This window comes from Pyrus communis, chromosome 6, assembly GCF_963583255.1.
Source record: "Pyrus communis chromosome 6, drPyrComm1.1, whole genome shotgun sequence".
NCBI classification, from domain to species: domain Eukaryota; kingdom Viridiplantae; phylum Streptophyta; class Magnoliopsida; order Rosales; family Rosaceae; genus Pyrus; species Pyrus communis.
In genome coordinates, this window is record NC_084808.1 from 5,389,715 (window position 1) to 5,461,803 (window position 72,089).

Here is a 72,089-nt window from a genome sequence, read left to right on the forward strand (position 1 = left end):
CTTACACTCCAAGAAGAATGTGGCAATTCAAATAGAAAAAGGTTTGCACAATTGCACCGAAAGGCACCAAATCTGGAAGTCGTGACATCCAAATAATGTCAAGGTCGACACACTACTACAGTAACAGAAGATCCTAAGTGCTTTGATACCAAATTGACACGCCCGACCTCGATATTCTCCAAACATCAGGGTAGGCATGTGCTGGCCGACACCCAAAGGTGACGAAACCCTACTAACATCCATGAGAGCTATGAAGAGATAACGATCATAAATAAAAATTGTAAATTTAACTATAATGAATATGCAATTATGGAACGTGTTCAGAGCATACAACTAATCTAGAACATTGTAAAAGGAATATTATGAAACTGTACGAACAAAGGAGTGGGTCCTACGCCAAAAGGACTCGAAGATACAGGCGCGAGTATGCCTTGACGCTGGGATTGTACGTCTCAATTCTATGTCCTGAGGGCGCGCAAAAAAAAACATGAGTGGACTAAGTTTATATATATAGTAATACTAAAATCGTTATACATCCACATACTAACCCCCTGTTTAGAAAACTCATATAGCATAATAAGTAAAAGGTTTTCTGAGATCCCTAGCATGTCATAAAACCTTCATAGAACATATATCATATAGTATGCTTAGTAGTTGTATCACAATCGCCCAAGGGCACTACATCTCCCGACCAAAGCCATATATAAGTATCTTCTGCTTATAGGCACTACATCTCCCAGCCGAAGCCATATATAAGTATCTTCTACCCGTCGTCACTACATCCCCCGGCCGAAGCCATATATAAGTATCATTCGCCCGTAGACACATAGTATGAATAACCACTAAGTAAGCACAAAAATCATGAACAAAATCTTTTCAAAATATAACTCATCAGAGCTCAATAGCTCAAACATCATATCATAAATCATATTCATAAATATCTTAGTAACATAAATTCGATAAAGCATGATAATTCATAAAGCGTAAATCCGATAACTCATAAACGTTTCATAAAATGTAGTCATAAAATCCTGCTTTTCATGTATGCATTTCTAATAGTAAAAACATGCATTTTGGAAGGGGTCCACTCACAGATATTCCATCGACGAAGAGCCGTGCAATCTAGAGAAGACGGAAATGCCACTAACAAACTCACCTAAGCACATAAAGGAACCAATTACTAAAACCCTACGAATTGATTGAATTTGGGGAAACGGAGTGCAGATTAGAATCAGGGCGCCTAATAACCCTAAGAAGGGTCCCGGGCAAATTTCGTAAAAGTCAACAAAAGTCAACACAGAATATGGGTTTGGGCCTGGCTACGATCTGGGTCAGGTCGAATCTGGGTCGGGTAGAAACTGGGTTTGGGCCTGGCTAAAGGGTTGGGCTCAGTTTCTAGGTTTAGGCTCAGAGCTGGGTTTTGGGCTGGGTTTGGATTCGATTTTGGATTCGATTTTGGTTTTGGGTCAAGTCGACCCAATTTTTAGGCTCATCGACCGAAATCTAGGAAATTGGCCAAGGAACAATATGAAGTCCAACTAGCTCCATTTCACAAAAACCATAAGCATGCCATATATGAGATTGAAGCTACAAAGGAGAGGAATTGAGTTATACCAATTTTTGGTCCAACCATGGTCGGGAAGTGGTCGAAAAATCCATGTAAAGTTACGGGCCCATCGTTGGAGAACTTGCCGGAGGTGGCGACTCAAAACCAGCTCCGGGCCTAAGATAGGACTAAATTGCCTAAAATGGAAACATTTAAGTGCTCCCGAGGCTTACCCCAAGTCAGGAAGTCGAGAACTCGTCGGAGGTGGCAGCTCTGCCGCGATGGTAAGTTGCAAGGTTAAGAAGGGCGAGAGAAATTGATGGAGTCCAAAAGGGATGAGGGGAAGATAAGGCTCACATGGTGGTGGTTTATGGTGATTGCGGGAGAAAAGGGTGGTTGGGTTGGTATCTCTGCATTTGCAGAGATGGAAAGGCAAGAGCGAGCTAAGAGAGTTTTGAGAGTGAAGGTTACACGGAAAGAAAGAAGATGGGGAAAAGAGAGAGAGTGCTAAGGACTAAAAAGCAAAGGTGGGCCCCACTGGCACACCAAATAAGATCAAAAGCAACCATTTACAAAATCTCTCCCAACCAAAGTGAAATTACAAAATTACCCTTCCATTTTGTAAAAATCCGGGAGGGGTCGTTACAACACATGCCCCATGTGTACCTTCAACCTTTAAAAGGTAATTGTTGCTATGTAGAGAAATCATAATTATGAATTCTCATTCGTTTTCTGAATCTAACTTGGCCATCCAAAAATCTTAGGCTAAGGTAATTATTTCTAAACCGAGGAACCATAATTATGAATTCTCATTCATTTTTTAAATCTAACTTAGATATTTGAAAACTTTAAGCTCACACTACATTGGTGGGACAAAAACTCACTTGTCTATCCGAAGATCTTGCCTAAGTGATGTATGGGAGTTATCATACCATACACCTCATATCATATCATTTTAGGGTAGTCTTGGGGTGAAGGATTTGCTAGTATCAAAGGGTTTATGAAACTTTTTTTTTTTTTTTTTAATAAAACGATATTATCTATAATAAGGGGTGAGAAAGTGGACTAAGCCTCACAATAGGCTAGCAATAATGTGATTCGAATTTGTCTTTGGCAAGAATTAAACCCAAGACCTCTCACTTACAAGTGAAGAGGAAAACCTCACACTTAGTAGGCAGAGTCATTTGCAAACCTCTCTCAATGCATTGTATCTAGGGATGGCGATGGGGCGAATTGGGTTTAGATGTGCCATCCCTATACCCGAACCCGTTTATTTTCCCTGAACCTGAACCCGTAGAATACTTGAATGGGTTTTCCCCATAATCGAACCCATTGGGTGAAGGATTTTTTATCGGAGAACGGTTTTTGTGACATCCCGTCCTGACATTATCGAAACGTACGTGCGAAATTACGTTTTTGTCCCTAGTTTGTTTCGTCATGTTCTTGGTCATTTGGTGTGGTGTTGGCATGTGTTGGGCCACACACACACACATACACTGTCCCTATCTCTCTCTCTCTGTCTTTCTCCCTGTCTCCTCCCCGTGCTCCCTTCCTTTCCCTTAAACCTGTACGGACACACACATAACCACACCAAAGCTGGCAGATCGAGGGAACCAATCATACCTTTGAACTCGTGAGGTTGAGAGGAGCACGATCGTACCATTTTCAGGTAAGGTTACCACTGTTTTCACGTTAGTTCGAGGTATTCCGATTTGTGCACTATTAACTTATTCTAGCATGTTTTTGGGATTTTTAAGGTTGTAGATAGCTTGGTGGTGTCCCAAGGAACCTCGGAGTACTTAGTTGGACGGAAGTGGACGTCGGGATCGCCCTATTCTAACTTGGCCGGTTTTTGAGTTTAGGGACAGGTATGATTCTGTTATTTTTAGGCTTTAAAAGTAGTCTATCGTGATTCTCCTAGGTCTAAGCTTCTTTTTGGCGTTTGAATCATGGAAAATGGTTGAAAAATGAGTGAGAAAACACGATTTGAAATTTTTCCAGTTTTCCGGCGCCGGCGACGGCGCCGGAGCCTCGCCGGAAGTTCGCCGGAGAAGGTGACGAAATATTCCGTCAAGTCTGATGGAATATTCCTGACGCCGTTAACGGAATCTGTCAAAAATGACGGAATATTCCTAACGGCGTCAGTTGACACCGTCCGTGTGCACCGCACGTGCCTGCGCGTGGCCGGCGCGTGGGGGCACGTGCGGCGGAGGAAAATTTTTCTAAAAATATGGTTGTGATCCTGAGGTTGTGTAGAGCATGTTGGTATAGTCAATTGTCCATTTTGAGCAATGTATGAGAAGTTATTACGAGAAGTTGTTTATGTGATTTAAAGTTAACGTTTTTATAGCTATTTCGCATATAGGTGACACGTACCCCGAGGACGAACGTGCACACGCGAGGCAGGGGGACTACGACCCTTCTACATACCAGTGAGTGGGCTTTTGGTTTTCCGTATATACCTATATACTATATTTTCCCAGAACTTGAATAAATGTTTATTCATTATGCCATGCATTACATTATCGTTTTTCGTGCATCGTTGGGTACGTTATTAGTTGCATATATTTATACATATGCATATTGGGTGCTGTGGACGCACAGGTAAGTGCCAGGTAAGCGTTATTCACGTTTAGGTTTCAGTAGTGGTTTGAGACAGTTAGAGAGCTCATAACCTGCACCCCCGGTGTTAGTGCTCCCGCCCGTGGCCAGGGCACAGTCCTTCACGTGATGTTCACCTCCCGCACCTTATGCTCACCTTGGATTCAAGGTAGGTGCACAGGCCTGTCGTACAGACCACTTTAGGTGGTTCCGACTCGTAGGTGACCCGCGATTATTCGCCCAGTCTTCACGTGATCGTAACACTTATTTACACCCAGGCCTGTCGTACAGACCACTTTAGGTGGTTCCGACTCGTGGGCAGGTTTAGATATTGAGATTGAGATTTGAGCTCTAGATGCAGCCGTACAGGTCACGTTAAGTGACTCCGGCTGCCAGATTACATGATATTGATATGTTTATACCTGGGCACTTGCATATCATTATGAGATTTCGGCATGGCATATTATTTGAGCATGTTTGGCATATGTATTATGTGTATATATTTTATGGGAAGTATACAGGTTTTACGGCGAGGGGTTAGAAAGTATTTTATAAACGGTTTTAGAAAGATTTGTTTTTGCCCACTCACGCTTTTGTTTTGCGCCCCTCCAGGTTTTAGTTGAGTAGCAGTTTCGGTGGTCTCCCAGAGGATTCTTCCGGCTTTTCTGACAGATACTCACCAGCGTAGGGTTACCTTCGGGTGTACTTTTGTCGCAACTTTTCTTTTGGACTGCTATAGTCTCGCTCTGAATTTGTATCTCGCTACACTAGCACTTGTTCTAGGACTTTGTATGCTAGTTTTTATTTATTCGTACTTTTATATTACTGTTCTATTAGCTTTTGCACGTGCACATGGCTACGTCACCTTCGTGTGATGGCCAGCACGCCCTGATCTCGGTCGGGGTGTGTCAGTTTTCCCCATTATGATATATTTATATATTTACTTATATTATTAACTAAGTGAAGAATATTAAAAAACGATATTAAATAAATTGCTATTATTAATACAATTGATACAATGCATCTAATAAGTAATATTAAAAATTTATATTACTAAGAAAACATTTACACTCTTGAAAATTATAAGCATATAATTCCTCTTATTAATGATATAAAAGTAAATAATTAATTTCATATTTAATAATGCATGATTATTAACAACCCCTTTTTCATATAATAAATATTTATATTTTTTTATTCATAGATGAAATAGTTCGGTTTTAGGTATGGGTTTGGGGTGAATAACCCAATAACCATAACGCAACCCGAAACCGAAAAATTTACCCAACGGTTACCCATAACCATAAAATACCCGAAATTTTATGCCCGAAACCGAACCATTCGGATTGGTTACTTGCGGGGATCGGATTTGATGGGTTAAATTGCCACCATCCCTAATTGTATCTAATAAATTTCATATAATATTGGATCTTTCTTAGTACCTTTTTAAGTTAGGCTAAATTCCTGTACTTGCAAATCCTTCAACTAAACATATTTTCTTTTTTAATCACAATATATTTAGTGCTTATGACTAGTCATGTGTTGCTTATGAAACAACCATTAGGTCATCTCCAATTGAGAGGGTTAAAGGTCCAAAGCCAAAAAAAGGGCCTAATTTGCCTAAAAACTCATCTCCAACTGATGACTAGGCTATAATTTTGTGGAGTCCACCAAGCCATTATTTGGCCAAAGGGGATCAGGCTAACCAAACATAGCCCCCCTCTTAGTCCTTTCTTTGGGCACAACTCCTTAATTGCAATAAGTAATTCAAATTTAATGACTTGATTTGAAAACATCTAAAGGTAGTTTAATTAAATTAACTAATAAATTTAAAGTATAAACTTAAAACTAATAAATTATTGTTGGGGTTATGTTTAGCCTCTTTGGTTTGAAATGGTCTTAGGCCATCTCTAATGGATCAAGCCATAGGGCTATGGGCTATGCTATAGCCCGAAATGTGAAAAAACCATCTCCAATGAAAGGCTAGGCCAAAGGAGAAAGGGACCCACCGGGCCAAGGAGAAGTTTGATGGCCATCGAGCTGGGCAAATCCAGCTAGCCAGGTAGCTCGTCTTAAGAGCCCAATTTGCTGCAACCAATAGTCACATGACGTCATTTAGCCTTTGGATTTTGATTTTTTTTTTTTAAGGACGAAAATTTTTTAAAAAAAATTAGGTAAATGCCTAAGCTTTTTCTACACCATTTCTCACATCATTTTCACCATTCCATACTATCTTACCTCTTACATACTATGAGTTCTACAAAGGCATCACTCCACCGAACCCCATAAATCACGAGAGTTGTTCTTCACAAAGGAAAAAACAACTTCATAGAAGGTTGAACAAACGGAATCAAGCCTTGATAAAGATAAGGAATATGGAGAGTTACTCATTTTAGCGACACGTGTCAATCGAAATCCTCTCCGAAAAATTATTAAGATTATATAAAGATAAAAAAATCCGAAGGCTTAATCATTTAGCGAAAAGTGGCACTCAAAATATGTCTATAAACCTTATTTTAATATGGTAGTTTAATTTAATTAACCAATAAAATTAAAGAACAAAATTAAAATAATAAATTATTGAGGGGCTATTTTATAGCCCCCTTTAGTTGCAGATGGTTTATAAATATGGCATAACATTGTTCATTAAACAATAATTCTTGTACCGCTATATTAGGGTTAAACATAGCCCATTCGGTTGGAGATGGCCTTAAATCATTGGTTTAGGGCATGTTTGGGTTTTTGCATTAGTTGGATTTTTTTTTTTTTATGAACTTAAAGGTTCGTTTGAAAATGTTTCTTTAAATTATTTTTGTTTAGAAGCTCTTTTTTTTTTTTTTTTTTTTTTTTTAAAAAAAAAGGGACAACTGGTGGCAAGGCATGGTTATCCACCCCTTCCGGGGGCCGGAAAGACTCACATTGGCATTTCAGCCTCACCCTGGCCACAAGTCTAGCTTCCACACCAACAATGGGTTTTGAACCCGTGACCTCCAGTTTTTTGTTTTAAGAAACCCTCGTAATCCGGCATTTACTACTGGGTCGTGGTTGCTCAGAAGCTCTTTGATATGAAAACACTTTTATTTGGAGTGCATTAAAAAAAAAAAATTTAAATGGAAGTACATCCTGAAAAAGCACACAACATGTTTTCTTTGTCAAAAGAATTTATAAATTTTATTATTTCCTGTAATTTAACTTCATCAGTAATAGATTCCCCCAATATGTTGTAAATCTTATTTAACCAACCATACCCTACAAACAACAAACTGCATCCTGGTTGCCTGTAGACCTCGCCATCCATAAAAATGTATCTTTTCGCTAAGATAGAGTTCCAAAACCTGAAAGACGATGCTGTACGAGTGCATAAACTTCACTATCTGCAGCTATCAGGAATTCGAGGGGGAATCCACATGGCTCGGACTTTGCACAACAAGGGGTTCCTTACGCGAGTCATCTCCCATGTCCTTTGTTTTGTGAAGGAGAAATGTACCGGATAATATAGTGATGAAACCACACAGTTCAGTCACTATCTGTGATCCATTTTGTGACACCCCGTCCTGCAACCGAAGGGAGGGTAAAAATTGGATTTAGTATCCGTAGAAATGATTCTCATTGATGACAAAAGAACGAGACAAATCAAAACATTACAAACATTTTGCAAGTAAATGTACCTTAAACAAGATCACACTGGCAAGAATGGTGAATGTTGTAAACATAACGTAGTAGACTGGGGATATAACAGCAGTGTTAAACGTGTCAAGAGCCTGCAAAAATTGCATAAGACAATATGGATTAAGCATTCGCCGGATAACTACAAGATTTAGAGTCAGTTAAGTGCACGGTATCTAACACTAAATAACTGATTCTTCAGAACCCAACTGTGTGTGTTTCTATACAGCATAGGTTTGAGTTAAAGGTGACAAAATGTGCATTCCTGTCATAAGAATGAAAAGTTATACTAAACTCCGTTGAATGAGCAGAGTATTCGGAAAATATCACAACTTAAGAGTCTGTTAGATTCTATAGCTTTTGGTGTATGATTTTTGTACTGCAAGCAAGAGTCAACAAGAAATTGAAAAACGAAGATGGAGTCGTTGCTCCAGTTTCCTTGATTCAGGGTTCTCTAACTTTGTAGGTAACGGAAACTATAACGGTGACCAGATAAAAAAGACTTTAACATAATCAGTCATAGAGCCGAATGAATGTAATTTCTTGGGAACCATATACCTTGTTTAAGTAGTTGATCTGAAAAAGACAGCATACCGCCAGTACCAACACAAAAAACCAAGTCTCAAAGTATTTAAATTGATTTGTTCCGGAAAATGTCAGCTTCAGAGCTATTCCCACTGCTTTCACACTCATAACCTACAGATGAATCAGAGATAATCGAAGGATTGCTTTAGGTACACCTAAATTAATAACATCAACAAGCTTCAAAATTTAGAAACAGACCGTAAGAGATCCCATGAGTGAACAAATACCAACATATACGATCATGTGGGTATGCCCGTAGCGTGGCACATACCGGAAAATGAGGACAGCAACCAGAATCAATACTATACATGTGTAGATGATGAAACCTGTGAATAACAAAATTAGTTGCACTAACTCCGTCTTGGATGTTCATAAACTACGAGGCTAAATTAAATCTGCAAATACCTGGCTGCGTAGCATGCTGCCACACTTGCTTAACAGATTGTATTGGTTTCTCTTGTGGAGCATGCAATACAATACTTGTAGAACCCACCACGCAAAGAACACAACCAAGCACACCAAAGACATGCAATTTTTCCTCCAAAACAAAATGAGCAAGCACTGCACTGAATAAAAATAGCGTCCTTATAAAAACACTCACACGCAAACACTGCTATCACAACAGCACGTACATACACACGCACACGCCCATACGTTTAATACACGAACCGGTAGACAAATGATTTAACAAGAATAGACAACGAGGGCAGTGTCCAGATGTTTCATACCTGACAATAATACTTAAAGCTCCCAAGGGAGTGACGAGAATTGCTGGGGCAAACGCATAAGCAGCAAAGTTAGCAATCTCCCCAACAATCACTGAGAAAGAGATTAACCTCAGAATTAGCAAATGAGCATTAACCACAGTAATTCTCTGATAAAAATAACAGGAATAATCAAAAGGCTAAGAAATTTCTGATTTGAATTTGCATAGGATAAACTAGTGCCTTTAATAGTAATAGTAAATTCAGAGCCTAAAGAATATTTCCCACTTATTCAAATAGTTGGAGAAATCCAAATAATTCTGACATTGTTTGCAATAATTTGAAAAAAAAAAAAAAAATTCCCTCTTAAAAGGACATCTATAGCATTGGATGAAAACACCAATTGGATAATCCCTTCGATTTTATATAGATTTTCCGAGCAAAAACGTAATTTATGGACTGAAAATTTGAGGCAGTAAATGAAACCGCATTATCAGCCCCTCGTTCCAAATAATATTTGCATACTTCCCAGTGAGAAACAAAGTCAATGATGTCACTGTTACATTTTCTCCCACATAGCCCTTCGGCCTAAACTAAAAGTTATATTAAATACAAATAATCATGTAAAAGATCCAGACAATGTCGGTTGAATATCATGTAAAAAGGCGTGATCAAAAGGCACTCCTACCCCTTGACCCAAAGCCACCTTTTCAACAGAAAGAATCAAGAAGCAAATGCTTCCTGGTCGGATCATAGTGAAGGTAATTGTTTAACCATTTTGTGCACAACTTTCTGTCCATGAGCATCATTACTATCTGCATTTCCGACCCTCGGAGCAAAGCTCACAAATGAATTTCTCGAGTATAACCACACAAAGTGAAGAAATATCTCGTTCTTTTGGTCTGCCTCTATTTTAATGTTTGGGCATATAAATTAATATAACTACTATAAGGAAGGCTTCCCGATATGACATCAGTTATTTCTATCCATGTAAAGATTTTGATTTGTGCTTTTAGTGTGGTCTAATAAAACCCCATAATCTCAAATTTTTCAAGTTTGACATCGACAGTAGGCCAAAACTCCTCCAAAGTTGTGTCCTGACAAAAGAATGCCTACTATCGATCTGGCTGACTTTGATATTTGAAGAGCTGATGCCGATAGCGTTTAAGGAGACTAGGGGACTCATCACTATCCAAATCCATATTCAAATTTGGTACTGGATGAACTTATCAAACAAAGCCGAGCAGTATAAGCCCTTCTCCGGCCTTGGAAAAGCAGCAAACTGTAGAAGCTAGGGCATTGTTCACCTTTGGATATGAACTCTATTCCGTTCTTAGTGGAAAACCACCGCAGAGATTGAATGTTGACTTAGCTTATTCCGCTATAAATAAGTCGTCTGGATACTCTACATTGGCCATGCAGCCGACATATTACAGGTTGCACAGCCACACCGCTATATTGTGTAGCAAAGCACAGCAACAAACAACATAACAGATTGCAAATAAGTAAATGACGATGGCAGATGCAGCCTTTCATTGCAAGGAGAGAAACAAACTCATCGCACAAAAAAAAAATTGGCAGACAGCATAAGAATTTTTGGTTGAGAGTAGATTTTTAACTAGTTAATTGGTGGAGAGAGACAAAAGAAGGGCTGCATTTAGAAACACATCCAAAAAGAATCCAGAAAAAAAAAACCAAAATATAACTTAAAGAATGCAACAATGCTAACAAAGCAATTAGAAGAAGAGATGATTAAACTTACTTGCTATCATCCCAGCCCACCACAAGGGTTCATACAAGTACGTATATCCTCCTAATCCTGATTCCGAAAATCCACAAACTCGGTTAGCAAAATATGGACGAAAAGAATACAATTCAGTACAAGTTACATAAACACAAAATTGTAGGCCAATTTCCAAGATATTTGGGATTCAAGACTCTAGATAACGATGAAGATGCAATGGAAAAGGGAATGAAACCTGCTCTGGTTCCAGTAGTGCCGGCTTTTTTAAGACCTTTCTTCTTGATGATAAAACTAGTGCCAATAAAAATGCTTGAAGAAACCGCGAGAGTGAGTCCATGAACATTGTCAGGCGATAATCCCATTGATCACACAAAATATGGAGAAAGACTTTACAGGGCCAAGGAATATTATATCCAAAATTCCAAATTAATTTCCTGAATCCAAAAAATAAGGCCAAACAGATCACACAAATAACACAATCAATCCCATAATAAATACACGTATTTACAAAAAGACATTAAAATAAATAAATAAATCATAAATGTAAAAAGCATACCTTCTTGGCACGCTGCAAAAGAAGGCAATGGGAGTTAAAGCCCACCACCACCATGATGTCTGTAATTTTATTTTTTTTATTTTTACATGCGACGTAAAGAAAGTGATTGAATTGATGAAGATGGTAATGGGGTTTCTGGGAAGAGAGAGAGAGAGAGAGAGAGAGAGAGAGAGAGAGAGATTTGGTGGATTATTGTGAGGCTGAGGCAAGGTATGTCCGTTACGTTGTCATCTGACAAACGAATGCCCTCCGCATCCCGCGTTCTTATTTAAATGCAATGCCTTTATGCTGTGTTTTTTTTTTGGCCTTGTGCCGTTATTTCAAATGGAAGGTTAGATTTTAGCTGGGGCCCTCCAGCTTACAACTAGCCTCTCTGCATCCAATCATGCACATGAGAGAGACCTTTCTTTAATCACGGGCTCTATGCGCCTTTTAAGATATATTGTTTTGCGAAAGACCTTTTCTCAATCACAGGCATTACGTGCCCCTTAAAATGTACTGTATTAGTTGTTTTCTTTTTCGTGCCACGTCATAAAAAAAAATAGAACATACAGTTGCAAATAAAAGGAAATAAAAATAACTAAGTTGTGTGTAAAATGCGTGATAAAAGAAAGACTCTTTGCATGCATAAAAGCACGTTTGAAGAGGTTAGTAAAGAATAAAGGAAGAAATACTGCAAGGAAACAATTAAGTGTAAGAGAAAAAAATTAAACAACTAATCTATGACAATAAGCTAAAGAGAAAAAGGTCTTGAATCCTCAAGTTCCTCAACCGAGCAATCCTTATGCAATATCTTGTAAGCCAAAAGCATTTTATGCCTGCAGAGAATTTTATCCACATAACATGTAATTCATATTGCATTTCAAAAAAGACAAACGTTGAACATTGGAGGAAGGATAAGAAAACGTACAAGAATAGAAGAGACAAAAACAAAACATTGGAGTAACAAATAAAAAACAAAAAAAAAAAAAAAAAAAAAAAAGGTTGTCCAACTATTTTTCATTTTGCACTTCATTGACAACTTTTTTATTTTTTTTATTTTTATGCTTTTCACATGGGTTAAATAAAATCGATATGTGAATTATAGACAACGTTTATTTTTTTTATGCTTTTCATTTTGCACTTCATTGACATTTTTTTTTTTTTTTTTTTTTTTTTTTACGTTTTGTACTACATATTTGGGCAATAGCAATACACAATCTCATCCAAGAAGAAATAGTCGACATTAATGACAAACCATTTTAACTGAAAGAAAGAAAGTTTTCTTACATTGTTACACGTATGACAGGTCATACCACTAGGTGATACGGTGGAGTGGTGGATTCAGTTGATTATGTGGAGAGGGAGATTGGGGGAATGAATTTTTGGGTGGGTGGGGGGGGAGTGGGGAGGACGCGGAGGCCCTTCTTCTAGGACTTGCTACTAGCTGAGAGAACTGGCTAGATTCGTTACAAAGGTCGACTGAAATTCTTACTCTGAAACAGGGGTGGGCAAACCCTATATGCGTTTCAACAGTAAGATTTGATAATTATATATGAAGAAATCATGTCCGTTATTTTTGTAGTAGAAATGGGCCGGTCTAGAGTCAGGACTCTTAAGTTATGGACATGGTGTGCCCCGTAAATTCTCTCGGCCCACCCCATCCCGCCCCGTTTCGTATCTTTCAATTGTGTCCATGCCTCGAACCTACCCCGAACTGAGGGTACCCATCCCTACCTATAGGTCCAAGACTCATTTGCCCACCCCTACTCATATGTGTATTTCTTTTGTAAATATAGAAAGTTGTGGGTCAAATTTGAGAATTTTGAATTGTAACTCAAATCTTACACTGTCCCGAAACATAGAGGATTGAACCACAAGCTAGTAGCCCAGTGGTAAATGGCGGATTATGAGGCTTTCTTTAAATTAAAAACCGAACGTCTTGGCTTCGAAACCTGCTACTGGTGTGGAAGCCAAACTTGTGGCCAGAGGAGGCTGAAATGCCTCTGTGAGTTTTCCCGGCCCCCGGGAAGGGTGAATAATCGTGGCTTGCCACCCAGTTGTCTTCTTAAAAAAAATAGAAACATAGAAAATTGGTTATTGGTATGCTCTTCTTTCTTCAACTTCCCCATCATCCAATAGATTCAACGCGTTTGGCTGTTTAGAAAGTTCGATAAAACTTTCCCAAAAAATTGAGTTGGAAGAAAACAAAAAACCTCTATATTAAATCTAAGATCGGTATTGTTATTGCTTTTTTCTTCTCTTCATATTCGTCAATTTTCTCAGCAACAATTAGGACATTATCGATATTTGCTTCATCTATTTTGGTATTTTTGTTTAATTTTAGGATTTCTAAGAATAATGTGAATGGAGGTTTTGGCTGATTGATCTTATTAGAGTTTAGAACTTGTTTAATTGAATGACAGTTTTTCCGTTTAGGGTTTCTGTTACAATTATAATAATGAGTAGAATAATAGTGGAATATTATTTAGCTAAATGTTGTTATTGTTAGTGGGCAACTGGCACAGTGAGAAGGATGGTTGTATAAGAACCAATTGTGGCATTGTTCTGCCAACGGTTAATTGAATTAGAAAATTATATTATCAAAAATACCCTTTCTCTCTCTCTCTCTCTCTCTCTCTCTCTCTCTCTATTCCCCTTTCCCACTTCACCACCATTGCTATCTGCTACTAGCAAGTTGAGATAGGGATTTTGGGAGTTATGCCTTAACATTTGGTATTATCCTCTCGATCATGAGTCTCCCTCTTGTATGCCCCGTCACACCACCAATTCTCGAATGTTTACTGACGAATCATGCCTCTCTGCGTGGAAGTTAATCTGGAAGCCATTACTCAGCTGATCCAAACTTCCACCACCACTTCAGACGCTAGATTCACCACCCTCAAAATTTAGTTCGCCCTTCTCTTGGAGCATCTCCATTGTGACCCTGGTTCTCAAGGTGATGCTGGCTTTTCAGCCGTATAACCTTCTTCGGTGCCAAGTCCACTGATTCCTCCTCCAATTATGATCGATGATGGCGATTTTCGCTGTCTCGACACTCCCCAGTTTCAGCATAGTGATTCTTTTAAAGGAGGAGGATTCATTCCTTCCCCGCAGTGGCCGCATCGTCTGGATTTTCCCCGTTTCTCCGACGACGATGATCCCTTAGCTTGGATCTATAAGGCTAAACATTATTTTGCTTACTGCCACACTCTGAAGAATCATAAAGTGTTGACCGCCTCGTTCCACTTCGAGAATATGCCGCTGCAATGGTTTCGCTAGCGCGATTATGTCCATTCTACTCTAACCTAGGGTGAATTCACGACTGCTTTGTGCTAGGAATTTGGTCCCTCGGAGTTCGAGGACTGCATTGAGTCACTATTCAAACTCCGTCAAACCGGTCATCTTCGTGATTATATTATAGAATTCAGGCGCCTTGCCAATCACACATTTGATGTTGGCCCCATTTTCTTGAAGAGTTACTTTCTGGGGGGTCTCAAGAAGGAATTGCATTATGATGTTAAATTGCTTCACCCTTCCTTAGTTCATAAGGCCATCTTCTTTGCTACCCAATTAGATGCTAAACTCACTGAATTGAAAACCTCTTCCCCAAAACCTCATCCCTTACACAAACCTCCTTTCGCCTTACCTTCACCTTCCTTTACTTGGCCTCAGCCTCAAACCCTTCCTTATAAGAAATTCACTCCTCGAGGAGGTTCAACGAAAGAAGGACAAGGGTGAGTGTTGGTTCTGTGATGAAAAGTGGGTTCGAGGGCATAAGTGTGTCCATAAACATCTCCTTATGCTTGATGTTTGTGATAGTTTGGGGCCTACAGAGTGTGACTTGCCATAGCCTGTGGATCTTTCCCTTTCAAGCATGGAGTTAAGTGCTTGTGCTTTCTATGGCACACTGAGCACCCTAAGGTGCAAACCATGAAAGTTTATGGTGTGCTTCACACTTTCCCTGCCAACATACTCCTTGACTCAGGTAGCACCCACAATTTTGTGGATTCCAGGTTGCTTAAAAGGCTCGGGTGGCTATGTCACGCCACCAAACCCTTCAATATCATGATTGTCAATGGAGGTAGAGTCTAAAGTCAAGGTTGTTATCAACAAATTCCCTTGGAATTAGACCCTATTGTTGCCACACTGACCTCTACACACTTCTTCTAAGGGGCTGCAATGTTGTACTGGGTGTGAAATGGCTTTCTTCTGTGACTCCAATCTTGTGGGATTTTCAAAACTTAACCATGGAGATTTATGTTGGGAATCACCAATATAAATTTGTTCATTCCACTGCTCCAGCATACTTGGTGCAGGATATTGCTTTCAACAGCTTGAAAAAGAGTTTTGTCACTCTAATTGGGGAGTCCTTTGGTATTCAATGGAAACTGATAAGTTGGAGGCATCAGATTTAATTCTTTAGCAACTCCTAGAGCTGTAGAGGGTGCTCAGGCAGTTTGAAGAGGTCTTTAGGACTCCTACTACCTTACGACCTCTATGGGTTCACGATCACCAGATTCCATTACTTCCTAGTTCCAAGCCTCCAAGTATTCGACCATACCACTATGGTTCTATGCCAAAGATTGAGATTGAACGAACTGTGCAAGAATTTTTGGATGCTGGATTAATCCAGCCAAGTCATAGCCCCTTTTCATTTCTGGTTCTCTTGGTCAAGAAGAAGGAAGGCACTTGGAGGCTTCACATAGACTATTGTGAATTGAACAATGTCACCATTGAGGATAAATATCCTATTGCACTAGTGGATGATTTGTTAGATGAATTGCATGGCACTCAGTATTTTTCTAAGCTTGATCTTAGGTTTGGATATCACCAGATCTGTATGCATCCCTCAGATGTGGAAAAGATTGCATTCCAAACTCACCAAGCCCTTATGAATGACATTTTTAAGCCATACCTCCAAAAGTTCATATTGGTGTTCTTTGACGGCATTTTGGTGTATAGCAAGACCTGGGAGGACCATTTTTCACACTTGCACCAAACTTTGGAGTTACTACAGAAACATCAATTGGCAGTGAAGAAATCGAAATGCTCTTTTGGTCGATCATAGGTGGAATATTTGGGGCACATTGTATCTCGTGATGGGGTGGTTGCGGATCCTACTAAGATCCAAGCATTTCTAGATTGGCCAACACCAAAAAATGTCAAGAGTTGAGGGGATTTCTAGGGCTTTCGGGGTACTATAGAAAATTCATCTCCGATTATGGCAAGGTGTGTCAACCTTTGTACTAACTAACTAAAAGGATGGATTTAATTTGTCCCCTGAAGCCACCACAGCTTTCCAAGCACTCAAAAGAACAATAACTTCTCCGCAGCTATTAGCCTTACCCAATTTTTCTATTCCCTTCACTTTGGAGTGTGATGCATTGGGAAATGGAATAAGGGCTGTGTTGCAACAGAATGGCAGACCTATAACTTTTACAAGTCAAGCGTTGGGACCACGGAATCAACCATTGTCTACATATGAAAGAGAGTTGATTGCCATTGTTAGTGTTGTCAGAAAATGGCATAACTACCTTTAAGGGCGCCACTTCATCATAAAGACAGATCATAACAGCTTGAAATACATTATGAGTCAAAGAACTAATACCTCATTCCAACAAAAATGGGTGGCCATATTGTTGGGATTCGATTATGAGATACAATATAGGCAATGATATGACAACATAGTGGCTAATGCCTTATCTCGAGTAGCTGGATCATCTCAATTACCAGAGGAACCTCTTTGTGGCTTCATGGAGTGCAAAGTTATAACATACCTCTACTTCGGGTGGTTGGATGAACTTCAAAGAGGGTTAGAACAAGATAGTTGGATCCATAGCAAGGTGCAGGAGGTGCTAACATATTCTCAAGCTGCTGTAATTGACCCCAGTCTATCCAAGTACCATTTAGACAATGGTTTTCTCAAATATAATGGTCGAATCGTGCTTAGCCCATATTCAAGTTGGAGAAGGAAGGTTTTTAAGGAACATCACTCATCGCCAAGTGCAGGCCATGAAAGGGTTCTAATGACTTATTAGAGATTGAAAAGGGGCTTCTATTGGGTAGGGATGAAGAAAGATCTTAGGTCATGTGTGGCTGAATGCCGGGAATGCCAGCAAAATAAGTACGAAACCATATCCCCTCCCAGTTTGCGACAAGTATGCTCATTTTATTCCTTTAGTACATGGAAGGAAATTAGCATGGATTTCATCATTGGCTTAGCTTTGTGCAAAGGCAAGTCAGTGATCCTGGTAGTAGTAGACAAGTTGTCCAAGTATGCTCATTTCATTCCCTTAGTACATCCATACACAGCAAGCATGGTAGCTTAGGAGTTTGTTGATAATGTGTTTAAACTTCATGGGATGCCCTCTACCATTGTGAGTGACTAAGACACCATTTTTATGAGTGTTTTTTGGAAAGAATTTTTTTAAATTACAAGGTTCCTAGTTATGTATGAGCTCAGGTTACTATCCATAGAGTGATGGCCAGACTGAGGTGGTGAATCAGTGCCTTGAAACATACTTATGATGCTTCACTAGTTGTCAACCTAAGAAGTGGCTCCACTGGCTTCCATGGACAGAATAGAGCTATAACACTTCCTACCACACTTCTTCAAAGTTCACCCCTTTCTAAGTGGTCTATGGTTATCCACCAGCACACATCGTGTTTTATGAGCTTGGCACTGCTAAGTTGGATATCATGGAGCAAGGGCTGCTAGCTAGGGACAAACTCTTAGCAATGCTCAAGACCAATTTGCAGGCAGCTCAGAACCTGATGAAAACACAAGCTGATAAGCATCAGAGTGAAAGGGTTTTCAAGGAAGGAGATTTGGTGTATTTGAAATTGATTCCCTATCAAGTGCAATCCTTGGCATTTCATGCTTACCATAAGCTTTATCGCAAGTATTATGGTCCGTATGAGGTTTTGGAAAAGATTGGGAAGGTTGAATACTGGTTGAAACTGCCTAAGGATTCAAAAATTCATCTAGTCTTTCATGTTAGTTGCTTGAAGAATCACTTGGAAGACAAAGTCATTGCAACTCCATTCTTGCCTATTGTCACTGATGATGGTTTGCTACCACTTGAACTACTCAAGGTGCTAAAAAGAAGGGTCTACAAGAAGGGTAAAGCTGCTGGAGTTCAATTGTTAATCCAGTGGAAGAACAACAAAGAGGACAAAGCTACATGGAAGGATTATGACGAGTTTGCTACCAAATTTCCTAATTTCAGTCTTTAATTCTAACCTTGAGGACAAGGTTTATTTTATAAGGGAGGGGTAGTGTTACGATTATAATAGTGGGTAGAATAATAGTGGAATATCATTTAGCTAAATGCAAGGTTCTAAAAAACGCTAGGCGTTAGGCGCTAATCGGGCTGCTAGGCAAGGTCTGGGCAGGCGCCTAGGCAGATTTAGATAAAATTCTTATATATTATATGAATTAATTAAATTTACTATATCAAATGTAAATAATTATTGACTAATAAGCTATTTCTTGTAGAAGAACATACATATGTGAATGTTAATTTTATGTATGATATGCTTGCCTTGGAAAAAAACAAAATATCATCTAAATAATTTGTAATTTATATAAGATTTATATATATATATATATATATGCACACACACACACAATATATATCCCAAACTTTTATAAATATAAAAAGCCTATATAATGGGTGGTTTCATTGTTAGAACCATCAAACTGTCCATCGCCCGTCCACCTTGGGTAGTGTTAATGATTAAAACCATCAGAGTCCATGGTTTTCAATTTTAAAATCATTAAACCCTCCATGCCCTTTCACATCACCCAAGCTTTTGAGCCCTCAACTTGCACCACCAATACATATTGAAATGTTTAAGCCTCTTTATCTCTCTCTCTCTTTTCGCACTCTCTCTTCTCTGTTCTCATCTTCATAGACAAGCTACAGAAATTATCTGGCAGTACTTTTTCTTCCCTCATCTTCACAGAGACGAGCTGCAAAAATTCATCGACAGTCTCTCTCTCTCCCCCACTTCACCACCATTGCCATCTGCTACTAGTAGGTTGAGATACGGAATTTGGGAGTTATGCCTTAAATAGTTTATGTGAGGTTCGGTAATTGGTGGAAGTAGGGCATTGATGGCTGATCGAAATCTTGCACTTGCTAAGCCAATATGAATGAAGCAGGCCGAAGAGGCGAGGAGAAAGAGCGAGGCTGAGAAAGCCACAGCGGCAAAAGATGCTTTTGAAGCCACATTCAATGATATGGATAAGAATCTAGAGATGGAAGTCATGGCTGGATCAGATAGTGAATATGAAGAAGCTGAGACTTGGCGAACAAGCCCATTGGGCTGATGAACCCGGCAAAGTGCACTGCAGTCGGGGCTGGCATCGCGGGTGGTATGGCATGTGCAACATCTTCATTTATGATGGTGACTAAAGACTCTGATGAGAGGAAGGTTCCAAATGGTGGGGTGCCCATTGACATGAAAGTTGTGCCTAGAGTGGGAGCTGGGGGATCAGAGCAGGAAGGGATGGTGAGGGATATGGGTGACAGGACGTACACAGTTACTTATGTCGTGCCAAAACGAGGGAATTATATGGTGAGTGTGGAGTGCAGTGGTAAACCCATCATGGGTAGCCTATTCTCAGTGTTCTTCAGTGCAGTTATTTCTAATTTATTGTGCTTTCATGCGTTGTTGTCAATGCATTTAGTCCAAAGTTCATAAATTTATTGCGGGTCTATTATTTAGTGAATGAGTTGTGCTCTTAGCCAATATTGTTTCTGTAATGCTGTCAATGCTGCAAGTAGCTTGTGGCTACCCGAAGTCATTTGCAGCTTTTAAAACGGCTTCTGAGATGCGCTTGGTGGGGGTAACCTAAACTTTTGAAAAGAAATAGAACTATAAACACCAGAAACATAAGAGAAAAACAATAACATTCTTTCTAGACAGGAAAGTGACTAATAAGGGTGGTTAATTTATCTTACATTCTTTTGTAAGAACCAATATTACAGCCTATTCAGTATGCATGTAGGATTTTCTACAAGGTGCTGGTCATCTCCCCGACACATAATTTTGAGGATTTTCTTTGTTGTCGTGCAGGTTCTAGTGCTGGAGGACCACTGGGATTAACTCCGCCATCCACATTTCCAAATCTAGTTAACCAAACCATGCCCAACATGCCAAATTATTCAGGTTCTATTTCAGGGGCATTCCCTGGAATGTTGGGAATGATTCTAGGCATTGTTCCTGGTGCTTCAGGTGGGGCTATATTGCCAGGAATTGGAGCATCTCTTGGGGAAATTTGTAGAGAGTACCTTAGTGGTAGGTGCACCAAAATTGATTGTAAGTTGAACCAATCGCCTCACAATCTGCTAATTGTTAGAGACTTAGTCTTTAAGGACAATGTGGATCAAGGAAGAAAGATGAAGAGAGAAACACACAGAATTGAAAATGGTAATGAATGCTTTATGCTCTCTGCAAGTTGCAGAGAGAATGTTCTCTATTGTTATTTCTTCTCACACTTACACACACTATTATGCAGAATAGATAGTTATGCAGATGGAACCCCAACAATCCATCAAAAATATCTCAACCACACATCTAGTTGGATCCAAGGTGGTTTATCCACATGTCGCTTAGACAAAATTACAATGTGAGCCCTACACTTGGTAATATTAACCAAAGTGGATACACAACCAAAATACAAGGCTTATTTCTACTCAATTCAAATTAGCTCAAGAGCTTATACATTAACACTCCCTTTTAAGCTTTGAGCTGATATGACTCCAAGCTTGTCTTTAAGATAGTTAAACCTTTCCTTTGGTAAAGCTTTGGTAAAGATGTCTGCTACTTGCTCTTTGGTAGGACAGTAGACCAAATCGACAATTCCTTGTTGCAAAGCATCTTTGATGAAGTGGTACCTTTTATCAATGTGTTTTGGTCGCTGATGGAACACTGGATTCTTGGTTATTGAGATTGTAAATGTATTGTCACACTGCAAAGGAGTTGGTTCTATTTGTAGCTCCCCAAAATCCTCCAGAACAAACCTGAGCCATATAGCCTGAGTTGTGGCTTCAGAAGCACTTATGTACTCAGCCTCTGCATTAGAAAGAGCAACACAGCTTTGTTTCACAGAAGCCCACGATAACACTCTACTTCCTAAAGAAAAGGCATAGCCTGAGGTGCTCTTGCTGTCTTCGATTGATCCTCCCTAATGACTATCACTAAATCCAACCAAGACTGCTTTCTTGCCTTTCACATACTTCAAACCATAATCCAGTGTCCATTTAACATATCTGAGTCCTCTCTTGGCTGTCCCATAATGCTTATTTGTAGGGCAATGCATAAATCTAGCTAGTAAACTAGCTGCATACATCACATCTGGCCTTGTAGCAGTAAGGTACAACAAACTCCCCACAATCTTCCTATATTGCTCTATATTTACTGCACCACTTCCATCATCCTTGCTTAATTTTTCAGTAGCAACAAGAGGAGTAGTGATAGGTTTGCACTCACTTAAGCTAAATTAATTCAACAAGGAAGAAGCATACTTCCTTTGATGAATGAAAATCCTTGAGTTAGTTTGTATCACTCCCGTTCCTAAGAAATAATGAAGGAGTCCCAAATCTATCATTTCATATTTCACTTTCATATCTTCTTTGAATTCATCTAGCATCTCTTGATTGCTTCCAGTATACACTATGTCATCCACAGAGATGTATACAATTAGTATATCATTCTCTCCCCTTGTCTTAGTATAGAGGGTTGCTTCACTCAAACTTTTCTCAAATCCACACTGAGTGAAATAGTTGTCAATCTTTCCATACCAGGCTTTAGGTGCCTGTTTTAGTCCATAAAGGGCTTTGTGCAATCTATAGACCTTGTCCTCCTTGCCATCAATTACAAATCCCTCAAGTTGGTCAACACCTCTTCCTGCGGTTTTCCATTTAAAAACGCAGATTTAACATCCAATTGTACCAACTTCCAGCTTCTTTGTGCAACAAGGGCAATCAAGGTTCTAATTGTATCCAACCTAGCAACTGGAGCAAAAGTTTCATTATAATCGATTCCAGGTTTCTGCACATACCCCTTAGCAACCAACCTTGCCTTGTTCTTTTGTACTGAACCATCCAAATTCAGCTTGGTTTTGAACACCCATTTCACTCCAATGACTTGTTTATCACTTGGTCTATCTACAAGCTCCCAAGTTCCATTTTTCTAAATCATTGACAGTTCTTCTTCCATTGCTTTTATCTAGGCCTTTTCTTGTGCAGCTTCTTCATATTTCTCAGGTTCCATAATGCAAAGATTGCACTGTGCTAGAATATCACTTATATTTCTCCACTTCATTGGAGTATGATCATAAGTCTGTGTAATATTTGTTCCATGAGAGACACTTTCTTGTTTCTCAATGTCAAAAGAAGTACTAGAACTAGAGGAAACTTCCTCAGCTTCATTCATTCTAGGTGGACGCATATCAATTTCATTCTCAGACTTATTTTGAACATAAGTCACTGCAACAGACTTGTCTAATCTTTCCTTCCAATTCTGGGACATAGATTCATAAAAAACCACATCCCTCGAGAGAATTAGCTTCTTTGTATAAAGATCAAACACTCTACACCCCTTCTCACAAGTTCCATACCCCACAAATACACCTTTAGTACTCTTTGCATCAAGTTTCTGTCTCAATTCTGTAGGTATATAGGCATAGCACAAAGAACCAAATATTCGTAGATGTGCAATTTCTACCGCTATAAGCTTCAAATGGAGTCAAATTTCCAAGAGCTTTTGTAGGTGATCTATTCAAAATGTAGACAACTGCATGAACAACTTATGCTTACAAGAAGTAAGGCATATTCTTTTCATGAAACATTTCCTTTGCCATTTCTACAACTATCATATTTTTCCTCTCCACTACTCCATTTTGTTGTGGAGTGTAGGCCACTGATAATTGCCTTTAAATGCCCTCAGATTCCAAGATCATGTTGAATTCGGTTGAAAGAAATTCACCCCCTCTGTCACTTCTTAGGCACTTCACCTTAAATCCACTTTGAAGTTCAACCATTGTCTTGAATTTTCTAAAACAATTTAGAGCTTCAGATTTCTATCTCAAAAAATACACCCATGACATACTAGTACAGTCATCAATAAGCAACATAAAGTATTTGTTCCCTGTAATTGATTCATTATGCATGGGACCACACAAATCAGTGTGTATCAACTCTAGAGGATACTTAGCTCTCCAAGCCTGCCCTTTTAGAAACCATTTTTTGTGTTGTTTTCCCATTTGACATCCTTCACACACACCATCAATCTCTTCTGAGTGTGGAAGACCATAGACCATATCTTGTTCTCTCAGTTGTTTGAGACTTCTGGGATTTAGATGACCTAACCTCTTATGCCAAGTCCAGGTGCAATCTATCACACTAGCCTTCAATGCAATTTGATCATTTTGCATTAAGGATAGAGGAGAACACCTATTTCCTTTCATCTTAACTTTGATAGCAAGGCAGTTAAATGAGGGACCATAAAAAACACAGCACATACCTCCACCAAATAACAGATAGTATCCATGTTCATCCATCTGTCCAACACTTAACAAGTTCTCCTTCAAACCAGGTAAAAACATCACTTCCCTGATATACTTTTTACAAGTATTTGTGTCAATCACAAGTGACCCTATTCCAGCAACATGTACCAGATTTCCAATAGGCATTTGCACTTTACATCAATAAGTAGTTCAGCATTTCCTGTCATATGGTTACTACAACCACTATCAATGTACCAATTTCCATTCACTTTTGCCTCAGTAATAGCACTGTTAGCATGGAATAGATTTCCCATCACTTCTGTTTGATTAGCACGGTTTGCCTTCTGGATAGCCTTGCCTATTGTACATTCACTGTCCCAATATTAGAATTTATCACAATTATAGCACTTAGGCTTCCCCTTGTATCGACATTCAACAAAGTGGAATTTGGAGTAGACTTTACACTATGGTTTAACTGCATCTTGGTTCATGAACCCTGAAGAAGTTCAATTCTGTGTAGAGCTAGTAAATGATCTTTGTTGGAACTTAGGCTTAGACTCCCATTTCTTCCCCTTTGAGTTCAAGTGCTTATGTGGTTTGAATGCACCAGAATGAACATTACTACTATTTTGCCCTTTTGAACTCATAGAGAATGAGACAAAAGCCCTTTCAGTGGTCTCAACACTGTGCAAATCAAACCTTTGTTCCTAACTCTTCAACATTGCTACAACCTCCTGCAATTCTACAGTCTCTAAACACTTTGTATTCTCAATGACTAGACACACAGGATCATATGGTTTCCTAAGGCTAATCAGAACTTTCTGTATAAATCATTCATTAGATAGAATTTCACCGAGTGTTTTCATCTGATTAATCAGTTCATTTAGTATAGTAAGATACCCAGATAGCGTTTCATCATCACGCATTCTAGCATATTCAAATTCACGTCTCAGATTTTGCAATTTCACAGATCTTACCTGATCGCCACCATAATACTCTCTATACAACAAATCCCATGCCATCTTTGCTTATTCGACATTGGTGATTCAAGGAAAGATTTTATCTGAGACTGCATTTTGAATGATTCCCAGAGCTTTTGCGTCTTGCATCAACACAACGGCCACTTCTTCATCTCCATCACCTTTCAACGATCCTTTAACCTTCTTCTTCTTCGAACCGGAAATTTTAACTCCCTTCTTCACTAGATTCCACAACCCATGTGATTTGAAAATCGTCACCATCTTGATTCTCCAGAACTCGTAGTTCTCACTGGAGAAAATTGGAGTTCTCACTTTCGAGCCTCCAGATCCAAACATCTTTGGTCCGAACAAGTTGATTTCTCTTCTCAGATGGTAACCGTACTCTGATGACTTTCACCGAGCTTCGAGTGAGTTTCAAATTAGCTCAATGAGCTCACAAATTTACGCCCAGGCTCAGATGATCGAACCTAGCTCTGAGGTCATGTTAGAGACTTAGTCTTTAGAGAAAATGTGGATCAAGGAAGAAAGATGAAGAGGGAAACACATAGAATTGAAAATGGTGATGAATGCTTTCTACTCTCTGCAAGTTGCAGAGAGAATGTTCTCTATTGATATTTCTTCTCACACTTACACACACTATTATGCACAATAGTTAGTTATGCAGATGGAACCCTACCAATACATCAAAAAGATCTCAGCCACACATTTAGCTAGATTCAAGGTGGTTTATCCATATGTCAAGTAGACAAAATTACAATGTGAGCCCTACACTTGGTAATATTAACCAAAGTGGATACACAACTAAATACAAGGCTTATTTCTAATCAATTCAAATTAGCTCAAGAGACTTATACACTAACACTAATGACTACATTAGCTGCAACAACCTCTAAGGGCAATGTTAGCCAAGTGCCTACCTTCTGCAACTGCAATGGCTGCTGCTCAGGCAATTGTTGCGGCCCAAGCTCTTCAAGCCCATGCTGCTCAGGTGCAAGCATATGCTCAGTCAAACAAAGACTCTTCTGGTATACCTCTCTGATTTTATGTGCTGCAGAATATAATGTGGCTTAGAAATTGCTAGTTTCTCACATCTATTTTGGCTTTTGGTAGTCTTATTTGAATGTGTCTTCTTTTATTTTCGAGTTATGTTGTTTTCTTTACTATTGCTATATATATATATATATATATATAAAATTAAGTATATACTATATATACAAATGTATATGTCTATTTATAACATCTTATCGTCTATTAATTAGGTTCACTGGACAAAGCAGGGAAGGCTGATGTGTTGGAGAAAACACTTCAAGTTAGCAATCTTAGTCTACTTCTCATTGTGGAACAGCTGAAAGAACTTTTTAGCTATTGTGGCACCGTTGTACAATGTATCATCACTGACTCAAAGCATTTTGTATATATAGAATACTCAAAAGCTGAAAAAGCTATTGCTGCCTTGCAGTTGAATAATATGGATGTTGGAGGCCGTCCTATGAATGTTGAGATGGCAAAATCACTTCCTCAGCAACCAGCTGCTATGAATTCCTCAATGGCTTCATCATCTCTTCCTATGGTGATGCAGCAAGCTGTTGCCATGCAACAAATGCAATTCCAGCAGGCTTTGCTTATGCAACAAACTATGACCGCCCAACAGGCAGCTAATCGAGTTGCAACTATGAAGACAGCAACAGAGTTAGCTGCAGCCAAAGCAGCAGAAATAAGTAAGAAATTAAATGCTGATGAAGTAGAAATTGAAAAGAAGCAAACAAAAGAGAAATCTAGGTATGCTACATTAATTATAGATTACAATTGTCAACTGCTTTTGTATGTCTTATTCCAAACTGGAGAACTTTAACATTGAAAATACTTTGTTATATACATTATGAAGAATCATGTGATGCTCAAATATTGTTGCGTTTATAAATTTTTGAAATTCTTTGTTCTGGATATCTGACGCTTTAGATCTTGTTGTCACAAATTTAATACAGGAAATAGTGTTCAAACTGTATGATTTTAAGGTTGGGGAATTACCAGTCTTAATAAAAATTCCTATCCAATCCAGTTGAGTCCCAATTCAATAAACGAAATGGGGTCTCAGTTACTGTTGTTGCATAGGTTAATGCTCAATTGTATTGGTGCTACTACTGAGAATATTTTCCACCTTATATGTTTAGCAATTAGTAACTTATGATGAGTCTCTTATTAACAGATTATAACATGAAGGTGGTATTCAGAGGCATGAGTTTTGGAGCTTAATTTTTTCACCTTGCAATGGTTTCCTATATTTGTAATGTTATTTTTTTTTTTTTGCACTTGAGAAGTGCACATTTCATCATGAATAATCTATGTTTCCATAATAAGAAACCATATAATTCTGATATGTTTATTTGAACGGAGGGCTTTCTTTATTTGTTAGAAATTGTCTTAGTTGAAAACTGTGTTGCCTTGCTATTAATCAAAATATTGTTGTTTTTTGCTAACCAATTCTCCTTTTACAGGTCACCATCACCGTCTTGTGCAAGATCAAAATCCAAATCTAGATCACCTACAAATTATCGCCGAAGACAGAGGTCTCCTTCTAACTCTCCTCCAACTTGCTATCCAAAAGAGCGTAGATCCAAATCCCCATTGAGATCACGCCACTATTCAAGCTAAGATAATGAACGCAGGTTATATAGAGACATTAGGAATGGTGATGACAGAACTAGAAGGTGGGATTCAGATAGATCACATGATCATCATTTATGTACGTCACAGAGAACTAGGAGTATGAGATTTAGTCCTAGAACAAGAAAAACACATCGAGTTGATCCAGTGTCACCCAAACATCAATGAGAAAGTTCTCCCCATAGAATTCGAGCTGCGTCCAGATCACCTGATCATCATACAGGAAGTAGGTCTTCAGAGGGAAAACATCACTTAAGTGACAAAAAAGATGACACCCACTATGAAAAAGAAAAGCATGGAGAAAAAAGGCGATCAATGTTAGTGTGAAGTATTTAGCTAAGTTGTGCAAGATAACAATAAGAATAGGATTGAGGAATGCAATGTTCTTCTTCTCTGCAGAAGTTGCAGAGAGAAAATATATTTCTTCTGATTCAAATGCAAACGCACACACACATTCTTTTACAACCGTTTTGCCTTAGCTGGATCCAAAAACAACACTGATGCGAGAATTAAACGCACACAAATTAAACCCTCTTTTTGTCAATTGTAGTATAAGTATAAGTAGGGATCGTTCTGGACCGGGGATTAGGAGGGATTGTTAATCACTTGGATTTTGACTCAAAAACGTAAAAACACAATATAAAACACTAAACTAGACTCAAAGAATGCAAAACTAAACTTTAAAACACTAAGATAAACCAAAGACTCAAAATGCTTTAAAAACACAAACTAAATTGATTTCTAACTAAATTGAACAATAAAGTAAAGGGGGATTGAGTTTTGGACGAAATTAAACTAAATGCACAGATTCTAATTAAAACAGATTGTAAAAACGAAATTGATGAAATAGAATGATGAGAAAGCTAGTTAGAGGGTTCCTTATCCACACATGAACATATGCATATAATTTGATTCCCAGTTATGACTTCAACAAACGATGAATGACAATGCTCCAAGTTAATTAGGTCCGCTTAAATTAACTTTCAGATTTCCCTAGATTCATTGGATTGAATGGAATACGCATTACAACCAAATTATTCCTAATCAAAGTCCCTAACTGTGGAATACGCATGATAGAGACATTCAACAAAGATCATTAAGTTCAACGGAAATCATAAACATCGACTAGGCATTCATAACTATGGAATACGCATGTTAATCCAGCCTAGGGTTTACTAAACACAATCGTGACTAGCGATTTTTACTACTCATGAATATAAGTTCATAACGATTAGGTGAAATTCCCTTATATCCTAGCATCAAGTTTAGGCATGCAAATTAAGTGTCGACCCTCAACCCACATACATAAACAAGTTCTTAATCAAAACAGAAAAGTAAACCACATCTAAAGTTCATGAATTCATAACTGGAGTAAATCAAATCATAACCAACATATGTCCATGGCTTCAAACTTTCCTCTAACTAAAAAGAAATTAGTTCCACATGTTTAACATAATTGAACAACAAGTTAAATTAAACATGAAAACAGAAACAAAAGAAGAAAGAACTCCAAAAGTTGCAAATTGTAAAGATGAATAAGATGGAATTGAATGGATGGGAAGGCTAGCTAAGGGGTTCATCTCCACACATGTTACACTTGCATAATAAAATGATTTCCAATTGCATTTCAATAAACCATGAATTCCCAACACCCCAAGTTAACCGTGATGCACTAATTAACCTTCAAATCTTCCTAACGTTATTGAATTGGATGATTGCATACGACAACCCAAAACATTCCCCACAAGTCCCCTACATGATTGCATAATAGAGATACAAGCAAGAATCATTACGCTCTATGAAAATTATAAGTGTTGACGAGGCATTCGTTACTATGATTGCATGAAACTTATGCCAAGAATTCATTTAACGCGATTGTTTATAAGCAACCTCCACTACTTGTGAATATAAGTTCGTAACTATTAGGTGAAACTCACTTATATTCTAGCATCATATTCATGCATGAAAATTAAGCGTGCACTCTCAATAAACATACATAAATAAGTTATCAATCAAACAGTTAAACAAATTGAATCCACAACTTATGAAACGCAATTAGAAGTAATCAAATCAAAATGCAAGCATAATCATATATTTCGAATCCCCCCCTAGCCAAGGGGGTTTTAGTTCCTCATACGTACAAAACAAAGAGAATTGAAATTAAACATTGAATTCAAAGGAAAAGAAACACCTAAACATTCCAACAACTCAAACTTGAATTGTATGAACGTTTAGGCCCGCATCTCTTCCTCTTTGTTGTAGCACAAGGTCTAAGGTGAGTTTTGGGGATTATGGATGATGTAGAATGATAGGTTTTGTGGAATGGTGAAGGAAGTGATGGTGTTTGGATTGGTAGGGAAATGGGTGCTGTTTTGCACGGCACAAAGGCTCTCTTTGGTGAATTTCTGAATATGGAAGAGTTAATGGGAATTGTGGCTGCAATGGATGCTTATTTATAGGTGAAGAAGAGGGAATATGACAGCTAGGAACTTGGTGGAAAGCTGCAAATGCAAAAGGGGAATGCATGTGGCTGCAATAGCATGTGGAATGGCTGGATTGAATGAGTAATGCACGGGTTGGCTTCATTTCTGGAATGTTGAATGTGCATGTGAATTAAAGCTAGGGTGATGATGATGAATGCATGTGCAATGACTAGAAATGAAGGGGTAATGCACGGCTTTGAAGTGATTGTGCTGAAAATGAATTAAAGGGTGCATGTGGGTTGGAAATGCAGCTGTAATGATGAGAGATTATGCACGGCAAAGGAGAATATGAATGCATGTGGCTGATTTAATTGAATAGGAAAGCATGTGGATTTAATGGATTAAAGGGTGCATGTGGGTTGGAAATGTGGCTGTAATGATGAGTTGGGATGGCTAAAAATCTGGAGTGGGTTATGCACGGCAAAGGGGATTGGTTTTGGTGATGGGTGCATGTGTTGAATTGGTGGTGCAATGATGAAAGAATAAGTGCATGTGGCTGAATGCAAAGGGAATGCAAAGTGAATGAATAATGAATGCATGTGCAATGACAGCTAGGTTGAATTAATTAAAGGGAGTGCATGTGGCTGCAAGGTGTGAATGATTATGAGTGTATGTGGGTGAGTTAAAGGATGGAATGCATGTGAATTAGGTTGGAAAGCTGGAATGATGAAGTGGGAGTGCACGACAAGGTTGGATTTGTGGTGGGTTGATGAAAGAATAATGTCAAGGTGTGGGATTGTTAAAGGGGGAAGTGCATGTGCAAGGTTGTTGTTGTGATAAGTGATGGCAGGTTGTGTATGTGATTGCACGGCACAAAGGTGTGGATGGTTTATGGGAGAATAAATGTATGATGGTGGCTGAATGATTAAAGGGAGAGCATGTGAGGGAATGATTATGGTGAATGATGATGAATGCATGTGGGAGTGTGGCTGAAATGAAGGAGTGGAATGTTGGAATGTTATGCACGGCAATGGTGGAAATAGAGGTGCTGGAATTGATGGAATGCACGGCTAAGGAAATAGGAAAGGTTTAAATGTCCTAAAACTAAAGGGAACAAGGTTCCAACACTTTGGTCTTCAATTAGGTCTTCAATTTCGTCCAACACTTTGGCTCCAAGCATAAGCTATCCATCCTTAGCCCAAAAGTGCTCCAAAAGTCTCCAAAATGCATCTTTTTGCTCCTTTAGCCCTTTGGACCTACAAACACACGAAAATAGCTTAAAGTACTAAAATTACTAAGTACTAGCAACATAAATGCAAGAAAACAAGCAAACTAAGGCGCATAAATATGCTCCTATCAAACACATTTGATCTCAACCACACATCTAGCTAACTTTTAGGATCACTACACATGGCTAATTTAGCCTTACACTTGTCATTTTTAAGACTAAGTGCATGCACAATTAACATTAAATGACTTCTTATTTACTCATCAACTCATTACTTACAATTCTACACTCCCCTTTAAGTTTTGAGCTGATTTCACTCCAAGTTTATCCTTGAGATAGCAGAACCGATCCTTAGCCAATGACTTTGTGAAGATATCTGCTAGTTGCTCATTTGTTGGACAGTAGACAAGATCAATGATTCCTTCTTGTAAAGCATCCTTGATGAAGTGATATCTTCGATCAACGTGCTTAGTTTTCTGATGAAACACAGGATTCTTTGTGATAGCAATTGCAGTAGTATTGTCACACTGAAGTCAAATCTGAGCCAAATTGCTTGTGCAGTTGCCTATGATGCACTAAGATACTCTGCTTCAGCAGATGAGAGTGCTACACAATTCTGTTTGATTGAAGCCCAAGAGAAAATTCCACTACCAAAGGAGAAAACATATCCTATGGTGCTTTTACTGTTATCAATTGAACCATCCCAATCACTATCACAGTAACCGATTAGAATTGCATTTCTTCCCTTCACATACTCCAAGCCATAGTCAAGTGTTCCTTTGATATACCTGAGAACCCTTTTGGCAGTACCATAGTGTTTATTGGTAGGGCAGTGTATGAACCTTGCAAGTAAACTAGCTGCATACATCACGTCAGGTCTTGTAGCTATGAGATACAATAGGCTTCCCACAATTTTCCTATATTGTTCTTCATTTGCTGGACCAATGCCATCATCTTTGCTAAGCTTCTCAGTGGTAACCAAAGGTGTAGCAACAGATTTACACTCACTCAAGCCAAATTTGTCCAACAAAGATATATCATACTTTCTTTGATGAAGAAAAATGCTTGTGTGTGTTTGGATGACTCCTATTCCCAGGAAATGATGCAAGAGCCCCAAATCTGTCATTTCATACTTTGTCATCATATCCCTCTTGAATTCCTCCAACATTTGTTGACTATTACCCGTGTACACAATATCATTTACATATAGAGACACAATCAAGATTTCTGCTTCACCTCTGGTTTTAGTGTATAGAGTGGCCTCACTTTGACTCTTCTCAAATCCACATTGAGTGAAATAAGAGTCAATTTCACTATACCAAGCCCTTGGTGCCTGTTTTAAGCCATACAAAGCTTTATGAAGCTTGTACACTTTGTCTTCACTCCCCTTGACCACAAAACCATCTGGTTGTTTTACGTAAACCTCCTCTTCGAGTACTCCATTCAGAAAAGCAGACTTGACATCAAGTTGATATAGTTTCCAACTTTTCTATGCTGCCAATGCAACTAGTGTTCGAATTGTATCAAGTTTAGCCATAGGTGCAAAGGTCTCATTATAGTCAACACCTGGTTTCTGAGCATATCCCTTGGCTACTAGCCTTGCTTTATTTTTCTACACTGATCCATCAAGATTAAGCTTGGTTTTGAACACCCACTTAACCCCAATTATAGGTTTATCAGTGGGTCTATCCACTAGCTTCCATGTTGCGTTCTTTTCAATCATTTGCAGTTCATCTTTCATAGCTGTCATCCATGATTCATCCTTAGCTGCCTCATCAAACTTTTCAGGTTCCACAATGCAGAGATTGCATTGAGCAAAAACATCATCCAGGTTCCTCCACCTCGATGGAGTATGATCAAAAGCTTGAGATTTTCTCATACTGCTACTCACATCACTTGCTAATTCATGAGAAGATAATAAACTTCGTGCTTGGGCATAGTTCTGACCTTCAGGAGTTGTTTCAAGTGATGTACACTTAGGCATATCAGGTAGCTTAACATGATTAAGCATAGTTACATAATTCTCGGAGATCTTCTTCCACTCCTAGGCTGCATTTTCATCAAACACAACATCTCTCGAGAGTACAAGTTTCTTAGGAAGAAGATCATACACTCTGTACCCTTTTTCACAAGTGGCATAACCCAAAAATATGCCCTTGACACTCTTTGCATCTAGTTTCTGTCTCAACTCACTTGATATGTGTACATAGCACAAACAAACAAAGATTCTAAGATGTGCAATCGTTGGTTTTTTTACCACTGAATGCTTCAAATGGAGTTATATCTCCGAGAGCTTTTGTAGGACACCTATTCAGTATGTAGACAGCTGTGTGTACAGATTCTGCCCACAAATAGTAAGGTAATCCTTTATCATGAAGCATGGCTTTTGCCATTTCAACTACAGTTCTGTTCTTTCTCTCTACAAATCCTTTTTGTTGTGGAGTATAAGCCATAGAGAGTTGTCTTTGAATACCTTCATCTTCACACAACTTGTTAAACTCACAAGATGTGAATTCACCCCCTCTGTCACTTCTCAAGCATTTTACTTTAAAACCACTCTGCAACTCCACCATAGATTTGAATTTTCTAAAACAATTCAATGCATCTGACTTGTATCTGAGAAAATAAAGCCACATCATTCTTGTGCAATCATCTACAATAAGCATAAAATACTTGTTTCCGGCTATGGACTCATTTTGCATAGGTCCACATGATCCACATGAATCAACTCTAGTGGGTTGCTTGCTCTCCATGCCTGATTCTTTGGGAACCACTCTCTATGTTGCTTTCCAAGCTGACAACCTTCACACACTTCATCAACTTCTTCTAAATATGGAAGTCCATGCACCATTTCCTTCTCTTTGAGTTGTTTTAATCCTCTTAGATGCGGATGGCCTAGCCTTTTGTGCCAGGTCCAAGTAGATTGAGACAAGCTTGTTTTCAAAGCTGTATGATCATCAGGCAAGAATGCTAAAGGATTGCATCTATTCCTCTTTATTTCTACTTTAATTACAAGGCATTCCAGTGAAAGACCATAAAAAATGCTGCACATTTTACCTCCAAACAACAAATAATACCCATGCTCATCCATCTGTCCCACACTCAGTAAGTTCTCCTTCAATCCAGGTAGATACATTACCTCCTTGATGTATTCTCTGCCCTTACTAGTATCAAGTACTAGAGTTCCCATTCTAGCTACATTCATAAGCTCACCAGTTGGCATTTGTACTTTGCCTACTACATTTGTCCTTATATCAACCAACAATTTCTCATTTCCAATCATGTGGTTGCTGCAACCACTGTCAACATACCATTCACCATTGACAACATATTCAGAGATAGTGCTATTTGCATAGAACAAGTTTCCTGTCACCTCTATTTGATTAGCATTATTTGCCTTTTGAACTGATTTGCTTGCAGTACACTCTCGAGCCCAGTGTCCAAACCTTTCACAGTTATAGCATTTAGGCTTTCCCTTATAACTACACTCACCAAAGTGGAATTTAGAACATACCCTGCACTGTGGTTTTGTGACTGCCTGACCCATTAATTGTGCATTTTGTGCAGGACTAGCATGAAATTTCTGCTGGAATTGGGTTTTGAATCCCATTTCTTGCCCTTAGAATTCGAATTCTTCTGGAACTGAGATGAACCAGATTGAGCTCCACTTCTATTTTGTCCCTTTGGACTCACTGAGAGAGATGTAAATGCCTTCCCGGTAGTATCAACAGTATGCAAATCAAACCGTTATTCTTAGCTCTTTTAGATTGCAATTACCTCTTGCAATTCTACAGTCTCCAAACATTTTGTATTTTCTATAACCAAACAAATAGGATCATATGGTTTACTTAGACTAATCAGAACATTTTACATAAGTCTTTCATTAGAAAGAGATTCACCGAATGTTTTCATCTGATTAATCAATTCATTCAGCCTTGTAAGATAACCAGATAGAGATTCATCATCTCGCATCCTAGCATATTCAAATTCTCGTCTAAGATTTTGAAGTTTTGTCGATCTAACCTGATCACCACCGTGGTATTCTCCATACAACAGATCCCACGCCATCTTAGCTGAATCGGCATTGGCAATCCGAGGGAAGATCTGGTCAGAGACTGCATTTTGTATGATTCCTAGAGCCTTCGGATCCTTCATGAACACAACATTCATTTCTTCATCGACTGCATCTTCCGATGACTCTTCAATTTCCTTCTTCTTCTTCTTCTTCGAATCGGGAGTTTTAATCCCTTTTTTTACTAGATTCCATAACCCAAGAGATTTGAAAACCGTAACCATCTTAATTCTCCAGAACTCGTAGTTACCACTGGAGAAAATGGGAGTTCTCACCTCCGAGCTTCCAGATCCAGACATCTTTGGCCTAAATGATAATGAAACTCTGGCGACCTTCGCCAAGCTTCGAGTGAGCTTCGATTTAGCTCAGTGACCTCACAGATTCACACCCAGACTCAGTTGATCCAACCTGGCTCTGAGGCCATGTTAGTGTGAAGTATTTAGCTAAGTTGTGCAAGATAACAATAAGAAGAGGATTGAGGAATGTGAATGTTCTTCTTCTCTACAGAAGTTGCAGAGAGAAAATATATTTCTTCTGATTCAAATGAGCATGCACACACGCACTCTTTTACAACCGTTTTGCCTTAGCTAGATCCAAAAACAACACATTTGATCTCAGCCACACATCTAGCTAACTTTTAGGATCACTACACATGGCTAATTTAGCCTTACACATTTGAGTCTTACACTTGTCATTTTTAAGACTAAGTGCATACACAATTAACATTAAAGGACTTCTTATTTACTCATCAGCTCATTACTTACAATTCTACAATCAAGCTCAGTGTCTACAGAAGGCAAGTGACATAGAAGACGGTTATCACCAAGAAGTCCGGATGAAAAAAAATCCAGACAGAGAGAGCGGTCCAGGTCAAAATCTTTGGAAGATTAGCATCGCTCTGATGAGAAAACAAATGAAATAAATGAAAAATCAAAGTATCGTGATAGTAGACACTCAAGGTCAAAATCTGAGGAAGGGAAGCATCACTTGATGGAGGTGGGCGAAGGTAGAGATAAAAGATCAAAGCATTGTGGTATAAGGCCATCCAGGTCAAAATCTGTGGAGCCTAAGCATGACACAAGACGTGGGTCATCCCCAAGAAGTTTGGATGACAAGAAACGGAAACACAGAAGGCGGTCAAGGTCAAAGTTGCAGTGTTCCAATGATAGGGCACATAAAAGTAGAGATGAGAAAGAAAAGAGTCATAGGAGAAGACGATCTAGATCAACATCAGTAGAACCTAAGCGTCGTAGGCGAAGTAAGTTATCCCCAAGAAGTGCGGATGAAAAGGAATCAAAACACAGCAAAAGACGCTCTAGGCCAAAATCTTCTGAAGGCAAGCATCAAGCCAGTTGTGGAAGGGATGAGAATGGTGGTGAAAAAGCAGAGTATCTTGAAGATGGCAGTGAGAAACCAAGTTCTGTGGTGAAAGATTCAACAAAGAAAATTGTTGACGGGGTGGATATATCAGCAGAAGACAACTTTGACTCGAAGGAATCAATGCGAAATGTGGGAATTGAAGATAGTCTTCATATGAAAAAACATGGTTTTGTGCAAGATCTTGGCAGTAAAGGTTCAGCATCAAGAACTTCTGAAGTCTCGCTAAATGTGAAGGATAGCATAGAGGAAGTGTCTATCACTGAAAATCTAGAGCTTGGAACATCTGGTAAGTAACAAGGTGATAAATACTTATTCTTCAGTGTTGATTATAGGCTTATAGCTTAGCTGAATATTCTACTTTTGTGGCTTACAGGACTGGAAAATCAATATGGTTATGAAAAGTTAACTAATGCAGATTATATTTGCAGAACTGACTCCGGAAGGGATTAGATCACAGTGAAGGCTCATAAGAGAAGCTCCCTGACACATAACTCAGATACGTTCTCTGATGACCCCATTGCAGAAGAGAACTTGTGAATATGAAACCAGACCCTGGGCTGTTAGGATTCAAGAGTATCTGCTGGTGGAGATGCTGACAAGTGCTGCAGCTGCTGCAGTGATGATAACTCGGTCTAATTTGAGGGACTAACCGAAACTTGAAAATTCTAGGGAATGATCTGTTGCATCTCATAGGAAGGGCGATTTACTTCGAAGCTTGCTTAGCGTTTCTGTTGTTGTATGGCTCTTCATAAGTATATACTCTTTTTTCTTTTAATCTTTTTGCAGGTGCTTGTGGTCTCTGAGCTGATCTGGATATGGTTTAAATATTTCAAGAAGTGTTCTGATATCATCCGCATTCAACCATCCAGTGTTTGTAGTGAGCTTCTTTTACTGTGATGTATGTTGGACCATTAACTCTATTATTACATTCTGAATTACTCCACTATTGATCTTTTAGAAATATTGCTACTTTCCTGTTGTTTTGCTCTAGTAATTTGGTTCTTAATTATTTTTTTGGGATGGAGATACGAATACCTCGTCCGTATAAAAGGTGAAATCGGCTTGGTTTGGTAAAAGCTACTTCTAAGATCAGGTGAAATCAGATGTTGCTGGGATGAGTTGCATCAAAATTCCACTATAACAGGTAATGCATCAAATTCAAGGTTGAGTTCCATTTCTTGATATGACATCTGGTTATACGCTCAGTTATATAGTTGTATCAGTGGTACTGGAATTGTTCCTATGAAAGTGATTATACAAATGCTGGCGTTGTGCCGTTTGTTAGTTGGGTTGACCAGTGGAAGTTTTCTGTTAAATTGACCGGTATTGTTCTTGGTAGTATCTTAGTTTCGGGAGGACTGGCTACCAACTTTTTGTTTGCATACAAATTTGCTACATGTAGAAGTGGTATTTAATGTTGTTTAGTGTGATTTCTGAAACCCCGGTCTTTTCTTTGTTTTTGTTGACCATTTACCCCTGTCTTTTCCCCCAATTTCTTAAATTTTCTTTAGGGTGAGCTGTGGATGGTTTAAGCACGCTGCCTAGGTCTCGACTTTGGAATCGATTATGCTTGACGATTATCAGAGTATTAATCTTCATTGGTCGTCCAACATCTTCCCTTCACCCTTTCTTTTGCTTTCCTCCTTGGTCTCGTTTGGTATGTAGGATTTGATTGGAGCGGATTAGAAAGGGATTAGAAGAGGATTAGACATGAAATATCATCTCTTCTAGTCTTACCATTTAGGAGGACTGGAATGGATAAGTTTCTTTCGTGGAAGGAAAATAAATCCGCAGCCGCGTCGGCCATAATTCTCAAATATTCTGGGTATAGAATTTACAAGATTATTAAAAAAAACAAACAATTTCATGGTGGAAATTAGAATCTTCTGGGGAGGAAGAATAGAGAAAGTCGTTTAAAGATATAATAGGGTAAAGATTGTATGAGGAAGAATTATGAGTTCAAAGTGGATCCGTTGCAGTGGCCATAACTTCATTTAGGGCATTTTACTATTTTTATATTAATTTTTTTTGTTATAATTATCATAAATTTTAATAGGTGACTACAATTTAATTTTGTGTTCAAATTTTGGTTATTTTTTCAAGTTTCTTAATGATGTGTTACTAATAAGAAATGAGCATATTTATCAGATGATTAAGTAATAATCCATTTGGTTTACAAAATTGCACCTACAAATTTGATTTTCCTAGCATTACTCAGAAAGAGACCAAGTCTTGGATGACGGTTCTTGGGTGAGTTAATATGGCGATGCTTATGTCGTCTTGGTCTAGTTATATAGTACTGTAATTTTTCTTCCCCCGTGTAATTTTTTAGCACAACGAATTTACCCTTTTAATGTAAGCTTCCACCTGAACTCCACTTTAAAAGTTTTGACAAAAATTTGATACACACCTCGCAAGCTGGGGACATGGGAAAATACATTGATGTAAAAAATTCGTCGTTATCTCTTCTTATGTAATTTCAAGCGAAAGGTACTTTGTAACTCTAAGTTATTCACACGAGTAAATGTTTTCGTCGTTATCTCTCCTTATGTAATTTCTAGCATAACAGATATTACTCTTTAACGTAAACTTTTATCTGACATTTACTTTAAAATTATCAACTAAATCATGACACGCACATTGTAAGTTGGCAAAACGGGAAAATACTTTCACGTCAAAAAATTCATTGTGTTCTTTCTACCTCTCCTCTTGTGATTTCTACCGTAATATATATATATATATATATATATATATATATATATATATCATCTTTTAACATAATCTTCCACCTGACATTTACTTTAAAAGTATTGATCAAAACGTGATACACACCTTCTAAGTTGGTAGCATTCATGTCTGAAAATTAGTTGTTTTCTTTCTTTTATGTAATTTATGGCAAAATCGATATCACCCTTTAAGGTAAGTTTCTACGTGACATCCACTTTAAAAGTGTGACCAAAACCTAATACACAAGTAGAGGAAAAGATTTTGTTTTTGGGCGAGTAGGAAAGTTGGAAACAGAGGCTTCCTTGCAAGTTGGTAACATCATTTTTGGTAGTCTTTACCAAAAGAAGAAAAATTGAATTTGGTAGGAATTTGAATCTAATAGGAACTCTCTTATTTTAAGAAAAAGTATACATCTCTTGTATTTCTTTTTTTTTTTTTTTTTTTTTGTGTCGAACATCTCTTGTATTTCTAAGAAGGATATTAATTGACCAAAAAAGACACGGATACTAAAGCACCGAAACGTCACGTGGCAAGAACAAAATTATCAAATTGCCCATTGGAACGGAAGCCCATAGTAATATAAATATCGATACGGGGAATTATTGATATATAAATTTGTGGATGCAATTTGTGGATTATAAACGGGTATATTGAATATGGGTTGCTTTCAATTAAAATTATGGAAATTTAAAATGAAATTATAAGGATTCTCAAACATTACTTTGGATGAATTATAAGAGTTTATCCGATATTAAACAAATGTGTTAGAAATATCGATGGTATGTGTTGATTTTAGCCTAAAATTAAGAGTTTTTCCGATATGAGATTAAGTTTAAATTTCACACCCTATTTTCATTTCTTTCTTTGATTTTTTGAATATTTTCATATAAATATTGATCTTATCCAAAAAATTTTAAACACTTATGTACAATTCATCCCGCTCCTGCAGGGGTGGAGGGACGTTGAGACAAGGATTGGCCTAGGCCTATCCTGAGTTTTTCTTCGCAACTCTCCTATTAGTATTATACCTTCATTTTGAAACCTATTCTTTCCTATTCCAATTTTCAACTTCAAAGTCTGATTACATCCCACCACTATCTCTAATATTTTATTATATACATCACCTAGAATAATAATCATTAGCATTTTATAAGAAAAAACCTCAACACTAAACCTTCACTTTTTTTTTTTTTTTAAATTAAAAAAAAAAAAAGTCTACCTTGTTGAAAATATTGGTGAGTTAATGAATGCTCACAGTGATATTGAAAACATTGGTAGGTTTTTCAATACCCACATCGTAATGTGGACTTTGGAAATGAAAGAGATCGTGTTTTTCAAAAGTTGTGTGCTGGAGTTGCTCTATAAATAGAGTGCTCCGTGTACTATCAAAATACATAGTAAGAAAGGAAAGACCAGTAACATCATTATCTATTCGTACCTCCTTTATTTGTCATCCTCTTGTGCTATAGTTACAGTGTAATATTTTACACCTGTTTCTCTTCTGTCACTAGTAAAGGTTATATTTATAACTTTGACCCATTTATAACATGTTATCAGCACAACTCTCTAAATATAACCATTTCTCATTTCTCTTTGCCAAAAGAAATCATTCATTTTTTCCGAACAAAAAAAAAATTTGTTTCCTCTAAGGATTTTACTATTCATCTTCTTCCTCTGCCTCAACTGCTGGATATACCCTTGCGAAGAACTGTTTGCATCATGCCTGCTTTTAGTTCTCAACCTAACAGTTACATATATCTTTGATTTCTTGTTTGGTGTAGATCTTAATTACTAACCTAGCGTTTATTTATGTTAATTTTATTGCAATCAAAGATGGTGCGGTACAATCGCCCATCTTGAACTGCAAATTTAATCTTACTACAATCCAAGATGGTGTGGTATCATCACCTATCTTGGACTGCAGATCTAATTTTACTGCAAAATTTAGGCGGAGTGGTATAATCACCCACCCTACTCTGCGCATTTAAATTTGCCTGCAGTTTAATTTTATTGCAATTTTAGGTGGTGCAATATAATTGCCCACCCTGCTCTGCGTATTTCAATTTTCTTGCTACTAGAGTGGTGCGGAATAATCGCTCATCCTATGTTATGAGAATGGTGTTGTACAATCGCCCTCATCATTCATCATGTAAATCTCGAGCCAGAAGTTTCGAGTGCTTATCATTTTGGCCTAAAGATGAAAATAAAGAATTTGTAAGAACCGGAAGTTTTACCACTACATCCCCCAGATTACATATTACTGCAAGTTCTTACACATCTCAGTTTTCTTTCAGAAAAGAAAATGGCAAACTTGGCAAAGCTTGATTTTGTTGCCCTGAACATCACTGGGAAAAACTACCTTACCAGGGTAGTGGATGTCAAGATCCATCTGGAGGTAAGGAATCTTGCAGAAACAATCAAGGTGGAGAACAATGCATCTTCTTAAGATCGGCGAAGACCATGATCTTTATTCGTCGCCACCTTGATGAAGAACTAAAAAGCAAGTACCTAACGGTTGAAGATCCGTTAGCTTTCTGGAAGGCATTAAGAGACAGATACAATCACCAGAAAATAGTAATGCTTCCAAGAGCTCATTATGAGTGGACTCACCTAAGGACCAGGATTTCAAGTTAGTGGCTGAGTACAATTCTACAATATTCAGAATTAGTTCCCAGATGAAACTCTGTGGGGAAACCATCACTAAGGAAGATACGCTAGAAAAGACTTTCATCACCTTTCATGCCTCCAATATGCTCCTGCAGTAGCACTATAGAGCATGAGGCTTCATTGAATATAACCAGCTGATATCTGTGCTCTTGATTGCTGAACAAAACAATGAGCTTCTACTGCAAAATCATCATGCCCGACCTACTGGATTTGCACCATTCCTAGAAGTGAATGTTGCTTCCCTCGAAGTGAACGCCACATCCTCTAGTGGCAATAATCATAAACAAGGATGTGGCCACAGGCGAGGACGATGGAACGAGAAAGGCAAAAATCATGGTGTCCAGTTTCACAACCAGGTTCCAAGGCATAATTCAAGCCCAAGCTTCAAAATTGTAAATTGCCACAAAGGAAGAGCTCATATGAACAATGCTCCCATAAGTTCTGAAGGAGCCTGCCACAGGTGTGGTGGCAATGGGCACTGGACACGTACTTGTTGCACCTCAAAACATCTGGTGGATCTGTATCAAGCCTCCCTCAAGGAGAAGGGTGTCGAGACCAATTTTCTCGACCAGGCTAAACCAATGGATATACCTGATCCAGTGTGTGACTTATCAAGGCAGTTGAACACAACCCACCTAGATGTCTTGGACTTCATTGTGGAAAGGGGGAATGAAGTATATTGGTCTGACTAAATCGTTTATGTTTGATGTATTGAACTTGTAGTTCAAAACTAGCATTTCAGATTCAATAAAACTGACATTTAGATTTCCTGTTATAACTTGCTTTAACTGTGATTTCCTTTCTCAGAGAGCATGGATAAAAACTATGGTCATTCTCAAAACATGAGAAATAGCGGAGACATTTGTCTTGCAGACAACACAACCATGCATTCAATATTTCGAGATCAAAAGTATTTCACAAGATTGATGCTTACAAAAGTAAGGGTAACAACAATATCAGGGCAATCAGATGTGATTGAAGGCTCAGGGAAAGCCCAGATTATGTTACCAAATGGAACAATATTGTCCATACAGAATGCGTTGTACGCTATTCAATCTACTCAAAATTTGTTGAGTTTTAAAGATATACGTTTAAATGGTTACCACATTGAAACAAAAAGTGCAGAAAATGTGGAGTATCTATGCATTACCTCCAATGATACCCAGAAGCGTATATTGGAGACGTTGCGTGGTTTGATGAGTGGATTGTATTATACATACATAAAGACAGTTGAATCACATACTGTCAAGAACTAGAAGTTCATTGATTCAAAAGTTTACATGTTTTGGCATGACCGTCTGGGTCACCAAAGATCTACCATGATGTGTAGAATCATTACCAACTCTAATGGACATCCATTATTGATCAGACACATTGCTATCTCAAATGATAACCCTTGCAAGGCTTGTTCTCAAGGGAAGTTGGTAATTAGACCATCACAACTAAAGGTTGATGTTGAATCCCCTTCATTCTGCAAAGAATTCAAGGGGATATTTGTGGTTCTATTTAACCATCTTGTGGATCATTTCGATATTTTATGGTTTTGGTTGATGCATCTACCCGATGGTCACATGATTGTCTCTTGTCTACTCGGAATGTAATTGCGAGACTTCTTATTCAGATAATTAAGTTGTGAGCACAGTTCCCAGATTACCCCATTAAGTTAATCCGACTTGATAATGTTGGTGAATTTACTTCTCAAACTTTTGATGATTACTGCATGACATTGGGCATTGATGTTGAACTCCCCGTTCCTTATGTCCATACTCAAAATGGTTTAACAGAAGCATTGATCAAGCGGCTTCAATTAATAGCTCGCACTCTGCTCATGAAAACAAATTGCCAGTTTTTGCATGGGGACATACCATCTTACATGCTACATCATTGGTAGACCTATAGCCAACCACAAATACTCATCAGTATAACTTGTGTTTGGGCATCAACCAAACATTTCACATTTACGAGTTTTTGGTTGTGCTGTTTATGTACCTATTACACCACCACAACGAACTAAAATGGGAGCTCAACGCATACTAGGAATTTATGTGGGTTTTGATTCACCATCTATCATTAGATATTTGGAACCCTTGACAGGTGATATGTTTACAGCTCGTTGTACTGATTGTCACTTTGATGAGACAGTTTTCCAGTCGTTAGGGGGAGAAAAGACCATTCCAGAATAACGGAAATAACTGACATGGGTTGTTCCCACCTTATCTCATTTTGATCCACGTAGCACTCAATGTGAAAATGAAGTGAAAATGATCGTTCATCTTCAAAGTATTGCCAATCAAATGCCAGACGCATTTAATGATGCTATGAAAGTGACAAAATCACATATACTAGCTGCAAATGAACCTACAAGAATTGATGTCTCTGTTGGACAAAATAAAGTGGCAGCGAATGATTCATCTGGTGCACACCTAAAGCGTGGTAGACCTTTAGGTTCAAAAGATTTAGCCACTCGAAAGAGAAAGTCGAGGGCACAACTGAATCCAAATGAAATCATTCAAGAAGAAAAAATGAATTATACATCGACAATTCATGATTCTGTACTTTCAGAAGAAAAAAAATGTCCTTGATGAGACACATGTACCTGAAGAAACAGAGATACATGAAAGCAAAGAAATCTCTATAAATTATGCTTGTACAAATGAATTGTGGAATTGGAATGAAATAATCATCGACGACATGTTCGCATTCGCGACAGCCACTGAAATAATATTAAGTAATGATCTTGAGCCCTGCTCTGTTGATGAATGCAAACAGAGACAAGATTGGTTTAAGTGGAAAGATGCAATCCAGGTAGAATTAAATTCCTTGGAAATGAGAAATTTTTTTGGACCAGTAGTCCAAACCTCGCCTGGCGTAAAACCCCGTGGGTTACAAATGGATATTCACAAGGAAACACAATGAGAACAACGAGATTGCAAGATATAAAGCACGACTCGTTGCACAAGGTTTTTCGCAAAGACCTAGAATTGATTATGAGGAGACATACTCTCCTGTAATGGGCGCAATTATGTTCTGTTACTTAATAAGTTTAGTGGTTTCAGAAAAACTTGACATGCGACTTATGGATGTCATCATTACGTATCTATATGGAGAATTAGATGCTGACATATATATGAAAGTCTCAAAAGGACTTAAGTTGCCTGAAACAACTAACAAACCACGACATATTCTCTCAAACAAATTAAGGCGATCATTGTATGGGCTGAAACAATATGGACGAATGTGGTATAATCATCTCAGTGAGTCTTTGATTAAAGAAGGATATATCAACAATGTCATTTGCCCTTGTGTGTTCATTAAGAAATCCAACTCTGGATTTGCTATAGTGGCAGTATATGTCGATGATATAAACCTAGTTGGAACCCTTGAAGAACTCAATAAAACTGCTGAATATCTTAAAAGTGAATTGGAAATGAAAGACCTTGGAAAAACAAAATTTTGTCTCGGCTTGCAGATCGAGCATTGTGCTAGTGGAATTTTGGTCCACCAATTAGCTTACATTGAAAAAATCATGAAGCAATTTAGCATGGACAAGGCTTATCCTCTCAGCACACCAATGGTCGTTCATTCTCTAGACATTAAGAAAGATCCATTCCATCCAAAAGAAGATGATGAAATGGTCCTTGGTCCAGAAGTACTATGTCTGAGCGCAATAGGTGCTTTATTGTATTTAGCACAATGTACTAGACTAGATATAGCTTTATTAGTCAACCTGTTAGCAAGGTATAACTTTGCTCCAACAATTCGTCATTGAGTCAAAGATGTATTGCAATACCTTTGTGGGATAACAGACATGGGTCTCTTCTACTCAAAGAAATCCACAAATGACCAGGTCCTTGTTGGATAAGCAGATGCTAGTTTTCTCTCTGATCCGCATAAAGCCTTCTCACAAAATGGATATGTGTTCAATAATGGAGATACAACAATCTCTTGGCTCTCAACAAAGCAAACATTAGTTGCTACATCTTCAAATCACTCAGAAATACTTGCTTTACATGAAGCAAGTCGTGAATGTTCTTGGTTAAGATCAATGATCCATCATATTCGGAATTTATGTGGTCTAATTTCAAAGACAGACACTCTAACTATCATTCATGAAGATAATGCAGCCTGTGTTGCCCAAATGAAGGAAGGATTCATCAAGGGCGATAAGACCAAACACATATCTCCAAAGTTTTTCAGTGCACATGAGCTTCAGAAGGCTAAAGTTATTGAAGTCAGACAAATCCATTCCAATGAAAATCTGGCAGACCTGTTCACCAAATCTCTACCAAAATGCACGTTTCAGAAGATAGTGCAGAGTATCGGATTACATCGACTTACCAAACAGCTAAATTGGGAAAATGCGGAATTTAGGGGAGATATATATCAGGGGGAGCATCCATGATACATGCATATTCTACACTTTTTCCTTCGATTAGGATTTTCCCACTGGATTTTTCCTATCAAGGTTTTAACGAGGCAACATAAGCATAACAATCCAAGAAAAGTTGTACTCTTTTTCCTTCGCTATCGTTTTTTCCCACTGGGTTTTTTCGAGCAATGTTTTAACGAGGCAACTGATGTTGATATGTGGGCATCCAATGGGGAGTGTTGAAAATACTATTGGGTTAATGAATGCCCACAGTGATATTGAAAACATTGGTAGGTTTTTCAATATCCACATAGTAACGTGGACTTTGGAAATGAAGGAGATCGTGTTTTTCAAAAGTTGTGTGTTGGAGTTGCTCTATAAATAGAGCACTCTGTGTACTATCAAAATACAAAGTAAGAAAAAAAGATCAATAACATCATTATCTATTCCTACCTCCTTTATTTGTTATCCTCTTGTGCTATAGTTACAATGTAATATTTTACACCTGCTTCTCTCCTGTTACTAGTAAAGGTTAAATCTCTAAGTTTGACCTATTTATAACATACTTTAATTTTTCTCTTCATAGTGCAACCTAGAAGCAAGACTCCAAATCTACAAAGCTATTCAATTTCACATATATTGTCATACCAAATTCAAATTAATTTAACAACAATAAGATTTGTGAAATCTATCTTATTCTTTATAACTTTTTATTGTTTATCTCTATCTTACCTCTCTTATTTAAGTGTTGCGCTTTAAATTTTTTTATTTATTGATTCTCTCTATTAAATTTAATAGTATAGATGACAAGGTTATCATGCAACGATTAATGTTCTACATATTTAGAAGTAATTTTAAAATGACTGAAAACGTTTTTGGTGAAAGTGCTTTTAGGTTCCAAAAACACTATAAGTGAAATTTTGGAAGAATCACCAATTATGTATTTCTTACAAGAAATACTTCAAGTTCCTTTGGAGGATTTATGTTCCAAAAGCACTATAAGTGAAATTTTGGAAGAATCACTGATTATGTATTTCTTGCAGGAAATACTTCAAGTTCCTTTTGAGGATCCACTTACATTTTAACTAAGCATTGATTCTAAAAACACTTTCATTAAAAGTGTCTTCAATCATTTTCAAAACACTTTCAAACACATCATTGATGTGGTAAAAACTAAAACACAAATTAAACCCTATAAATTATACAATCGTAGTATGAGTAAGTAAGGATCATTCTATTCCGAGGATTAGAAGGGATGTTAATCAACACAAATTAAACTTAAAAAACTGAAAACTAAGTTAAACTAACATTAAAACAATGAGGGGAGAGATAAATTTAAAAAATTGAAAACTAAGTTAAACTAACATTAAAACAATGAGGGGAGAGATTTTGGATAAATTTAATTAAAACAAAAGTAAAAGGCAGCAAGTGATAGGAGCATTTTCATGCGACTTAAATGGCTTGCTCTCGTGCATTTACGTTATGTTTCTTTAGTTATTTTAGTACTTTAAGCTATTTTCGTGTGTTTGTAGGTCGAAAGGGCTAAAGGAGCAAAAAGATGCATTTTGGAGACTTTTGGAGCACTTTTGGGCTAAGGACGGATAGCTTATGCTTGAAGCCAAAGTGTTGGACGAAATTGAAGACCTAATTGGAGCCAAAGTGTTAGAACCTTGTTCTCTTTAGTTTTAGGACATTTAAACCTTTCCTAATCCCAATCATGCCATGCATAACACACATCCATTCTAACACATTGTCATTGCACATGCATTTCCTTCATTAGTTAACCCACATGCACTTATCACTTATCATCACCACATATCATATCACTTAATCACTTATCACTTATCATCACCACTTAACCACTTATCATATCATAACCACATATCATATCACTTATCACTTATCACTTAACATATCATCCACCTACTTCACCTACAACATCCACCTACTTCACCTACAACATCCACTTCACCTACAACATCCACCTACTTCACCTACAAATGACATAGCCATATGTTCCCTCCACTACTCCTATAAATACCCTTGCATTCATTCATTCATGGACATCTCATTTTTCATACACAACACACCACAAACACTTCCATCTTCTCCCTAGCCGTGAGTCTCTCCATTTTCTGCACCATTCCCTTCCCTTTCTCCTCCATTTCTTCCATTTCCATAATCCCCCAATCCATTCAACACACCAACAACATCCCTTAGTCCTTGTGCTACAACGAAGACGAAGAGAAGAAGGCCTAAACGTTCATACAATTCACGTTTGAGTTGTTGGAATGTTTACGCGTTTCTTTGATTTCAATGTTTAAATTCAATTCTCTTTGTTTTGTAATGGAAGAGAAGAGTGCCTAAACGTTCATACAATTCAAGTTTGAGTTGTTGGAATGTTTAGGTGTTTCTTTGATTTCAAAGTTATGAGGAACTAAACCCTTTTTGGCTAGGGGTGATTTCAATACCATGTTTATTTATGTGATATGAATTGATGAATTCCGGTTATGAACTCTTGATTCGTGAATGCAATTGGCTTAACTATTTGATGATTAACTTATTTGTGTTTGTTGATTGAGGGTCGACACTTAATTAGCATGCATGAATATGTGGCTAAAGTTTAAGAAGGTTTCACATAATCGTTACTAACTTATACTTGAAAGTAGTGAAGGTCGCTTGTCACGATCGCGTTAAGTTTAATTCTTAGCATGAGTAACATGATGTCATAGTTACAAATGCTTTGTCAATGCTTATGGTTTTCATTATTCTTAATGATCTTCGATTGTATCTCTATTATGATGACATGTAGGGAACTTTTGAGAATGTTTTGGGTTGTCGAATGATGCCATCCAATCCAATAATATAAGGAAAATCTAAGGGTTAACTAGTGATGTCACGGTTAATTTGGGGCATTGTCGTTCATAATTCAATGAAGGAATAACTGGAAATTGATTCATATGCATAAATATCATGTGTAGAGAAAGAACCCTTAGCTAGCTTCCCATCCATTCATTTCCGTCAAATCCATATTTACAATTTGTTTTGTTTCCAAGTATTCATTTTAGTTTAAATTCGTCCAAATCCAATTCCCCCCCCCCCCTATTTCGTTGAAGTCTTAGTCTTAATCTTTCTTATTTTTAGTTTTGCTTTCTTCGAGCATTAAATAGTGTTTTATATTGTGTTTTTATGTTTTTAAGTCAATTTAGAAGGTTTTAGCAAGCCCTCCTAATCCCCGGTCTAGAACGATCCCTCACTTATCCATTCTACTACAATTGTCAAACGAGGGTTTAATTTGAGTGTCAAGTAATTCTCGCATCAGCAAGTAAATTAAGTTGTGAATAAAATATGGATGAAAGGATAGCTAAAGGATTCTTCTCCACACATGAAACATATGCATACAAATCGATTTCCAGTTATTCTTCCTATAAACCATGAAGGACAATGCCCCAAATTAATTGTGAAAAGAACTAATTAACTCTCAAATTTTCCAAAGTTCATTGAATTGGACTCAGCGACGCAACTCAACTATTCTCTTCAAGTTCCCTAACTATGAAAAGCATGATAGAGATACATCTCAAAGATCATTAAGTTCTATGAAAATCATAAGTATTGACAAAGCATTCATAACTATGAAAAGCATGATACTCCTGCTAAGAATTTACTTAACTCAATCATGACTAGTGACTTTTACTACTTACAAAAATAAGTTCATAACGATTAGGTGAAATTCCCTTATATTCTAGCATCAAATCCCTGCATGCAAACTAAGTGTGCACCCTTAATAAACACAAGACTAAGTTCTCTATAAAGCAGATCAGTAAATCGCATTCATGTTTTATGAAACAATAACTGGATGTAATCAATTTACATAAAACAAATGATCATGGCTTCAAATTCACCTCTAACTAAAAAGAAATTTAGTTACACATGTTCATCATAACTGAAAAGCAATCTAAAATAAACATTGAAACTTAAAACAAAGATAGAAAGAACTCTGAAAAATCTAGTAACTTCAATGGATGAATGGTAGGCATGGCACACTTGTCTCTCTTATTTGCGGCAATAATGTGTATATATAGGGTAAAGGCACAGTTCCCAGGAGAAAAAGGATTAGGTTGTTTGAATTATTTTAGGACTCCTATAATCAGATAGGAAGTGTTGGAATGTGATAAGGATTCCTCCTTACAGCTGGAGATAAGATAAAGTAGGATAAGGTTTGGATAAAATAAGATAAGGTTGGATAAGATAAGACAAGATAAGGTTCCTCTCCAACTAGGATTCCTTTTTCTTGTGTAATTCCTTGTCTTCCAAGCCTCAACTTTAATTTCTTCAAAGTTTAGCACATGTCTAACACCATTCAAACACCAAAAACATTCAGCCCATATGCTATCCACGCATTCTATCCAATCCAAGTCTAAAACTGCTCTAAATTGCTCCATTTGACTATTTATTGTCATCTTTATGAACTGGACCTACAATAATACGAAAATAACATAAACTACCAGAATAAATGGAAATTAAAGAAGTAAATGCAAAGAAATAAGATAACAAAGTCGCATAAATGTGTTTCTATTAAATTCCCCCACACTTAGCTTTTGCTAGTCTCCAAGCAAAACAAAGAAAACAAAACAAAACCTAAACCTTCCAACAATTACCTCAGGGATTTCCAATGAAACATGACATGTTAAAAATCATTATTTACACAGATTTTAAAGTTTTTCTTCTTCTTCTTTTTTTTTTCCCCCCTTTTTTTTTTTTTGAAACATAAAACATAAGAACTACTTCACCGGATTCAAAAGAACAAATCCTTCCCCCACACTTATTTTTCTGCAAATCGTAGATCAAAAGGAATTTCCAACAAGTCATGCTTCACTATTCTTTAAGAACAAGGGTATGGACATTCCTATACTAGGTTAGGTAGGGATAATGCAAGCTAACAAAGAAAATAGGCTAAATAAGACTCAAGGGGGTTAAACCTACAATGCTTATGCAAGGGATAAGGCTTTTTGGCTCTGGTGGTAACTAAACAACTTCATCTTGTTATTTGTTATGCAATCAATTTTATGCTTTGAATGAAATAGGCATGAGTTCTAGTATTTGGAACTAAAATGATGAAAAAGCATTTTAAGTAGCAACCAAGCAAAGAAATAATGAGATCATGCAACGACTTTAGAAAGCAAGAATATCGCAGATTAATAACTCTCCAAACAAAGAATAGGCTCAAGTCTCACAGGGTTGTAGCGTTAGTTTGAGTTTCTTCCTACAAGCATGTTACAAAACTGATTTTTTTCTCTTTGTGATTACATGTGAATTCGTAAATGACAACTACAACTAAGTATTAACCAAAGAGCATATCAAACGTCCACCCATGTTTGTAACTTTTTTTTAATAGTCATGCACTTAAAAACCAAATCCTCATCATTGTGTTGGAAGGTACCCTAAGACACACACAAGCAACAAAAATGACTCTTTTTTGGTATTTTCTCAAACTTTTTAGATTTTTTTTTTTTAAATTTTGTTTTTATGATGCACAATAAAATACTTTAAAACAGTGAATAACAACATTAGTAGTGATAGGTGGTGAAATTCGAAGATAAGTCATGAAAAGCATTCTATTTAACCACCCCCCCCCCCCCCCCCCCAAAAAAAAAACACTTAAATGTTTCAAAAATAAACTTAAACAAGAAAGCAACAAAAGATAACTAGCAAACAAGATAATCATGGCAAAGTAAAAACAATAAAGAAAAGGGAAAAAGAAAGCAAATCTGGTTATAGGAGCCAGAAATTCCAATGTCTCTTTGTTTGAACACATGAGTTGCCTTCGAAGAAGCGCTTGTTTTAACGTCTTCCAGCCGGACGATAACTCCATTTAATCCTTACTAGGACCAGCGGCATCGATTTGGATCTTTGAAAGGAAGGTGATACTTGAAATGATCCGGTAATGGTTTAAATTTTAGAATGGTGCTTGAACCATTGAAATCAACAACATGTTAGTAGAAAACGAAATTGAAATTTGAGGAGGTGGCTTACCTGTGTGCTACAACAAGACCTTAAGGACAAACATTACTTCAAAAGTTTCAAGAACGTTGCTCTCGGCCAGATTTGATGTGAGAGCAGTGACTTGTCCCATGTCATAACATCCAACTTCTTCGGGGATGGTTGTCTCAAGTATATCCTCTTTGATGAATTCTAGATATTCCCCGGCCACTTCTTTCTTTTGAATCCTTGGAAAGGTTTCAAATATGTCTTTTTCACTCTCTTATTTCTTGGATTGCATAAACCTACGAGGAAAAGGTATATTTGGTGGAATAAGGTTAGAAAGAATTGAAGTCGGAACAACCTTACTAGAATTGGATGGTGGTGGAGCTAGGGTAGCTACATCAATAGGATTAGAGACAATTAGGTGTTACGGCAAAGCTTCTTCTAAGCTTGTTGTGGCTGAGTCTTCCTCCTCCTCTTTGGACAACAGCTTTTTTTTGTCTACTTCTAGGCTATGGTTGGACACCTTCAAATCACCTACAACCTCCATACCACTTCTCAAAGTGATTGCTTTAGTGATTTCAAAATCTCCCATCAAATTGACACTGGTTGACCTGGAAAGTTTGCTTTGTTCTCTAATTTGTCTCATGAATTATGTGATCTGTCCAATTTGATTCTTCACGTCCCCTATCTCTTTAGCTTAGTCTTGTAAACCCTGAGTCAAAGAAGTTAGTGTTTGAAGAATTTTATCATAATCCATTGACAAACCTGAATTTTGTTAGGATTGTTGTGGGGGAGGCGATGGTGGCTGCATAGGTCTTGGATAGAACTCCTCAGATGGTTGCCAATAGCCTTCTTGTTGAACTTGTTGAGGTTCCCTTCACATAAAATTTGAATGATCACTCCCACCTGGATTGTAAGTGTTGGAAAATAAGTTGTTCCCTTCACATATCAAATGTAGCAACACTTTGCATTATGGACCTTTCGATATACTGCGACATAAGACAAGTAAGATCTGTCATTTAAGCTTGAAAATTAGCAATCGCCATGTCTTGTTTCTCTAACATCAAATCCTTGCATGCAAACTAAGTGTGCACCCTTAATAAACATACAAGAATAAGTTCTCTATAAAGCAGATAAGTAAAGCGCATTCATGTTTTATGAAACAATAACTGGATGTAATCAATTTATATAAAAAATATGATCATGCCTTCGAATTCACCTCTATCTAAAAAGAAGTTTAGTTACACATGTTCATCATAACTGAAAAGCAATCTAAAATAAACATTGAAACTTAAAACAAAGATAGCAAGAACTCTGAAAATTCCAACAACTTCAATGGATGAATGGTAGGCATGGCACACTTGTCTCTCTTATTTGTGGCAATGATGTGTATATATAGGGTAAAGGCATAGCTGAATCCCAGGAGGAAAAGGATTAGGTTGTTTGAATTATTTTAGGACTCCTAGAATTAGATAGGAAGTGTTGGAATGTGATAAGGATCCCTTCTTGCAGCTGTAGATAAGATGTTTGGATAAGATAAGATAAGATAAGGTTCCTCTCCAACTAGGATTCCTTTTTCTTGTGTAATTCCTTGTCTTCTAAGCCTCAACTTTAATTTCTTAAGGGTTTAGCACATGTCTAATACCATTTAAACACCATAAACGTCCAACCCATATGCTATCCACGCATGCTATCCAATCCAAGTCCAAAACTGCCCCAAATTGCTCCATTTGACTATTTATTGTTGTCTTTACCAACTGGACCTACAATAATACGAAAATAACATAAACTATCAAAATAAATGGAAATTAAAGAAGTAAATGCAAAGAAATAAGATAATAAAGTCGCATAAATATGCTCCTATCAATCATTACCAATGAATTTGTTATTATGATGTTTTGGTTAGTAGTTTTGTAATTGATATTGGATATTTTTTTTTATATTTGTGAAAGGCTTCTCCTCTCCTGAAATTATGGCTCCGCCATTGTCCACAAGTATTAAACTTTCCATTTCCTTTCTATTTTTTCTAAACATTCTCGATTCTAATTTTCTCCACAATCCATAGTAAATAAACAAAAAGATTTTTATCATAAATGGTCTCTGAAATTTAAATATCTCATCAAGATGATCTCTGAAATTAAAAATCGATCAATGTAATCCCTGAAAATAGGTGTCGCAAATCAATGTGGTCATTTCGTTACAATTCCGTAAAAAATTTCTATTATATGCTGACGTGGCACATAAATGGGTCCCACACATTTAATTTAAACAATAAAAAACATTTTTTATTTTTTTATAATTAAAAACTTTGTAAAAGAAAAAGAAGATCTGGGGTTCAGAAGAATGGCATTTTCTAGGTTTGGTCGCTGGGTTCAAAGTCGGAGTCTGATCTTGTGGGCCTATGGCGTCCAGTCTTGATAATGTGATGAGCCTAGTATGCAATTCGAAATTGGAGTCCGGTCTTGATGAAGCCCTGGGTGAAGAAGAAGGCGAGGACGATAAGCCTTGGGATTGGATCTCCGAAGGTGGAGAAATCGACGGTGGAAGTCAGTGTTTTCGTGAGGGCAGATGTGACATCCCACATCGCCCAGGGGATTGATCCTTAAATGTATATTCCCATCCTTACCTAGCACGAGGCCTTTTGGGAGCTCACTGGCTTCGGGTTCCGTAGGAACTCCGAAGTTAAGCGAGAATGAGGCTAGAGCAAATCCTATGATGGGTGACCCACTGGGAAGTTGCTCGTGAGTTCCCAAAAACAAAACTGTGACATCCCACATCGCCCAGGGGATTGATCCTTAAATGTATATTCCCATCCTTACCTAGCACGAGGCCTTTTGGGAGCTCACTGGCTTCGGGTTCCATGGGAACTCCGAAGTTAAGCGAGAATGAGGCTAGAGCAATCCTATGATGGGTGACCCACTGGGAAGTTGCTCGTGAGTTCCCAAAAATAAAACCGTGAGGGAATGGTAAGCCCAAAGCGGACAATATCGTGCTACGGTGATGGAGCGGGCCCGGGTAGTGATCCGGCCCGGGCCGGGATGTGACAAATTGGTATCAGAGCCTAACCCTGGCTGCGTGTGTGCCGACGAGGACGTCGGGCCCCTAAGGGGGGTGGATTGTGACATCCCACATCGCCCAGGGGATTGATCCTTAAATGTATATTCCCATCCTTACCTAGCACGAGGCCTTTTGGGAGCTCACTGGCTTCGGGTTCCATGGGAACTCCGAAGTTAAGCGAGTAGTGCGCGAGAGCATTCCCAGGATGGGTGACCCATCGGGAAGTTCTCGTGTGAGTTCCCAAAAACAAAACCGTGAGGGCGTAGTCGGGGCCCAAAGCGGACAATATCGTGCTACGGTGGTGGAGCGGGCCCGGGAATTGGTTCCGCCCCGGGCCGGGATGTGACAAAACCGTGAGGGCGTAGTCGGGGCCCAAAGCGGACAATATCGTGCTACGGTGGTGGAGCGGGCCCGGGAATTGGTTCCGCCCCGGGCCGGGATGTGACAGCAGAGGCGCCAAGGAAAATGGAGAGAAATGGCCACGCTTTTATGGCTTCTGGATTTTGACAAGAGGTTAAATTTGAAGAGTGAAGAAGTGGAGAGTTGGTGGCTGTCAAACAGAGAGGAGGAAGGAAGGGCGGTGAGGGAGGAGGAAAGGGAAAGCAGTGAGCAGTGTTTAATATGGTGGACTCCATTGCCCCAAATTCACGGGAAAGAAGATGATGAACAGTCAATCATCTTCTTTTTTTTTTTTTTCTTAATTTTCTTTTTAAAGTTTTTAATTATAAAAAAAAATAAAATTTTATTGTTTATTATTTAAATATTTTTAATTCACATAATAATATTTAATTATATATGCAAGATCCATTTATGTGCCATGTTAGCACATAACAGAATTTTTTATAGAATTGTAACGGAAATACCACATTGATTTGTCACACCTATTTTTAGAGACTACATTGATTGATTTTCAATTTCAATAATCATCCTAGTGGGATAGGTAAATTTCAAAGATTATTTGTGATAAAAAGCATATACAAAATATAGAAAGCCGAAAACATTGCTGGAGAGAGAGAATGAGATGCAGAGCTGTTGATTAGCAATCTCAAGAACAGGAAGCGAATCCTGCTTCCACATCCCAACATCCCACAAAACCATCCCTAACAACATACCCATACCTGACTCGAAACCCTGCTTCTTCTTCCCCAAACCAGTTTTCTCCTTCTGGAACCGGTCCGGGTAGCTTAGACTCAAGGCGAATGCCGCAATCAACGATGGGTTGGTGGTAGAGCACAAGGAGCTCACCTTCTACGAGCTTCTGGGCATATCCGAATCCGAAAGTACCATCCAGATGTGTCCCCTCCGAGTTGGGTAGTGGAGTATACGGAGAAGTTTATCCTAGTTCAGGAGGCTTATGAGATCTTGTCTAATTTGAGAAGGAAAGCTTTGTATGATCAAGACATGGCCAGGGGTCTTCACCTTGCCTTCTCTGGAAGACGATACAATTCGATCAGGTATATATTTTTGGGTTATGTTTAAATCTTCCATACATATTAGCTTCTCTTGTTTGTTTTTATCAGCTATAAACGTGTGGATTGATGAAGTTAATGGTTTTCCTATTCTAGAATGGCGTTGAATTTCAATTTCGATTGTTTACAATTTCAAGGAGTGAAGGATCTTGGCAACTGGAGGAACCGATGGCAAAATCAGCTTTCTGAGTTAAAGACAAGAAGCATGAACAAGGATGGTAGAAGAGAACAACATATGTCATGGGGAGCTCAAATGCGCCGGCAAGCACGAGGATCCTCCGATGAACTATGAAGTAGGTTCTCCATTGTTCTATGTATATATACATATGGGAAATTTGGATAACTAGCCATATTTTGTACCACAAAATGATTTTTAGCCTACTTTTTATTATTCTTACAAATTTAACCAAAAATTCATACAAAAGTTGTAAATTGCCCCCTCTCTTCTCCCTTGTCTCTTCCCCCTCTTTCCTAGCTCCCACACCACCTGTCTCTTCTCCCAAATCCACCACCACTGTCGTACCCACTATGACTGATGCTAGTCTTAGGTATTGAATTATGGATTGCAAACTCTTTCATCCTCCCATCTTCCCTATACGGCCTTACAACTACTTTATAACATTCATGGATATCACAAAAACCTTCTTTTCCGAAAGCCCGTATTTAATTATTTAAAATCGGATTTGCAGCATCTTGATAAGCCTGGGAAAGCCTTCTATGTAGTAAGGTCGATTTATGCGAAAAAGGAAACATATGCTTACATTGCTAACACCAGACAATAATGGGGCAATCTTCTCGCTACTCCTTTTGTTTTTCTATATATTTTTTCATTCCGACAAACATATTACCTTGCATCAGTTTTGAGAGCCTAACTGGATTTGGGAGAAGAAATGGTGTGGGTGGTGGGGCTGGGGTGGATTGGTGGGAGTCGAAGAGAGGGGGAAGAGAGTCAAGATACAAGGGAGAAAGGAGGAGCAATGTAGAACTTTTGCGTGCATTTTTGGTTAAATTTGTAAGAATAATAAAAAATAGGCTAAAAATCATTTTGTGGTACAAAATATGGCTAGTTATCCAAATTCCCCTATGCATGTATATCTTCCCTACCTTCTTGGTCATGGCTAGCATTGACAGGAAACTCATTTAGTTACCACATTTACCCTGCTAAGCAAGAAAAGTATTTTGATATGCTAACCATATGGAAGGTTAAAAATGAAAATTGGTTTTGTTATATACTTGTTTCCTCTTAGACTCGATTGCTTAAATAACCCAAAAACCATCTCCCAATTCCGTTCAATTAGCTTGTGTAATTTTTCTTACAAGATTCTCTCCAAGTTACTGGCCAATCCGTTGAAAGATCATCTCCCTGGCCTCATTTATCACCATTAGTGTGCATTTGTACTGGGTCGTCAAATTCAGGATAATATATTCATCACTCATGAAGCTTTCCACTACCTCAAAATAAAAAAATCGAAGAACGACTTTTGAGTTGGGTTTGAAAGTGGATATGAACAAAGCTTATGATGGGGTCGAATGAGATCTTTTAGAGCAAGTTCTTAACAAAATGGGTTTCCATGCTCATTCAATTTTCCTTATTATGGCATGCGTCAGAACAGTCTCTTTTGCGGTCTCCTTCAACGACAAATGTGGGGAGTGCTTCGAAATAGGCCTAAACCAAGGAGACCCTTTGTCTCCTTATCTCTTCCCGTTTGTTAGGTCATCTCCAACCAAAAGGGCTAACTATAGTCCTATCTAGAATTATTGCTTCCAAAAAATTATTTTTACATGAACACTATCAGGTCATACTCTTATACCATCTCCAACTGAAGACCTAAATATAGTCTTGTCAATAATTTATTAGTTTTTAGTTTATACTTTAAATTTATTGGTTAATTCAATTACATTACCTTTGGATATTTTCAAATCAAGCCATTGAATTTGAATAAATTATTGCAACTAAGGTGTTGGACCCCAAAAAAGAGCTAAAAGGGGGCTACGTTTGATCAGATGTCCTTTGGCCAAATAATGGTCTGGCGGGTTCTATAGAATTATGGCCAGGGTATCGGTTGAAGATGAGTTTATGGGCAAATCAGATCATTTTTTTTGTTTATGGACCTTTAGCCCTTTCCATTGAAGATGGCCTTACTGAGGCCTTGTGGGGTCAAAAGGATAATGATCGTAAAATTCATGGCGTAATTGGGGAGCGATCTATTCCCTTTAGGAGGTAGATTCCGAACATATGGTTGAACCAGTTTGCCTTGCTTACTAATACAAGTAACTTTAAAGGTTTTTGCATCTATTATGAATAATACATGGATAATTGATTATGGTGCTACTGAACATATGATTTGTGATTCTAGACAGGTACAAACTCTAAAACCATTTACCAAAATTGTCGTGACTATTGCCAATGGCAATGTTGCCTCTGTTATTGGGGAAGGTTGTCTCTCTTTTAGATACCTTTATTCTTTATACCGTCCTTGTTGTTCCTTCTCTTGATAATAATTTATTATCCGTTGCTCAAATAAGCTTTGCTTTACATTGTCTTGTGATTTTTTGGCATTCTTTTGGTGTTTTAAGGACATTCAGACTCAAAAGACGATTGATGACAGTATTTAAAAGGGGAAGCTTTACTACTTGGAGTTGTCTAACAGTACCTAGATGTTGACTCAAGCTCTTGCCATAAAAGGATCTCAGGGGGAGTAGAATAAAGTTTTGGAGGATTGGTTGTGACATCGTCGAGTTGGACATGCTTCTTTCGGTTATTTACAAAAGGTTGTTTCCCAGCCTATTTGTTAAGAATGATGTTTCTAGCTTTAAAGTGACGTTAGTGAACTGGCTAAAAGTCATCGTACTTCGTTTCCATCCAGTTTGACTAAAAGTTTAGTTCCATTTATGATACTCCATGCTGATGTTTAGGGACAATTAAAAACTGCTACATTTGGTGGGGCTTATTAGTTTGTTACTTTTATTGATGATTAACACATATGACTTAGGTTTGTTTGATGAAATCCAAAAGTGAAGTTGCTTTTTTGTTCCAACAGTTTCACAAAATGGTGGAAGTACAATATAAATTACAGATACCTGTTCTTGGAGTGATAATGGTGGCGAGTATGTGAACTCTGAACTTCATGCCTTTTCTGGATAATCATGATATCGTTCATCAAACTACATGTCCATATACTCCACAACAAAATGGGGTTGCAGAATGCAAGAACCGTCAGCTACTAGAGGTTGTTTGTGTTTCCTTACTCCAGGGGTGTCTCCCATTATCCTACTAGGGAAAAGCTTTCACCTCAACTGCATATCTCATTAATCGTATTCGATCCCGATTAGTTGATTTTCAGACACCACTTTAGGCCATAGCCTCACATGTTGAGGCTCTTATTATTCCCAATCTTCCACCTCGCGTGAACAGTAGAAGAGTAAGCTTGAACCTCAAGCATTATGGTGTGTGTCTGTAGGGTATGCCTCAAATAAAAAAGGTTACCGCTGTTATCACCCTCTGACGAAAAAATTGTTTCTCACTATGGATTGCATTCCATGAAAACCGATATGTACTTTGCCAATTCTGAGTCTTCACTTATGGGGGAGAATCGACAGAAGTTCAAACCCTCTTGATTATACGATTTCGGATATGGATATTGTGAATAATTTGGAATAATTTGGATGTAAGTGGTGATGTCTTGGAAGCAAGTGGTGATCATTCACAAGAAAATAATGATGTGAATGACTTGGAATTAAGTGGTGATTTATTGGAGACAAGTGGTGATCATTCACATGGAAATACTGTTGAAAACCTTGAAAGGGACGAGTGCCGGACAACTCACTGCTTCCCTTACCGCCAAACAACTCATTACTAACTTCTTCACCACCGAAAAGCTCAGTACTGCCAGCTACCTCACAGTTGGTCTCACCACTTTTGAGCCCCAATAACTATAGTCAATGTCTTCGATCTCGGATGCACTACCACCACATCGTCTCCCTAACCGCGTCGATTGAGGTATTCCTAAACTTACTTACGAACCTGACCCTAAATGCAAAGCTATGTATCCAGTGAATAAACTTAACCCTGAATCTAATGTATTATACCCATTAAGTAATTATGCACCTGTCAGAATCAAATAAGTCATTTATTTATCAATTATTTATTTCATCTATTCTTAATAGTGTGTATGAGGCTTTAGCTGATCCATGTTGCAAGCAGCAATGAATAAAGAATTGAAGATCACAGACATGCTAGCTGGCAAGAACCTGTGGGATGCAAATGGGTCAATATTGTCAAATACAAAGCTAATGGGACGGTGCATAACTTCAAGGCGTGATTGGTAACAATACACTCAAAAATATGAAATCAATTATACAAATACATTTTCCTTTATGGCCAAGATCAACACAGTCAGTGTGTGTTGTCTTTTGTTGCAAATCTTAGTTAGCCCTTATGGCAATTCGATGTGAAGAATGCCTTCATGCATGGAGACTTGACAGAAGAAATTTATATGGATCTTCCACCGAGATGTAATGTTTCGGATAAATATAAAAGAAAGGTGTAAAAGTTGAAGAAATCTGTGTATGGTTTGAAGCAGTCCCCTCAAGCATGATTTGGTAGATTCACAAAATCTATAAGGGCATTTGGTTACAGACAAAGCAACTCTGATCATACTATATTCCTGAAAAGGCGAAATGGGAAGCTTACTACACTACTTATGTATGTAGATGCTATTGTTGTAACCAGGAATGATCCCAAAGAACATGCGGCCTTGCAAAGAGACTTGTCCACAAAATTTGAGATGAAAGACCTTGGATCTATAAAATATTTTCTAGCGATTGAGGTATCGAGAAGTAGTTCTGGAATTCTCTTACCTCAGGGGAAGAATATTATTGATTTTCTACAAGAAACTGGCATGTCAGTTTATCAACCAACAATTGCACCATTGGAGGAAGGATTGAAGCTTAGTATTGATCCCAATCAAGTACCAGCTAACAAAAGGAAATACTAAAGGTTAGTAGGCCGTTTAATGTACTTGGCACATACAAGACCAGATCTTGCCTAGGCCTTAAATGTAGTGAGTCAATACATGCATGATCCTAGAGAACAACATATGAATGCAGTGATGAGGATTTTGCAATATTTGAAGGAAAGTCCGAGCAAGGGGATTTTGTTTAAAAAGAATAACCATGTTAGAGTTGAAGGTTATACTGATGCAAATTGAGCTATTTCTGTGGACAATTGGCGCTCAACATCAGGTTATTTTACATTCATTGGGGGTAACTTGATTACATGGAGGAGTAAGAACCAGAATGTGATTGCCTGTTCCAGTGCAGAAGTTGAATACAAAGGTATGACCTTAGGGATTTGTGAAATTTTGTGGCTTAAACGTCTACTTAGGGATTTAGGTATAGAACATGATCAATCCATGAAATTATTTTGTGATGAAAAGTTACCCGTGACATTGCACATGATACAACATGATAGAACAAAGCATTTTGAAGTTGACCGATTCTTCAATAAAAAAAAAGTTAGAAGGGATAATAATTGAGGTACCGGCAATAAGAACAGAAAATCAGTTGACATAAATCCTCACAAAGGCTATTTCAAGTCATAAATTTTCAAGATTTTTACACAAGTTAGGCATGTGTGACATATATGCACCAACTTGAGGGGGAGTGTTAATTTTTTGTATATATTCTTATAATCTTGGGATTCCTTGTTTAGTATGATTTTATGTAAATTATTTCTTTCCTTATTGATTGGATTGTAACACCTTACAAAGTCCTCCTTGAGAGATGAATAGACGCATAATATTATTCCAAATAGCATTCTCTTCTATCATTTTTTAATGTCTTAATTAAAGATATCATCTTTTGAATGGCCCCTAATTGGTTTCCTTTTAATTTACTGAAGAAGATATCATATGATCCGAAAAAAAGAGAAAGAAGATAAAGCATAGGGTATTCAAAGAAAGTGTGACGCGACATTACATATTCTTTTGTTCCTCGTATTCTGGTGATCGGAAATTTTATTTAAACCCATATAACATCTTTCTACACCTAATTTAAATCGTAATGTTAATTGTCATTTTTACCCGATTGCATAATTACTATTAAGTACAAAATGAAATTAATAATAAAACTAAAATTTATCAATAAGGCCACAAACTATAATAATTAAACCCTACCATCACTTCTTATTTATCTTTCGTTCATTCTGCCTAAAACCCTAATACCTCTTATAGAGAAAGACAAGCCTTTTTATTGATGGATGATGATTTTAAAGTTTTGAATCCTCCAACTAAGTTATGACTCGATTTATGGATTTGTTGTTCATTTGATTTCAATTTTTTTAGATTTTAGAAGACGAGTATTTAGGTTTCAGTTTTTTTTTTTTTTTATCAATCTTCCATGTTTGTTAAACTTTTTGCAACAGCAAATTGTTGCAGACATTCTCACGGTATCTCTCTGCAACTCAAAACACCAAAAGGACTTACAGACATTGCAAGGACTTTCCGATTCCGTTTGCTTTTCTTTGGGTTAAATTTCAAACTATCATATGTTAAAGTTTAGTGGCTATGATTCTTTAATATTTAGGCTTTTTTTTTCCAGAATTTTCTCAAGGCTTCGGCATTGTTTGAACTCTTATTAATCCAACATATCAAGGGACTTTAGTAATTTCTATTTACATCAATTGGCAGCAAAGTCGTATGAGAGTTGGAAAGAGAGGGAAAAGGAGGCTGTAGAAGACAAAAAAGGAGATGCGGATGCGATTCGAGGTGGTGAATACATAGGGGTGGTTCTAGTATATTATCGTACCAAAACTTCTATACCAATTATCATACCAAATATTTAGTACGGTAAAATCTATTACCATTACCGTACCAAACTTTTGGTATACCGAATATCGGTATACCAAATAGTTTGGTTGGTATGGTATGCTAATGATAATTGCCACTTTGTTTTACGCCACTTAGTTTGCCCAAAATCTAATATTTTTTAATTAATGTAGAAGTGTAAAAAATATAGAAAAAATATATAAATGCTCGTAATGACAAGCATTACAACCATATAAATCATAGATAAAAATTTAACCGTTGATTGTTGTTTACAATGACACTTTATTTTTCTCATCAAATTTTGCTTTTTTAGGATTTTCTTTTTTGAAAACATGATCTATTAGAGGATGCAAGAAGATGAACGGTTTGGATCGTTGATATTATGTTCAGAGTTTTACGGTTAGTAAAAATATTGCTTGATGTTTATAAAGTTTCTACAAACTATATGACATTGACTCATATTTCAATTAACCGTAAATATCGAAATGTGATATCAAAGATCTGAACCGTTCATCTTCTTACATCCGCTATGACACACCCCGATCCAAAATTGGGGTGTGCTGGCCGTCACGTGAGGGTGACGTAGCCAAGTGAGCAATGCGGAAGTAAAAAAGTGAAAATACGAGAAAAATAAAGTCGACAAGATAATTTACAATAAAAAGATCAGTGAGTGCTAGTGACAAACACGGAAGGAAAAAGGCAAAGTAGAAGTTCAAGTTTCCTAGGTGCAATCCAAGAAAAAAAAACAAACACTACACAAGTGAACTAGAAAATCCTACATGGAGGGTGCTCTGTCAGAAATGCCTCGATACCTCTTTCGTCACCCACGTCCTCGCTACCTAAAACCTGGAGGGGCGCAAAACAGAAAACATGAGTGGGCAAAAACAAAGCTTTTCAAAACCAATTCATTCTCAAAGTTATAACTCCTATATGTAAAACCCGTATACTTTCCAGAAAATATTATACATACTCTTATATCAAATCATGCAAAAACGATAAAGCTCAAATATGCCATGCCAGAATATGCCGCGTCAGAATATCCAAACAAATAGTATAAGCACGAGATTACTTTATAGTACGGCGTATCATCCACAGACTGACGGACAGTCAGAGAGAACTATTCAGACTTTGGAGGATATGCTGCGAGCTTCGGTGTTGCAGTTTGGTGATGCTTGGCACCAGCGGTTAGATTTGATGGAATTTGCTTACAACAACAGTTTTCATTCGAGCATTGGCATGACGCCATTTGAGGCCTTGTATGGCAGAGCTTGTCACACACCGTTGGGTTGGTCAGAGGTTGGAGAAAGAGTTTTAGTGGGTCCGGAGATTGTCGAGGAGACTACTCTGAATGTTCAGGTGATCAAGTCTAACCTGAAAGCAGCTCAGGACAGGCAGAAGAGTCTAGCGGATCGGCATGCTACGGATAGAGTTTATGAGGTCGGAGACTGGGTATTTCTGAAGCTTTCACCGTGGAGAGGTGTCGTACGGTTTGGGAAAAAGGGGAAGTTGAGTCCCAGGTACATCGGACCATACGTGGTCATAGAACGAGTTGGGGAGGTAGCTTACAGGTTGGAGTTACCTCCAGAGTTGGCTAGAGTGCATAATGTTTTTCACGTGTCTATGCTCCGACACTATGTTGCTGATCCATCTCACGTGATACCTCCTCAACCGTTAGAGATTAATCCAGATTTGACGTATGACGAGGAACCGGTGACGATCATCGATTGGAAAGAGAAGGTTCTGAGGAACAAGACGGTGAATTTAGTGAAGGTTTTATGGAGGAACCATTCAGTTGAGGAAGCTACGTGGGAGACAGAAGACCGGATGAGGGATTTGTATCCTCGTTTGTTCTTTGGCCACTAGGGGTCGTTATTTGGTTGTTTTGAATTTCGGGACGAAATTCTTTTAAGGTGGGAAGGTTGTGACATCCCGTCCCGGAAATATCGAAATGCATGTGTGAAATTACGACTTTGCCCCTAGTTCGTTTTTGTCACGTTGTGGGTTGTTTTGTGTGGGGTGGCATGTGTTGGACCACACACACACACTTCCACACACAGATACTGTATCTCTCTCTCTCCTTCTGTCTTCTCTCTGTCTCTCCCGTGCTCCCTTTCTCTCTTCTCCATTGAAATTGTACGGACAAACCCAAAACCCCTCAAACCTTAGCAGATCGAGGGAACCAAGTACACCATCAAGCTCGTGAGGCTGAGAGGAGTCCAGTGGTACCATTTTCAGGTAAGGAAACTACCATTTTCACGTCGTTTCGAAGTGGTCCGAATTGTGTACTGTTCATGCAAGTTTAATCTAGTTAGTTTTTGGACTTTTGAAGGTTGTAGTTGTGTTGGTGAGGTCCCAAGGAGCTTGGGAGTGCATCGTTGGACGGTTTTGGACGTTGGAACCAAGAACTGTAAGTTTGGCCGATTTTCCATGTTTTTGAAAAGTTTATTCCAGTTGTTTTTAGGCTCTAAAACTAGTCCAACGTGGTAGATGAGGTTTAGGGCTTCATTTTGGTATAAAATACGTGAAAAATGGATGAAAAACGAAGGAGATTAGTGAGTTTTAAGTTTTTCCAGTTTTTGGGCCAGTTTCCGGTGGCCGGAGTCCGGCGAGGGTGGTCGGAGAAGAAAGGGGAATATTCCGTTAGGTCTAACGGAATATTCCTAACGGCAGTTGACGGCGTCAGTTAAGGTTAACGGAATATTCTGTCGGGTTAAAGGAATATTCCTGACGGCGTCAGTTGACGCCGTCAGTGTGCATGGCACGTGGCCGCGCGTGGGGGCGCGTGGGTCCGTGCCTGTCCTGGCGCGTGGGGGCGCGTGCGGGGTCCAAAAATTATTTTAAAAATATGGTTGTGATCCTGAGGTTGTGTAGAGCACGTTGGTATATTCATTTGTCCATTTTGAGCATTGTATGAGAAGTTTTTACGAGAATTGGGTTATGTGCTTTAAAGTTAACGTTTTTATAGTTGTTTCGCATTTAGGTGACACGTACCCCGAGGACGAGCGTGGTCACGCGAGGCAGGGGGGCTACGACCCTTCCACGTATCAGTGAGTGGGCTTTTGGTTTTCCGTATATACCTATATACTATATTTTCCCAGAACTTGAATAAATGTTTATTCATTATGCCATGCATTACATTATCGTTTTTCGTGCATCGTTGAGTACGTTATTAGTTGCATATATTTATACTTATGCATATTGGGTGCTGTGGACGCACAGGTAAGTGCCAGGTAAGTGGTATTCGCATTTACATTCAGCAGTAGTTTGAGATGTTTAGAGAGCTCATAACCTGCACCCCCGGTGTTAGTGCTCCCGCCCTGAGCAGGGCACAGGCCTTCACGTGATGTTCACCTCCCGCACCTTATGCTCAGCTTGGATCCAAGCTAGGTGCACAGGCCTGTCGTACAGACCACATTAGGTGGTTCCGACTCGTAGGTGACCCGCGATTATTCGCCCAGGCTTCACGTGATCGTAGCACTTATTTACACCCAGTCCTGTCGTACAGACCACTTTAGGTGGTTCCGACTCGTGGTCAGGTTCAGATATTGAGATTGAGATTAGAGCTCTATATGCAGCCGTACAGGTCACGTTAGGTGACTCCGGCTGCCAGATTACACGATGTTGATAAGATTATACCTGAGCACTTGCATATCTTTATGAGATGTCGGCACGGCATATTATCGAGCATATGGCATATATTTGAGCATGCTTAGCACATGTACTATGCGTATATATATTTTCTGGGAAGTATACAGGTTTTACGGCGAGGGGTTAGAAAGTATTTTTATAAATGGTTTTCGAAAGCTTTGTTTTTGCCCACTCACGCTTTTGTTTTGCGCCCCTCCAGGTTCTAGTTGCTTAGCCGTTGCGGTGGTTTCCCCAGAGGGCTTTTCGGCGTTTCTGACAGACACTCACCATTGTAGGGTCGCCTTCGAGCGTACCACTATTGTCGTTTCGTTTGGACTGCTATAGACCTGCTCTGAATTATTATTTCACTTGTGCTAGCACCTGTTCTAGGACTTTGTATGCTAGTTTTAATTATTCGTACCTTTATATTACTACTTTATTAGCTTCCGCACGTGCACATGGCTACGTCACCTTCGTGTGACGGCCAGCACGCTCCGATCTCGGTCGGGGTGTGTCATAACAGCCATTACCTGACGCCGTTAGAATATTACATTAACTCTAACGGAATATTCTCCTCCTTCTCCGGTGAGCTTCGCCGGTCGCCGTCGTCCACCGCCGTCTGCAATTCAAATTTCGCCGGAAACTGGGAAAATTTTCAAACTTCAATATCTTCTTCATTTCTCAACCAAATTCCATGAAATTTGTACCAAAATGAAGCTTACAACAAGTAGAACAAAACCTTACCACTTTGGGGACCCAAAACCAACAGAATCTTGCAGGAAAAACTCACGATATTCTGGCCAAACCTGCAACTCACTGAAAATGGGCTTCCCGACGTCCAAAACACTTCAAAATTATTCCCCGAGCTTCGTGAAGACGTCCTAAAGCTTCCTAGAACCTTAGAAACTTCTAAAAACCTCACGATCACGTGTGCATGAACAGTGCACCAAAACTGGGTTCTCGGGGTTTCGAAGGTCTCACGTCCTAAAAATGGTATGGATGAGTTCTTGGGCTTACTAGGAGTCCAAAACCAACCTTCAAACCTTCGATCCGTGCATGGAAATGGTTGGATGAGAGTTGTCCGTACAATGAGGAAGAAAATGGAAGGAGTCCAAGAGAGAGAAGAGAGAGAGAAAGAGCCACGACAAAGAGATGGGTGTGTGTGTGTGGTCTGTGGTCCAGATGGCAGCCCACAAACAAAAACAATTCAAACAACACCCCAAAATGGCAATTAACCACCAAGGGAAAAATCGTCATTTCACAACTACGGTACAAATGATTCGAGACGGGCTTTCACACGCCAAATGATCTTGTTTTCAAAAAAGAAAATTTAAAAATTGAAATTCAATAAGAAGAATAAAGCGTAAATGACAATCGACGGTTAAATATAAATTTAAGGTTTATGGATTATAGCGTTGGATTTTAAAGCTGACCTCTTCATGAAAGTTGTAAAGCTTGTCACTATGAGTGATTGTATATTTTTTTTTTACATTTTTTAATAATATTAAAAAATATTAATAATATTAATAATATTGGTAGGTATGGTATACCACCGGTACTAGTTTTGGATACCAGTACCGTACCGAAACAGTACGGTACGGTACAAATACTGTACCATTACTAATTGGTACAAATTTTTGGTAATAATTTGGTATGGTATGGTTAGTAAGGCGGTTGGTACGATAATTTGGTAAAAAATTTCACCCCTATTAATACATGTATGTCTAATGGACTGATGCAATGCAATGCAGGTGAACCCCTATAATGGGTTTGTTGCTTTGGGTGGGAAAGAGATCCTTTCTAGATCTCTCCTTCCAAAGCCCATGGATCAAGTAATCCGGGCCTTTAAAAATTAGATCTAACGGCTAAAAATTCTTATAGCTTTTAAAAGTTTTTACTAACTTCTCTATTTTTAGCCATTGGATCAAATTCTAAAGGCTCGGATCACTTGATCAGTGGGTTTTGGAGGGAGAGATCCGAAGAGGATCTCTTTCCCCTTGGGTCAATCACTAGGTATAGTTTTCATGTGGAAGCCTACAAGCTCTGGTCCTCTACTTAGAGTTCTACGTCACAAGGGACTCGTCTCTACAATTGCATTCCACCATAATGGCCATCTCATGGTGAAATCTGGGAAAGAGAAGAAAATTAAGCTTTTGGACTTGAGGAAACTTGAGGATGAACCGCTCCAATACAATTTAATGTCATTATAATAGAGTTAAAATTCATATGGGTGTAAAGATAAATTTACATGTTGAATAGGGTTTGTGAGAGTATTTTAGGCAGTAAATTTGGGGTTAAAGAGATATTGATAGTTTAGTTAAAAATCAAAAGGGTGCAAAGAGTAAGTTGGATACAGAAGGAGTTTATACGGGTTCAAATAAAATTTCTCTTCTGGTGATTTATGTAGAGGTTGGGAACTTGGAGAAATTTTCCGGGGTACCGGTACACTAGCTGAGCTGGTGTTCCCACCATATAAATACCTAACACATAGCCTGTATTAGGCACCTGGCAATTTTTTTTGACACGTAGCAAACAATCTTCCTATTTAATTCTAAATTTTAGAAAATAAATTAAAAAAAAAAATTAATTAAAAAACTGATTCGAATTCCCATCAGAGTCTTCGACCTCCGCCCCACCCCCACCCCGACCCTTCTCTTCCTTCCCCTCTCTGTTTTCTTTCTATCTCCTTCTACCTTCCTATTCTTCGTTCTAATCCTCCCTTACGTTGAGGAAGGGCACTATAAATTGTCATCGGCCACCCCTGCACTTTGATCAAAGATTGCAGACAGCAGATCTGAAGGTTGGAGTTGAAGCCGACCATGCTCGGGCTCTATTACGAGGTAAGAATGGAAGAGGAGAAAATTAAGAGTAGGAATGGAAAAAATTAAGAGTAGGAAGTGAGAGAATTAATGGGGTGTTGCTGGTGCAGTTATTGCCATCAATGAAGGGATTGTTGTCTTGCCGTGAGTTTGTGGTGGCAGGGTGATTGGTTGCTGTCAGTTCTCGGTGAAGGGAGGGTGGTTTGTTCGAAATTCTCTTTGACTTTAGGGTAAATTAGGAATTGTATTGATAAAATAAGTTAGATAGCATTTTTTTTTGTTATGTGTCACATCTTTGGGAAATTAAGAGGCACTTTAGAAAAATAAAAGATTATGTATGTGCTTATAAGTTATCGAGGGTACTCGTAGTACTTCAATTTTTTTTCATCGTATCAAGAGTTATGTTATTCACGTATTTAGACTTTTGGAAAAAAATAGAATTTTAACAACACAAAAAAGGCTTTGCTGTCTTTATTGGGCTGCTAAATGTCTTATGTATAACTAAAAAGACATATTCATTGATATCTCTTGAAGTCTTAAGGCATTCCTAATTTTCTTTTATGAACTTTTATTTTAACTAACCACTATGAACTTTTATAATTAGCGAAATCTCCTTTTATTTTAGCTAACCACTATGAACTTTTAAATTGTCCATCCAACTTTTCTTCCATCCTTGTGAAGTGTTGTTTCACATGAAAAAGTTTTAAAGGGAAACGAGTCATTTTGTCTCACTAATACTTATACTGGCAACCAATTCTACCTTTCTTCCATTCAATTATCACAATAAACTTTATAATTAGCCAAATCTCCATTACCGTTAGATTTTTGAATTTTCTATTCAACATTTTGCCCATCCTTATCATGTGTTGTCCACTTGAAAAACTTATAAGGAAAAAAAAAGAAAAAGTCATTTTGTCTCGCACTAACAATTACCCTCAACCAAATTCTACTTTTTCTCCCTTCAGTCTAACTCTTAGTGAAGGACAAAATGAGTTGTTTACCCTCATAGGTTTCCCACATGGACAACACTTGGCTAAGATGGAAGAAAAGTTTGATGGACAATTCATATTATCATTGGGTAATTAGATAAAATAGAAACTGAAGATGAAATTGGCAGTGCCCTTGCTACTTTAGTAAAAAAAAAAGGCAAATACTTATAATAAAAAAAAGAGAACTTTAGCGAAAAGCTCTCCGGTCATGTTCACTTTAACAAAAAATCATATTTTTATACTAAAAAGTCAATCCTAATACTATTCATTTTACCCTTTATTTTATCCTTGTCGTTAAAACTTAAATTTTTAAATATTTTTCATTAGTTTTCCTTAAAAAAATCAGCTGGTTATGGAAACTTGCATGTGCATGATCGGTCATCCTATCAAATTTTATTTGAATAATGCTATTCGTATCGCCTAAATATATCAAAACTTCGTACCATTTGATGTAGCAGCTGATCTCAATTGCCACTTCAATTAAAAAAAAATCTTGAGACGATTGAGGGGATAATCACATCTATTATAAAAAAAAACCTCGGTCTTGGAAATGAATCCAACCCTGATTTTAGGGTTTTTTGTCTCTCCCATTGCTGCCTCCTCGCTCTTCTCTCGCCATGGTGATCACCTAATTGCTTCTCACCACTCCATTGGTTCTTCGTGGAATTTAAGGGAACTATTTTAGGACCATTTGATATTACAGTCTAGTGGTATTGTTCTTCACTTGTAAGTGAGAGGTCTTAAGTTTGACGCACGAAAATGGCGAGTTCACAACTAATTTATTCACCTACCCCACCCTGATGTGTTGATATTATGCTATATATTTTACTCTATCTTAGTTATAATTTATTGGTTATTTTGGTGAGATTTTGATACTTTGATTTATATCCTTAACGTAGGACGTG

The 72,089-nt window shown here is 38.0% G+C and overlaps 4 protein-coding genes and 1 pseudogene across 4 annotated transcripts; 4 read left to right on the forward strand and 1 right to left on the reverse strand.

Moving 5' to 3' along the window:
- Nucleotides 1-7,334: 7,334 nt before the first annotated feature.
- LOC137738334 (probable magnesium transporter NIPA2) lies at nucleotides 7,335-11,271 on the reverse strand. The gene is made up of 8 exons (XM_068477972.1): nucleotides 11,082-11,271; nucleotides 10,865-10,921; nucleotides 9,127-9,217; nucleotides 8,804-8,964; nucleotides 8,597-8,724; nucleotides 8,372-8,509; nucleotides 7,816-7,908; nucleotides 7,335-7,701 (listed from the first exon to the last, which is right to left on the reverse strand). Exons 1-8 carry the CDS (start codon nucleotides 11,206-11,208, stop codon nucleotides 7,531-7,533), a joined length of 966 nt encoding a protein of 321 aa, XP_068334073.1. The 5' UTR covers nucleotides 11,209-11,271; the 3' UTR covers nucleotides 7,335-7,530.
- A 6,812-nt stretch (nucleotides 11,272-18,083) lies between these two features.
- Nucleotides 18,084-18,620, forward strand: LOC137735963 (uncharacterized). The gene has a single exon (XM_068475314.1). It carries the CDS (start codon nucleotides 18,084-18,086, stop codon nucleotides 18,618-18,620), a length of 537 nt encoding a protein of 178 aa, XP_068331415.1.
- A 7,159-nt stretch (nucleotides 18,621-25,779) lies between these two features.
- LOC137735964 (uncharacterized) lies at nucleotides 25,780-27,533 on the forward strand. Its single transcript, XM_068475315.1, has 3 exons — nucleotides 25,780-25,906; nucleotides 26,141-26,660; nucleotides 27,377-27,533. The coding sequence occupies exons 1-3, from the start codon at nucleotides 25,780-25,782 to the stop codon at nucleotides 27,531-27,533; spliced, it is 804 nt and encodes a 267-aa protein (XP_068331416.1).
- An 8,725-nt stretch (nucleotides 27,534-36,258) lies between these two features.
- On the forward strand, nucleotides 36,259-37,098 carry LOC137735966 (uncharacterized). The gene is made up of 2 exons (XM_068475316.1): nucleotides 36,259-36,934; nucleotides 37,022-37,098. Exons 1-2 carry the CDS (start codon nucleotides 36,259-36,261, stop codon nucleotides 37,096-37,098), a joined length of 753 nt encoding a protein of 250 aa, XP_068331417.1.
- Nucleotides 37,099-56,474: 19,376 nt separating this feature from the next.
- Nucleotides 56,475-59,897, forward strand: LOC137738333 (chaperone protein dnaJ 20, chloroplastic-like; annotated as a pseudogene).
- Nucleotides 59,898-72,089: the final 12,192 nt, after the last annotated feature.

Excerpts from the sequence above, each read along its gene's own strand:
- LOC137735966 (XM_068475316.1), top strand. The coding sequence starts at position 36,259 with ATGGAGGTGGGCGAAGGTAGAGATAAAAGATCAAAGCATTGTGGTATA. Across the intron at positions 36,935-37,021 it reads TCTAGAGCTTGGAACATCTG|GACTGGAAAATCAATATGGT; the intron begins GTAAGTAACAAG and ends TGTGGCTTACAG.
- LOC137738334 (XM_068477972.1), bottom strand. The coding sequence starts at position 11,208 with ATGGGATTATCGCCTGACAATGTTCATGGACTCACTCTCGCGGTTTCT. Across the intron at positions 9,218-10,864 it reads GTGGGCTGGGATGATAGCAA|TGATTGTTGGGGAGATTGCT; the intron begins GTAAGTTTAATC and ends TCTCTTTCTCAG. Across the intron at positions 8,965-9,126 it reads GCTTTAAGTATTATTGTCAG|TGCAGTGCTTGCTCATTTTG; the intron begins GTATGAAACATC and ends ATTTTTATTCAG.
- LOC137735964 (XM_068475315.1), top strand. The coding sequence starts at position 25,780 with ATGTTAGCCAAGTGCCTACCTTCTGCAACTGCAATGGCTGCTGCTCAG. Across the intron at positions 25,907-26,140 it reads GTCAAACAAAGACTCTTCTG|GTTCACTGGACAAAGCAGGG; the intron begins GTATACCTCTCT and ends TCTATTAATTAG. Across the intron at positions 26,661-27,376 it reads CAAACAAAAGAGAAATCTAG|GTCACCATCACCGTCTTGTG; the intron begins GTATGCTACATT and ends CTCCTTTTACAG.
- LOC137735963 (XM_068475314.1), top strand. The coding sequence starts at position 18,084 with ATGGAGCAAGGGCTGCTAGCTAGGGACAAACTCTTAGCAATGCTCAAG.